The 72,089-nt window shown below is 34.2% G+C and overlaps 2 protein-coding genes and 1 long non-coding RNA gene across 5 annotated transcripts; 1 reads left to right on the top strand and 2 right to left on the bottom strand.

Annotated features, from left to right (window-relative positions):
* The first annotated feature begins 16,939 nt into the window (after window positions 1-16,939).
* Window positions 16,940-19,070, top strand: LOC148620608 (uncharacterized). Its single transcript, XM_088573861.1, has 3 exons — window positions 16,940-17,369; window positions 17,991-18,083; window positions 18,725-19,070. The coding sequence occupies exons 1-3, from the start codon at window positions 16,984-16,986 to the stop codon at window positions 19,068-19,070; spliced, it is 825 nt and encodes a 274-aa protein (XP_088429987.1). The 5' UTR covers window positions 16,940-16,983.
* A 17,211-nt stretch (window positions 19,071-36,281) lies between these two features.
* On the bottom strand, window positions 36,282-62,536 carry LOC148620607 (uncharacterized). Of its 3 annotated transcripts, XR_015920914.1 has the most exons (21): window positions 62,441-62,536; window positions 61,197-61,315; window positions 59,959-60,268; window positions 59,727-59,794; window positions 59,087-59,137; window positions 55,940-56,023; window positions 53,587-53,870; window positions 53,158-53,243; window positions 52,791-52,891; window positions 52,080-52,183; window positions 48,939-49,319; window positions 46,211-46,746; window positions 45,607-45,694; window positions 43,938-44,036; window positions 43,117-43,242; window positions 42,421-42,704; window positions 40,866-40,951; window positions 40,332-40,432; window positions 39,318-39,416; window positions 38,411-38,804; window positions 36,282-37,709 (listed from the first exon to the last, which is right to left on the bottom strand). It is a non-coding gene; the product is annotated as an uncharacterized LOC148620607 (long non-coding RNA). The 3 variants fall into 3 exon arrangements; XR_015920913.1 differs by lacking the exons at window positions 45,607-45,694; window positions 46,211-46,746; window positions 48,939-49,319; ... (8 more) ...; window positions 61,197-61,315; window positions 62,441-62,536 and adding an exon at window positions 45,389-45,588; XR_015920915.1 differs by lacking the exons at window positions 43,117-43,242; window positions 43,938-44,036; window positions 45,607-45,694; ... (10 more) ...; window positions 61,197-61,315; window positions 62,441-62,536 and adding an exon at window positions 42,945-42,963.
* A 780-nt stretch (window positions 62,537-63,316) lies between these two features.
* Window positions 63,317-64,343, bottom strand: LOC148620606 (uncharacterized). The gene is made up of 2 exons (XM_088574277.1): window positions 64,080-64,343; window positions 63,317-63,661 (listed from the first exon to the last, which is right to left on the bottom strand). Exons 1-2 carry the CDS (start codon window positions 64,152-64,154, stop codon window positions 63,332-63,334), a joined length of 405 nt encoding a protein of 134 aa, XP_088430403.1. The 5' UTR covers window positions 64,155-64,343; the 3' UTR covers window positions 63,317-63,331.
* Between the last annotated feature and the right edge of the window lie 7,746 nt (window positions 64,344-72,089).

Here is a 72,089-nt window from a genome sequence, read left to right as displayed (position 1 = left end):
GACAGTCATAATTTCTACATTAAACTACATTGCAAGAAATGGTCGAGTATTTCACCTTGATGATTATTGTATCATATTCTTACTAATTACAATATCCTTGTAAATACAATGCTTGTTATTTAATATTTCAAATATCGTTGGGCCTTTTCTGACATTTATACATACGAGTACATGAATAACAAACAAACATTGCATGCGTGACATTTCATCTTTTCTGAAACATGTCTTCAAGCATTCAAGAAAATTTAACTTGGTTTGTCTATTACTTCAAATGTTAGTCATTGAAGATCATGGTCCAACATTCTTGAACTTAACAAAAATATTTGAATTGACGCGTTTGATTTTTGTAACCTTCAATATAACTCGCATTGTTATATTTTTAACGATAATAGGTATGGTGAATATGACAGAGAGACTACAACACCACTGGGATGAAAATATCAGCAAAAGGCCATCCATCGATCTTCAATGAACAACGAAGAAACCCTCACATCACAGGACAGGCTTATTTAACATATAAGAGAACTGCGTACTGAAAGATTTTAACATTTTTAAACTGTCCTATCGAATAAAATACAACTCTGCCCTTAGTAATACGTTACTGACTTAACTTCACATTTTAATAGCATATGTGGTTCGAGAATGCGGAAGGGGGTCGAGTTCTTGAATTGTAAAACTGGTTCTTTGATCTTAAATATCACAAGAATGCTTACGTTAACTCCGAACAATAGTTTTAATATTAAAGTAAATTTATGAAATTATGTCGATAAGGTAATATTGAACACGCACTATTTGATTACCCATAGCCCCATTGCTCATCTTTATGTCTGAATATATATTAAAATTTTAAATGAACATTTCATGGAAACAGATTATTATATTTATAAAGTTAAAGCGGTAATCAAAACTAAAAATATTCACTGCTAAAAGTGTCACATTTAAAAATCATGTGGTTTGCAACATATGATAAATAATTGATTGGAGCTCAATATAAAAATAGTGTTATTATATGATGATCATATGATTACCATAAAATCTCTATACACGTATATTGCACGTTTGTCTATATAACAGACAGACACTTTTCACATTCATCCATGCATTAACGAAAACCTCAAAACAAAACATTGAAACAAAACAATGTAAATTTAAAACAATGATCATAAAATAACATACTTACAAAAACAAATAATTTTTTTTTATAAAAAAAATTCTATTATCTATTGCGCACCAAATATTTTTATTGCCTACCCATGTTAAATTATCGTAAAGCTTGGAATTATTTTCTTGAATATATATAGAATTATAAATATACAAATAAACGTCATAACAATACAAAAAAGACATACAAGAGAATGATAAATAACCCGTATTATAAACCTGAAAGACTGGAAGTAAATGTTGAGATCAACGGAACCATCGATATATTTACGACAAACTGGGCACTTTTTGGTGCAATATAAGCACTCTTTACAACATGCCGCGTGGGAACATGGCAGTAACACTAAACCAACTCTTCTTCGACAACATATCTTGCAGGTCAGTCTTAGCTTAAGTCTTTGGTTTTCTTCCTGTAATTCGTTCAATTCTAAAAAAGGTTATCAACTGAATATTATAATAACGAATTTCCTTTCTATAAGTCAGTAAATTTGTACCATTGTTTGTATTTTCACTTTTACAAATTCATTGGCTGTAAATGAACTGTGTATTTGCAGGTGTCGATGTAAGCATTGGAGATTTTTCTGAAGGCAAAAATAAACACTACATATTCCGTAACGTTCTTAATAAAATTAGGTATCTCGGTTGTTTTAAATTAACTTTTGATAGAAAGCTTGATTGTTTTGTCTCATGTGGGTAGCTTTTTATATGTTCCTGACAAAACATGAAATTTGTAGCCTATGAAGTAATATTTAGTACCGTACATGTAATAAACAATGATTGGATGTACACAAAATAATAGCAGACGTAAAGTCGAGAATAAACAGGCGTTATTATATCATTATATTATCTGAAAGGTTGTAGTGATAATGTAGTTGTTTCGGTCATACTAGATACTGCCGCTTTTGAGGCACTACAACGTATATGACGTAATATAATGGAGATGACTAAATTACAACAATGACGGGTATTTCCGGAAAATAAGGAGAGAGCAACTCTGAAATAAAGATGTACAGCCCATGGAAAAGAAAATAAAAACGCCAAAAATGTATAAACGGAAAACAATTCCGGAAAATTCCGGAATTGCTACGACTAAGAACCAAAATATAACTTAAAATCATATAAAACAGCAAAGCACTTGAGGAAAGGGGAGAGCAACTCTGAAATAAAGATGTACAGCCCTTGGAAACGAAAATAAAAACGCCAAAAATAATAAAAATAAAAATTAAGCTCCAAAAGTCCTATAATGACGTTGAAGATATATATATAAGGGTCTGAAAAATTCCTTCAATTGACGTTGTTGAGTAGGAATGAAGGAACAATATGGATATGAAGTAGGTATCAAACGAGATGTACGTTGAGAATGGAGATATGCTTTGCAAATAACAGACAGATAGTCCTTATCAATACCATGGCATATACATCCATAGTCCTCTTTAGAAATACATCTAACAGAGTCCTTCAACTTCTTACAACGTTGTATATCAGCTATGCGGCGGGAAAAACGTTCTTTAAACTCTTTAAAAGACATTTTCTTCTTAGTAACAACAACAGCATGAGAATGTTTCTTATTTCCAATTCCAAATTCATTTCCAACACAAACACCAGAAATCCAAGGAGATAATTTCAAATGAAATACTTTCGCAAACCAGTATTTGGTAAAAACTTGAAAAGTTAAGAAAAATAATGTTCCTTTACCTTCACGTTTACGTTTCTTCTTCTTATTCTGATTTTGAGCATTATTCCTACCCCTTACACGGTCTACATAAGCTAAATCACGGGCAGCTCGCTCAGGAACAGCTCGACAAGTCCTATAATGACGTTGAAGATTATCTCTCCTCATTTCTTTATTGCAAGATATGCAATTACCACGTAAATGTTGTTGCGCAGGCATAGTGCCTCAAAAGTGACTCAATTTTAACAGCGGCGGTTTCGGTAATACTAGATACCGCCGCTTTTGAGGCACTACAACGTATAGGACGTAATGTAATGGAGATGAATAAATTACAACAATGACGGGTATTTCCGGACAATAAGGGGAGAGCAACTCCGAAATAAAGATGTACAGCCCATGGAAACGAAAATAAAAACGCCAAAAGTGTCTAAACGGAAAACAATTCCGGAAAATTCCGGAATTGGTTAAACTAATAACCAAAAAATAAGTTAAAATCATATATAATGCAACGGACGAAAAGGGGAGAGCAACTCCGAAATAAAGATGTACAGCCCATGGAAAAGAAAATAAAAGCGCCAAAAATATATAAACGGAAAACAATTCCGGAAAATTCCGGAATTGCTACGACTAAGAACCAAAATATAACTTAAAATCATATAAAACAGCAAAGTACTTGAGGAAAGGGGAGAGCAACTCTGAAATAAAGATGTACAGCCCATGGAAACGAAAAGAAAAACGCCAAAAATAATGAAAATAAAAATTAAGCTCGAAATGTCCTATAATGACGTTGAAGATATATATATATAGGTCTGAAAAATTCCTTAAATTGACGTTGTTGAGTAGGAATGAAGGAACAATATGGATATGAAGTAGGTATCAAATGAGATGTACTTTGAGAATGGAGATATGCTTTGCAAATAATAGACAGATAGTCCTTATCAATACCATGGCATATACATCCATAGTCCTCTTTAGAAATACATCTAACAGAGTCCTTCAACTTCTTAAACGTTGTATATCATCTATGCGGCGGGAAAAACGTTCTTTAAACTCTTAAAAAGACATTTTCTTCTTAGTAACAACAACAGCATGAGAATGTTTCTTATTTCCAATTCCAAATTCATTTCCAACACAAACACCAGAAATCCAAGGAGATAATTTCAAATGAAATACTTTCGCAAACCAGTATTTGGTAAAAACTTGAAAAGTTAAGAAAAATAATGTTCCTTTACCTTCACGTTTACGTTTCTTCTTCTTATTCTGATTTTGAGCATTATTCCTACCCCTTACACGGTCTACATAAGCTAAATCACGGGCAGCTCGCTCAGGAACAGCTCGACAAGTCCTATAATGACGTTGAAGATTATCTCTCCTCATTTCTTTATTGCAAGATATGCAATTACCACGTAAATGTTGTTGCGCAGGCATAGTGCCTCAAAAGTGACATAATTTTAACAGCGGCGGTTTCGGTAATACTAGATACCGCCGCTTTTGAGGCACTACAACGTATAGGACGTAATGTAATGGAGATGAATAAATTACAACAATGACGGGTATTTCCGGACAATAAGGGGAGAGCAACTCCGAAATAAAGATGTACAGCCCATGGAAACGAAAATAAAAACGCCAAAAGTGTCTAAACGGAAAACAATTCCGGAAAATTCCGGAATTGGTTAAACTAATAACCAAAAAATAAGTTAAAATCATATATAATGCAACGGACGAAAAGGGGAGAGCAACTCCGAAATAAAGATGTACAGCCCATGGAAAAGAAAATAAAAACGCCAAAAATATATAAACGGAAAACAATTCCGGAAAATTCCGGAATTGCTACGACTAAGAACCAAAATATAACTTAAAATCATATAAAACAGCAAAGTACTTGAGGAAAGGGGAGAGCAACTCTGAAATAAAGATGTACAGCCCATGGAAACGAAAAGAAAAACGCCAAAAATAATGAAAATAAAAATTAAGCTCGAAATGTCCTATAATGACGTTGAAGATATATATATATAGGTCTGAAAAATTCCTTAAATTGACGTTGTTGAGTAGGAATGAAGGAACAATATGGATATGAAGTAGGTATCAAACGAGATGTACTTTGAGAATGGAGATATGCTTTGCAAATAATAGACAGATAGTCCTTATCAATACCATGGCATATACATCCATAGTCCTCTTTAGAAATACATCTAACAGAGTCCTTCAACTTCTTAAACGTTGTATATCATCTATGCGGCGGGAAAAACGTTCTTTAAACTCTTAAAAAGACATTTTCTTCTTAGTAACAACAACAGCATGAGAATGTTTCTTATTTCCAATTCCAAATTCATTTCCAACACAAACACCAGAAATCCAAGGAGATAATTTCAAATGAAATACTTTCGCAAACCAGTATTTGGTAAAAACTTGAAAAGTTAAGAAAAATAATGTTCCTTTACCTTCACGTTTACGTTTCTTCTTCTTATTCTGATTTTGAGCATTATTCCTACCCCTTACACGGTCTACATAAGCTAAATCACGGGCAGCTCGCTCAGGAACAGCTCGACAAGTCCTATAATGACGTTGAAGATTATCTCTCCTCATTTCTTTATTGCAAGATATGCAATTACCACGTAAATGTTGTTGCGCAGGCATAGTGCCTCAAAAGTGACTCAATTTTAACAGCGGCGGTTTCGGTAATACTAGATACCGCCGCTTTTGAGGCACTACAACGTATAGGACGTAATGTAATGGAGATGAATAAATTACAACAATGACGGGTATTTCCGGACAATAAGGGGAGAGCAACTCCGAAATAAAGATGTACAGCCCATGGAAACGAAAATAAAAACGCCAAAAGTGTCTAAACGGAAAACAATTCCGGAAAATTCCGGAATTGGTTAAACTAATAACCAAAAAATAAGTTAAAATCATATATAATGCAACGGACGAAAAGGGGAGAGCAACTCCGAAATAAAGATGTACAGCCCATGGAAAAGAAAATAAAAGCGCCAAAAATATATAAACGGAAAACAATTCCGGAAAATTCCGGAATTGCTACGACTAAGAACCAAAATATAACTTAAAATCATATAAAACAGCAAAGTACTTGAGGAAAGGGGAGAGCAACTCTGAAATAAAGATGTACAGCCCATGGAAACGAAAAGAAAAACGCCAAAAATAATGAAAATAAAAATTAAGCTCGAAATGTCCTATAATGACGTTGAAGATATATATATATAGGTCTGAAAAATTCCTTAAATTGACGTTGTTGAGTAGGAATGAAGGAACAATATGGATATGAAGTAGGTATCAAATGAGATGTACTTTGAGAATGGAGATATGCTTTGCAAATAATAGACAGATAGTCCTTATCAATACCATGGCATATACATCCATAGTCCTCTTTAGAAATACATCTAACAGAGTCCTTCAACTTCTTAAACGTTGTATATCATCTATGCGGCGGGAAAAACGTTCTTTAAACTCTTAAAAAGACATTTTCTTCTTAGTAACAACAACAGCATGAGAATGTTTCTTATTTCCAATTCCAAATTCATTTCCAACACAAACACCAGAAATCCAAGGAGATAATTTCAAATGAAATACTTTCGCAAACCAGTATTTGGTAAAAACTTGAAAAGTTAAGAAAAATAATGTTCCTTTACCTTCACGTTTACGTTTCTTCTTCTTATTCTGATTTTGAGCATTATTCCTACCCCTTACACGGTCTACATAAGCTAAATCACGGGCAGCTCGCTCAGGAACAGCTCGACAAGTCCTATAATGACGTTGAAGATTATCTCTCCTCATTTCTTTATTGCAAGATATGCAATTACCACGTAAATGTTGTTGCGCAGGCATAGTGCCTCAAAAGTGACTCAATTTTAACAGCGGCGGTTTCGGTAATACTAGATACCGCCGCTTTTGAGGCACTACAACGTATAGGACGTAATGTAATGGAGATGAATAAATTACAACAATGACGGGTATTTCCGGACAATAAGGGGAGAGCAACTCCGAAATAAAGATGTACAGCCCATGGAAACGAAAATAAAAACGCCAAAAGTGTCTAAACGGAAAACAATTCCGGAAAATTCCGGAATTGGTTAAACTAATAACCAAAAAATAAGTTAAAATCATATATAATGCAACGGACGAAAAGGGGAGAGCAACTCCGAAATAAAGATGTACAGCCCATGGAAAAGAAAATAAAAACGCCAAAAATATATAAACGGAAAACAATTCCGGAAAATTCCGGAATTGCTACGACTAAGAACCAAAATATAACTTAAAATCATATAAAACAGCAAAGTACTTGAGGAAAGGGGAGAGCAACTCTGAAATAAAGATGTACAGCCCATGGAAACGAAAAGAAAAACGCCAAAAATAATGAAAATAAAAATTAAGCTCGAAATGTCCTATAATGACGTTGAAGATATATATATATAGGTCTGAAAAATTCCTTAAATTGACGTTGTTGAGTAGGAATGAAGGAACAATATGGATATGAAGTAGGTATCAAACGAGATGTACTTTGAGAATGGAGATATGCTTTGCAAATAATAGACAGATAGTCCTTATCAATACCATGGCATATACATCCATAGTCCTCTTTAGAAATACATCTAACAGAGTCCTTCAACTTCTTAAACGTTGTATATCATCTATGCGGCGGGAAAAACGTTCTTTAAACTCTTAAAAAGACATTTTCTTCTTAGTAACAACAACAGCATGAGAATGTTTCTTATTTCCAATTCCAAATTCATTTCCAACACAAACACCAGAAATCCAAGGAGATAATTTCAAATGAAATACTTTCGCAAACCAGTATTTGGTAAAAACTTGAAAAGTTAAGAAAAATAATGTTCCTTTACCTTCACGTTTACGTTTCTTCTTCTTATTCTGATTTTGAGCATTATTCCTACCCCTTACACGGTCTACATAAGCTAAATCACGGGCAGCTCGCTCAGGAACAGCTCGACAAGTCCTATAATGACGTTGAAGATTATCTCTCCTCATTTCTTTATTGCAAGATATGCAATTACCACGTAAATGTTGTTGCGCAGGCATAGTGCCTCAAAAGTGACTCAATTTTAACAGCGGTGGTTTCCGTAATACTAGATACCGCCGCTTTTGAGGCACTACAACGTATAGGACGTAATGTAATGGAGATGAATAAATTACAACAATGACGGGTATTTCCGGACAATAAGGGGAGAGCAATTCTGAAATAAAGATGTACAGCCCATGGAAACGAAAATAAAAACGCCAAAAGTGTCTAAACGGAAAACAATTCCGGAAAATTCCGGAATTGGTTAAACTAATAACCAAAAAATAAGTTAAAATCATATATAATGCAACGGACGGAAAAGGGGAGAGCAACTCCGAAATAAAGATGTACAGCCCATGGAAAAGACAATAAAAACGCCAAAAATGTATAAACGGAAAACAATTCCGGAAAATTCCGGAATTGGTTAAACTAATAACCAAAAAATAAGTTAAAATCATATATATAATGCAACGGACGGAAAGGGGGAGAGCAACTCTGAAATAAAGATGTACAGCTCATGGAAAAGAAAATAAAAACGCCAAAAATGTATAAACGGAAAACAAATCCGGAAAATTCCGGAATTGCTACGACTAAGAACCAAAATATAACTTAAAATCATATAAAACAGCAAAGTACTTGAGGAAAGGGGAGAGCAACTCTGAAATAAAGATGTACAGCCCATGGAAACGAAAAGAAAAACGCCAAAAATAATGAAAATAAAAATTAAGCTCGAAAAGTCCTATAATGACGTTGAAGATATATATATAAAGGTCTGAAAAATTCCTTAAATTGACGTTGTTGAGTGAAGGAACAATATGGATATGAAGTAGGTATCAAACGAGATGTACGTTGAGAATGGAGATATGCTTTGCAAATAACAGACAGATAGTCCTTATCAATACCATGGCATATACATCCATAGTCCTCTTTAGAAATACATCTAACAGAGTCCTTCAACTTCTTACAACGTTGTATATCAGCTATGCGGCGGGAAAAACGTTCTTTAAACTCTTTAAAAGACATTTTCTTCTTAGTAACAACAACAGCATGAGAATGTTTCTTATTTCCAATTCCAAATTCATTTCCAACACAAACACCAGAAATCCAAGGAGATAATTTCAAATGAAATACTTTCGCAAACCAGTATTTGGTAAAAACTTGAAAAGTTAAGAAAAATAATGTTCCTTTACCTTCACGTTTACGTTTCTTCTTCTTATTCTGATTTTGAGCATTATTCCTACCCCTTACACGGTCTACATAAGCTAAATCACGGGCAGCTCGCTCAGGAACAGCTCGACAAGTCCTATAATGACGTTGAAGATTATCTCTCCTCATTTCTTTATTGCAAGATATGCAATTACCACGTAAATGTTGTTGCGCAGGCATAGTGCCTCAAAAGTGACTCAATTTTAACAGCGGCGGTTTCGGTAATACTAGATACCGCCGCTTTTGAGGCACTACAACGTATAGGACGTAATGTAATGGAGATGAATAAATTACAACAATGACGGGTATTTCCGGACAATAAGGGGAGAGCAACTCCGAAATAAAGATGTACAGTCCATGGAAACGAAAATACAAACGCCAAAAGTGTCTAAACGGAAAATAATTCCGGAAAATTCCGGAATTGGTTAAACTAATAACCAAAATATAAGTTAAAATCATATATAATGCAACGGACGGAAAGGGGGAGAGCAACTCCGAAATAAAGATGTACAGCCCATGGAAAAGAAAATAAAAACGCCAAAAATGTATAAACGGAAAACAATTCCGGAAAATTCCGGAATTGGTTAAACTAATAACCAAAAAATAAGTTAAAATCATATATAATGCAACGGACGGAAAGGGGGAGAGCAACTCTGAAATAAAGATGTACAGCTCATGGAAAAGAAAATAAAAACGCCAAAAATGTATAAACGGAAAACAATTCCGGAAAATTCCGGAATTGCTACGACTAAGAACCAAAATATAACTTAAAATCATATAAAACAGCAAAGTACTTGAGGAAAGGGGAGAGCAACTCTGAAATAAAGATGTACAGCCCATGGAAACGAAAATAAAAACGCCAAAAATAATGAAAATAGAAATTAAGCTCGAAAAGTCCTATAATGACGTTGAAGATATATATATAAGGGTCTGAAAAATTCCTTCAATTGACGTTGTTGAGTAGGAATGAAGGAACAATATGGATATGAAGTAGGTATCAAACGAGATGTACGTTGAGAATGGAGATATGCTTTGCAAATAACAGACAGATAGTCCTTATCAATACCATGGCATATACATCCATAGTCCTCTTTAGAAATACATCTAACAGAGTCCTTCAACTTCTTACAACGTTGTATATCAGCTATGCGGCGGGAAAAACGTTCTTTAAACTCTTAAAAAGACATTTTCTTCTTAGTAACAACAACAGCATGAGAATGTTTCTTATTTCCAATTCCAAATTCATTTCCAACACAAACACCAAAAATCCAAGGAGATAATTTCAAATGAAATACTTTCGCAAACCAGTATTTGGTAAAAACTTGAAAAGTTAAGAAAAATAATGTTCCTTTACCTTCACGTTTACGTTTCTTCTTCTTATTCTGATTTGGAGCATTATTCCTACCCCTTACACGGTCTACATAAGCTAAATCACGGGCAGCTCGCTCAGGAACAGCTCGACAAGTCCTATAATGACGTTGAAGATTATCTCTCCTCATTTCTTTATTGCAAGATATGCAATTACCACGTAAATGTTGTTGCGCAGGCATAGTGCCTCAAAAGTGACTCAATTTTAACAGCGGCGGTTTCGGTAATACTAGATACCGCCGCTTTTGAGGCACTACAACGTATAGGATGTAATTTAATGGAGATGAATAAATTACAACAATGACGGGTATTTCCGGACAATAAGGGGAGAGCAATTCTGAAATAAAGATGTACAGCCCATGGAAACGAAAATAAAAACGCCAAAAGTGTCTAAACGGAAAACAATTCCGGAAAATTCCGGAATTGGTTAAACTAATAACCAAAAAATAAGTTAAAATCATATATAATGCAACGGACGGAAAGGGGGAGAGCAACTCTGAAATAAAGATGTACAGCTCATGGAAAAGAAAATAAAAACGCCAAAAATGTATAAACGGAAAACAATTCCGGAAAATTCCGGAATTGCTACGACTAAGAACCAAAATATAACTTAAAATCATATAAAACAGCAAAGTACTTGAGGAAAGGGGAGAGCAACTCTGAAATAAAGATGTACAGCCCATGGAAACGAAAATAAAAACGCCAAAAATAATGAAAATAGAAATTAAGCTCGAAAAGTCCTATAATGACGTTGAAGATATATATATAAGGGTCTGAAAAATTCCTTCAATTGACGTTGTTGAGTAGGAATGAAGGAACAATATGGATATGAAGTAGGTATCAAACGAGATGTACGTTGAGAATGGAGATATGCTTTGCAAATAACAGACAGATAGTCCTTATCAATACCATGGCATATACATCCATAGTCCTCTTTAGAAATACATCTAACAGAGTCCTTCAACTTCTTACAACGTTGTATATCAGCTATGCGGCGGGAAAAACGTTCTTTAAACTCTTAAAAAGACATTTTCTTCTTAGTAACAACAACAGCATGAGAATGTTTCTTATTTCCAATTCCAAATTCATTTCCAACACAAACACCAGAAATCCAAGGAGATAATTTAAAATGAAATACTTTCGCAAACCAGTATTTGGTAAAAACTTGAAAAGTTAAGAAAAATAATGTTCCTTTACCTTCACGTTTACGTTTCTTCTTCTTATTCTGATTTTGAGCATTATTCCTACCCCTTACACGGTCTACATAAGCTAAATCACGGGCAGCTCGCTCAGGAACAGCTCGACAAGTCCTATAATGACGTTGAAGATTATCTCTCCTCATTTCTTTATTGCAAAATATGCAATTACCATGTAAATGTTGTTGCGCAGGCATAGTGCCTAAAAAGTGACTCAATTTTAACAGCGGCGGTTTCGGTAATACTAGATACCGCCGCTTTTGAGGCACTACAACGTATAGGACGTAATGTAATGGAGATGAATAAATTACAACAATGACGGGTATTTTCGGACAATAAGTGGAGAGCAATTCTGAAATAAAGACGTACAGCCCATGGAAACGAAAATAAAAACGCCAAAAGTGTCTAAACGGAAAACAATTCCGGAAAATTCCGGAATTGGTTAAACTAATAACCAAAAAATAAGTTAAAATCATATATAATGCAACGGACGGAAAGGGGGAGAGCAACTCTGAAATAAAGTTGTACAGCCCATGGAAAAGAAAATAAAAACGCCAAAAATGTATAAACGGAAAACAATTCCGGAAAATTCCGGAATTGCTACGACTAAGAACCAAAATATAACTTAAAATCATATAAAACAGCAAAGTACTTGAGGAAAGGGGAGAGCAACTCTGAAATAAAGATGTACAGCCCATGGAAACGAAAATAAAAACGCCAAAAATAATGAAAATAGAAATTAAGCTCGAAAAGTCCTATAATGACGTTGAAGATATATATATAAGGGTCTGAAAAATTCCTTCAATTGACGTTGTTGAGTAGGAATGAAGGAACAATATGGATATGAAGTAGGTATCAAACGAAATGTACGTTGAGAATGGAGATATGCTTTGCAAATAACAGACAGATAGTCCTTATCAATACCATGGCATATACATCCATAGTACTCTTTAGAAATACATCTAACAGAGTCCTTCAACTTCTTACAACGTTGTATATCATCTATGCGGCGGGAAAAACGTTCTTTAAACTCTTAAAAAGACATTTTCTTCTTAGTAACAACAACAGCATGAGAATGTTTCTTATTTCCAATTCCAAATTCATTTCCAACACAAACACCAGATATCCAAGGAGATAATTTCAAATGAAATACTTTCGCAAACCAGTATTTGGTAAAAACTTGAAAAGTTAAGAAAAATAATGTTCCTTTACCTTCACGTTTACGTTTCTTCTTCTTATTCTGATTTTGAGCATTATTCCTACCCCTTACACGGTCTACATAAGCTAAATCACGGGCAGCTCGCTCAGGAACAGCTCGACAAGTCCTATAATGACGTTGAAGATTATCTCTCCTCATTTCTTTATTGCAAAATATGCAATTACCATGTAAATGTTGTTGCGCAGGCATAGTGCCTAAAAAGTGACTCAATTTTAACAGCGGCGGTTTCGGTAATACTAGATACCGCCGCTTTTGAGGCACTACAACGTATAGGACGTAATGTAATGGAGATGAATAAATTACAACAATGACGGGTATTTTCGGACAATAAGGGGAGAGCAATTCTGAAATAAAGACGTACAGCCCATGGAAACGAAAATAAAAACGCCAAAAGTGTCTAAACGGAAAACAATTCCGGAAAATTCCGGAATTGGTTAAACTAATAACCAAAAAATAAGTTAAAATCATATATAATGCAACGGACGGAAAGGGGGAGAGCAACTCTGAAATAAAGTTGTACAGCCCATGGAAAAGAAAATAAAAACGCCAAAAATGTATAAACGGAAAACAATTCCGGAAAATTCCGGAATTGCTACGACTAAGAACCAAAATATAACTTAAAATCATATAAAACAGCAAAGTACTTGAGGAAAGGGGAGAGCAACTCTGAAATAAAGATGTACAGCCCATGGAAACGAAAATAAAAACGCCAAAAATAATGAAAATAGAAATTAAGCTCGAAAAGTCCTATAATGACGTTGAAGATATATATATAAGGGTCTGAAAAATTCCTTCAATTGACGTTGTTGAGTAGGAATGAAGGAACAATATGGATATGAAGTAGGTATCAAACGAAATGTACGTTGAGAATGGAGATATGCTTTGCAAATAACAGACAGATAGTCCTTATCAATACCATGGCATATACATCCATAGTACTCTTTAGAAATACATCTAACAGAGTCCTTCAACTTCTTACAACGTTGTATATCATCTATGCGGCGGGAAAAACGTTCTTTAAACTCTTAAAAAGACATTTTCTTCTTAGTAACAACAACAGCATGAGAATGTTTCTTATTTCCAATTCCAAATTCATTTCCAACACAAACACCAGATATCCAAGGAGATAATTTCAAATGAAATACTTTCGCAAACCAGTATTTGGTAAAAACTTGAAAAGTTAAGAAAAATAATGTTCCTTTACCTTCACGTTTACGTTTCTTCTTCTTATTCTGATTTTGAGCATTATTCCTACCCCTTACACGGTCTACATAAGCTAAATCACGGGCAGCTCGCTCAGGAACAGCTCGACAAGTCCTATAATGACGTTGAAGATTATCTCTCCTCATTTCTTTATTGCAAAATATGCAATTACCATGTAAATGTTGTTGCGCAGGCATAGTGCCTAAAAAGTGACTCAATTTTAACAGCGGCGGTTTCGGTAATACTAGATACCGCCCCTTTTGAGGCACTACAACGTATAGGATGTAATGTAATGGAGATGAATAAATTACAACAATGACGGGTATTTTCGGACAATAAGGGGAGAGCAACTCTGAAATAAAGATGTACAGTCCATGGAAACGAAAATACAAACGCCAAAAGTGTCTAAACGGAAAATAATTCCGGAAAATTCCGGAATTGGTTAAACTAATAACCAAAATATAAGTTAAAATCATATATAATGCAACGGACGGAAAGGGGGAGAGCAACTCCGAAATAAAGATGTACAGCCCATGGAAAAGAAAATAAAAACGCCAAAAATGTATAAACGGAAAACAATTCCGGAAAATCCGGAATTGGTTAAACTAATAACCAAAAAATAAGTTAAAATCATATATAATGCAACGGACGGAAAGGGGGAGAGCAACTCTGAAATAAAGATGTACAGCTCATGGAAAAGAAAATAAAAACGCCAAAAATGTATAAACGGAAAACAATTCCGGAAAATTCCGGAATTGCTACGACTAAGAACCAAAATATAACTTAAAATCATATAAAACAGCAAAGTACTTGAGGAAAGGGGAGAGCAACTCTGAAATAAAGATGTACAGCCCATGGAAACGAAAAGAAAAACGCCAAAAATAATGAAAATAAAAATTAAGCTCGAAAAGTCCTATAATGACGTTGAAGATATATATAAGGGTCTGAAAAATTCCTTAAATTGACGTTGTTGAGTAGGAATGAAGGAACAATATGGATATTAAGTAGGTATCAAACGAGATGTACGTTGAGAATGGAGATATGCTTTGCAAATAACAGACAGATAGTCCTTATCAATACCATGGCATATACATCCATAGTCCTCTTTAGAAATACATCTAACAGAGTCCTTCAACTTCTTACAACGTTGTATATCAGCTATGCGGCGGGAAAAACGTTCTTTAAACTCTTAAAAAGACATTTTCTTCTTAGTAACAACAACAGCATGAGAATGTTTCTTATTTCCAATTCCAAATTCATTTCCAACACAAACACCAGAAATCCAAGGAGATAATTTCAAATGAAATACTTTCGCAAACCAGTATTTGGTAAAAACTTGAAAAGTTAAGAAAAATAATGTTCCTTTACCTTCACGTTTACGTTTCTTCTTCTTATTCTGATTTTGAGCATTATTCCTACCCCTTACACGGTCTACATAAGCTAAATCACGGGCAGCTCGCTCAGGAACAGCTCGACAAGTCCTATAATGACGTTGAAGATTATCTCTCCTCATTTCTTTATTGCAAGATATGCAATTACCACGTAAATGTTGTAACAGCGGCGGTTTCGGTAATACTAGATACCGCCGCTTTTGAGGCACTACAACGTATAGGACGTAATGTAATGGAGATGAATAAATTACAACAATGACGGGTATTTCCGGACAATAAGGGGAGAGCAACTCTGAAATAAAGATGTACAGCCCATGGAAACGAAAATAAAAACGCCAAAAGTGTCTAAACGGAAAACAATTCCGGAAAATTCCGGAATTGGTTAAACTAATAACCAAAAAATAAGTTAAAATCATATATAATGCAACGGACGGAAAGGGGGAGAGCAACTCTGAAATAAAGATGTACAGCCCATGGAAAAGAAAATAAAAACGCCAAAAATGTATAAACGGAAAACAATTCCGGAAAATTCCGGAATTGCTACGACTAAGAACCAAAATATAACTTAAAATCATATAAAACAGCAAAGTACTTGAGGAAAGGGGAGAGCAACTCTGAAATAAAGATGTACAGCCCATGGAAACGAAAATAAAAACGCCAAAAATAATGAAAATAAAAATTAAGCTCGAAAAGTCCTATAATGACGTTGAAGATATATATAAGGGTCTGAAAAATTCCTTAAATTGACGTTGTTGAGTAGGAATGAAGGAACAATATGGATATTAAGTAGGTATCAAACGAGATGTACGTTGAGAATGGAGATATGCTTTGCAAATAACAGACAGATAGTCCTTATCAATACCATGGCATATACATCCATAGTCCTCTTTAGAAATACATCTAACAGAGTCCTTCAACTTCTTACAACGTTGTATATCAGCTATTCGGCGGGAAAAACGTTCTTTAAACTCTTTAAAAGACATTTTCTTCTTAGTAACAACAACAGCATGAGAATGTTTCTTATTTCCAATTCCAAATTCATTTCCAACACAAACACCAGAAATACAAGGAGGTAATTTCAAATGAAATACTTTCGCAAACCAGTATTTGGTAAAAACTTGAAAAGTTAAGAAAAATAATGTTCCTTTACCTTCACGTTTACGTTTCTTCTTCTTATTCTGATTTTGAGCATTATTCCTACCCCTTACACGGTCTACATAAGCTAAATCACTGGCAGCTCGCTCAGGAACAGCTCGACAAGTCCTATAATGACGTTGAAGATTATCTCTCCACATTTCTTTTTTGCAATATATGCAATAACCACGTAAATGTTGTTGCGCAGACATAGTGCCTCAAAAGTGACTCAATTTTAACAGCGGCGGTTTCGGTAATACTAGATACCGCCGCTTTTGAGGCACTACAACGTATTCCCGATTTTCACGCAACAGAGTTATCCTTCGTAAATAGAGTTGTCTTTCTTGGGAGTAGGTATAATCGACCGGAATAAACGAGCGTTCGTGAGCTGCATCAATATGGGAAAAAACTACTGTGCTATAAAGGATTGCCACAACACCAAAGGTGTCATAGGACGGTTTGGCATCCCTGTCCGATTGCATCACCTCCCGACAGACAAGTATCTTCGAGCGGCGTGGTTAAGGGCAATAAGCAGAAAGGACTTTACACCATCAAGTTACACACAAATTTGTTCAGATCACTTTCCTGGTGGATTAGGCAGATGCTGGAAATACACCATTCCAACACTTTACCTCTCCCAGAGAAAAGAAGGCTGTAATGAAACTACCCCAAGGAAAACTCAAAACAGTGGCAAGGGTCCATGGTACATGGACGACTTCAGCCCATCAGTACCTCTTTCACAGAATTGTTCAGAGCCAATGGAATTTAAAGGTTCCATTCACTCGTAAGCTTACATGTTAATCATATAAATTTAGAGGACACACAATTATTAAGTTTTAAATTATGCAAGATAAAATTGATACAATAAATGCAAGACTTGTACAAAAATTATGTATCAGAATACTGTACCTACATGTACATGTATGTAATTAGTTTGTTTTCATACATGAATATTATTTTTATAAAATAAATTTAGTATAGCTTTTAATTAACGGTTAATTCAATATTCCAAAAAATTATGTAAAAGACGCATTATTTTAATTCATTTTGATGCATGTATGTTTTTGAATTTTGGTTTTAAAATTTATAACCGCAGGCATTCTTTACTGTGTCACAATATTGTACTTTTTTATTTTGAACTGGGGAATACAATGAAAGGGTGAGAATTGGTGACATACATTATTAGTACATGTACATTTGTAAACACTGGTTTAAAATGTTGACTGATATGTTTTCAATTAACATGATTAAGTACAATACATACATCACATGTACATATGTATACTCTCTAATATTGTGGTCATTCTTTAAATGTTAAACTTGTCATTCCCAATGCCAAGCTGTCATATCATTAATCTTGAACAATTAGCTAAATTAATGTATTGATAAATTTTGTCTTCCATAGATATTCAAAAGTGGCTTGTGAACCATGTAGTAGCAGAAATGATGAACCATTGATAACATCATCATCATCATTGTCGTCGTTTAATCATACCTTGTAAGTTAAAATATTTGTAAACTAAAGTACTTTGTTAACTACAATATGTTTGGAATATATGTGGATAATCTGCCTATGTCACATGTCCTGTTGGCATTGTTGTTTATAACAGATCACATACATTGTACATGTAGATTACATGTACAGTATATCATAATTATCATTTAAATATTAAAGACTATCTATATTTATTGGCCAGCAAACAGAATTCAACATGTTATTTTTGAATCAACCTTTGCTTGGCAATTTTTTATGTTTGGTCTTATATTGTCTGATGGTCTTAAAACAGGATTTCCTACTAAGTTAAATGTTGTTACTTTATCTTCACTGCACCTCTTTCAAGACTATATCATACAAAAAAAATTTCACTATAGAAAAACATGTCCTAGATGGCTAGCCTCGATACTGTGTTAATTCCAGTCTCTATCTGCTAAACATCTGATATTCTATATACATTTCCTATAGGCCATTCATATTAAAGTTTGATAGTCAAAGATATTTGTCCTGATTATGGCCGAAATATCACCAACTGGAAATTAAACAATCAACAATCAATCATATATACATGTATGAAGTGAATTATAAATTGTGTATCAAAATTAATTTTATTTATAAACATAATTTATGTTTATAATTTTCAGGTCCTTTGACCCTAACAAAAGAGACCACAGTATACAAACAGACGACGTTGCAATGGTCGATAGGAGTGGAGAAATTCGGATGCCAGAAATTACAATTGAGGATATAATGTCCTCTGATGAGGACATTTTGATTTATACCGGTCTTCCCGATTATAATACTTTTAATGCTTTTTATCAAACATTGATAGAACATGGAGCTGACAAGTTGCTTTTTACTTATGATGATGTTGATGAAAATGTATCTAGAAGAAATATTCCCAGAAAACTTAGACTTGTGGATGAATTTTTACTAGTGATGATACTGGTAAAACACATGTACATTGCAGGTTCTTGCTTTGGTGATTGATAATTGTTAAGATAAGGAAAACCTATATTGATCTTTTGTCTCAGCTGATTATGTGCTGAGATATTGCTGATTGGACAATAAACAAACAACAATCAAGCAAAGCAGTTCAAAAAAATCACAAGAAATATTAAAGTTACATAAAATGGTAATTTCTGTAGCATAACTTTTGTACCTTAAGTATAGCTTCATGAAAAATACACAAGTGATAGCTTTCATGGCAAGAAAGCACTCTGATAATTATGGTATCAATTACTTAAAAAATTTTGCAAGGCAGGGGGTATCCAGTAGTACTAGTGCTGCTCCTGTTATTAAAAAGAGAACAAACTTGAAGATAACATAGACGATAAAGAGATGTGGCTAACCCCTACTACAGCTCGACAATAACAAATTTTGCTGAACAGATATTTTAAATGGGGGTTAGTCTGTGTGTGTTTTCAACCAGTAGGCTAACCCCTACTACAGGCTGACATACTAATTAAAGATTATTTCACATTATTTACAGCTATCTTTCAAATTTCATTGCTACAATGATAAGGTACAAGAAACGGAAAAAGATCATTATAAGCGGCTAATATTATTACCCAGCTGGACATGAGCAGCTAGCTTTAACAATCTTGACCGGTTGTTTCTTTGATAGAAGGACCCACTGCCAGTACACTAAATCCTTCTTCATTGACGGAAAACATTTGGACCGTACGTAGCAGACGTCACTTTCATTGTCTATTTCATTGATCATCATCTTGTGGATGTAACCCTCTTTAAAGAAATTAAACCCCCTTATAAACTGGCGATAACAGTTAATTTTTTCCAGGTCTTGCGTCCTGTGACTGCTACTAATAAGACAGCTTTCAACATCATTGTGTGTTAAAGCGGGTACAGATTTAAGGTCACTACTCCATCCGAAATTCAGTTCATTAATATTAGGGGTTTCATTCGTGATAGTATCATTTCCTTCAATGTCATATTCTATTTCCGAAACACTTCTTGTGGCCGCGAAATTTAATGCAATGTAATCACAAGCTCTTTGAGCAATTACGGCCTTATTGCCACTTATCGGCTGTCTGTGCTCTCTTAAAAAGTTAACGATGTCAATCTTTTTAAACGTTAAAATGTCTTCATATGTTGTTTTTGCCGTGAAACAACTCATTTTAGTTAACCATAGTTTGTTTTGAATTTTACCGCAGTGGAACTTTAACCGGAAATATTTTATACCTAACTATAAAGGGCGACAACTCTGTTTATGAACGATAACTCTGTTGCACGAAAAGACCGAATATGACGTAATGTAATGGAGATGACTAAATTACAACAATGACGGGTATTTCCAGAAAATAAGGAGAGAGCAACTCTGAAATAAAGATGTATAGCCCATGGAAACGAAAAAAAAACGCCAAAAATGTCTAAACGGAAAACAATTCCGGAAAATTCCGGAATTGGTACAACTAATAACCAAAAAATAAGTTAAAATCATATAAAAGTGCAATAGACGGACGGAAAATCCTTTAGACTCGTCATCTTTCACCAGCAAATATATATATATATATATATATATATATATATATATATATATATATATATATATATATGTAACAAAAGATGCTGTTATTTGTTGATGAACAGGAAGTGAAATGTTCATGTTTTGATAATAGAACAAAATATGAGGAGGAATGAAGCTTAAAGATGCAATTTTAAAGAAGACACTTGCACTTGGTTATAGACAACAACACATTTATGACTAATTCACAGCATGTACCCATTTATCATAAACATATTCATACATTATAGTACTTAACTTTGCACATGAGCAAAAAAACAGAAGTTCTTTATTACAGTACTTTGTACTTCTTGTACCTAGATACAAATATATAGTTCTTGGTAGGGATTCCTCATACTTTGTAAGAAATAATTCCAAATCATCTTCCAAATATACAGAGAAAGATGTTTACAAAATGCTGGAATTTTTAATCGACAACATATTTGTCCAGTGTGGTGGACGTGTTTTTCAACAAACGGTCGGCATTCCAATGGGAACAAATTGTGCTTCTTTACTTGCTGACTTTTCCTTCACTCTTATGAGGCTGACTTTATAGCTGATCTGATCAGAAAGAAAGAATATCGTTTGGCTAGATCCTTTAATTTCAGTTTCCGCTATATAGATGACATATTATCTTTAAACAATCCTAATTTCGGGGATTTGATACATCGCATCTACCCAAAAGAACTTGAGATAAAGGATACTACATACACTGTGAAGTCAGCCTCATATCTTGACTAACACTTAGAAATCGATGGTAAAGGAAAACTTTACGACAAACGTGATGACTTTTCATTCAGAATTGTTAACTTTCCTTTCATCTGTGGCAACATCCCTTCGGCTCCTGCGTATGGAGTGTTCATATCACAACTCATACGTTATGCAAGAACTTGCCGAAACTACGCAGACTTTTTGTATCGCGCTAGAACTCTAACAAATAGGCTTCTGGAACAGGGTTATGTTGCTACAAGATTGAAATCATCACTACAGAAGTTTTATGGTCGTCATCATGAACTCGTGGATCGTTATGGTGTATCCATCAGCTCCATGAAAACTGATTTATTCAACGGGTCATAGTTTTCCTTTCCTCGTTTGTCTACCCCGGACTTGACTTTTTATGAGCAACTCGGCGGGTGTTTCTAGAAAAGCAGAGGACGCTTACCCCACCGGTGCACCTGGTCCATGCTCCCAGTTTTTAGTGGAGTCCGAGTTGCTCATTTACTTTTGTTACTTCGTATGTATGATTTTAGTTACTTTATGTTCTTTGTTGTGTATGTCTGTTTTCCATGTCTGGTCTTTGTCCCTGGATTACATTCTTTTGATTACCGCTATAACCTTGGTTCCCTTGATGACTCTTGAATAAGTTCAGATGTATATGTATGATGCCTTTATATAAGTAGTGTGAAAAGGCCGATTCTACCGCACATGCAGAAATCCTGCATAAAACCCCCAACCCCGACAGCCAAATGCAAACGGACGACATCCCTATTGAGCATAGGGTAAATACAAGAATTATGGCTTTCGTATCGATCGAAGAAGACTTCATCAGTGAAGATTTCTTCCAGGAAAAGGTTGAAGAGCAGAGTCAGGAAGCTCTGAAATGGGAGGACTTACCCATCGGGGTAATCTACAAGATCACGGAGGTGATAGAGATGGATGGAAAGTTCGGTATGTCTAAGATCCACACCTTGAAGGATAGACAAGGAGAGAGCACCAAAGTATGGACTTGCCCTACGCTCAACAAAGAAAAAGATCCCTTGCAAGGAGCAGACGTCCGGAGCACGGGATTCAAAGTGAGCAAAAAGTCCAAACAGGAATACCTCTCCTATGATCTGGTGAGGAAGTAAAAAAATAACCGAGGGCTAGGGGTTCGAAATTTCCCGATCCAAATTACTGGATTGGGAAATTTGTTTTTGGCCACTTGAGACTTTGATCTGGAGGATTCTGGAATAAGTGCAGGGATCGAGGCGTAGCCGAGCGAGGCGCGCGTTGGAAGAACCTCCTTATGGCGCATGCGTAGTAAGGTCTTCACTAAAAGTGGTGGTGGTGGTGGAAGGTTTTCGCAGCTGCTGCTTTTCGTCGTAGTAGAAGCCAAGGCATTTCACAACCCCTGCAAATTCAGATTCATCGATATCATCATCCTCCAGCGCTTTGCTCACTGCATCTTCGATCTTGGATTGGTAGGATCTGGCGATACGCACGGTATCTTCATGCTTTTTACGCTTTTTAATCTTTAATCTTACTGTACTACATATGCCAATAACCATAGTTAGAGTACATGCACATGTATTTTGTTAGTTTTCAGTGTAAATTTCTTGTTCACAGACATACAAATGTAAACTGCAAATTTTGCTAAGAAATATGACTACACTGTTCTACACTAGCAATAAAAACAGTATACCTATCACCAATTTTGAAAATTTTAAATATCTGTGTACATACAAAGTATATGAATAAATAATGTATACCTTCAACACTTACCTAGTACATTGTACATGTAAAAATGTCCATTAAAATCTGCTCTTAGAAAAGGTCTACTTTTGGTAACCTTGACATTCAACACATTTTCAATGCACTTTCATGGACACAGAATTTCAAACATAAATGAGTCTTTCTTGCGTCATAAAAATCCTGTTTCTTACTTTATGATCTGCGTTCTAAATAAATGTATCTGGTATATCTTGACAATGTACTAAAAAAGAACCATATTGATCATTAGTTATGACTTACATGGATATAAGACACATGTACATTGTATTACTATCTCTCTAAATTCCACACTGAATAGTACATGCAGTATCAACAGGAGACACCTATATAAACTGAAGGGCCACTGGCCCGCGGGGTGATATAGGTCGAGGGTTGATACTACATATCAAACAGATTTTTGCATGTCATGTTCATTCTTTCTTATATTTTATCTATACAAAATGTACTTCAAATATGTTCTGTGCAAGGTGTGATACATGATATGCAATATATGTCTAGGGGTGTGATATAGGGTATGCCATATAGGTATATGGGTGGTATTTAGAGAATGCGATATAGGTTCATGGGTATGATATATAGTATGTGATATAGGTCTAGGCGTGTGATATAAGGTATGCAATATATGTCTGTGGGTGTGATATATAGGGTACTTGAAATGGGTTTAGGGTGTTATATACGGTATGCAATATAAGTCTAGGGGTGTGCGATATAAGTCTAGGGGTGTGATATACAGAAGGCAATAAAGGTCTAGGGTAGAATGCAATATATGTCTAGGGGTGTGATATACGGTATGCAATATAGGTCTAGGGTGTAATATACATTATGAGATATGTTTACGGGTGTGGTATACAGTATGTGCTACAGGTCTAGGGGTGTGATATAGTGTATGATAATTATAATGGGGTATGGGATAAAGGTCTATGGTCGGTAGGGAAGTCTGGATTTTAGGAACATGTACAAGTGTATGTGTTAGCTCATGTGTCTACTCGCATCCCAAGAACTTTATTTCACTGGAAACTCCTCCTTTTTGATAGTTCAAGATTACCTTCTAAATGTGATGAATATGCCACATGACCTCCTTTCATCCTTAACGTTGAAACAGACACATTGTTTATGTCTCTGCTTTGAAATCATAATAATTTAACAATTCTGTTTATTTTCTATTTTAAATACTTCATTTGCTACATGTATGTACATATGTGTTTACCATTTTACTTTATTTATGCACATGTACATGTAGTAATTAACATATATGTACACAATGCTTGTATTTTATGTACGGAAGATAAATTAGTGGGATCAAATTAATCACAAATGAATTTTTTCAATAAAAAGGAGGGATGTCAACCCCATGCACCCTCTCCTGGATCCGCCACTGTAATCTATACTTACTACACAAAAAGTGTACATTGCAGCTCCGAAAATCCGTCATTAGAAGCCCCCGACATCTTCATTAAAAGGATCAGATCGAGAGAAATAAACTGGAAAATTTCGATTGAGCTTTCCTCACTGCGAGTGCGAATGTTCGGGTCAATTAGACAAAATTAAAAAGCTTAACGAAGCGCAACATGATACGACCGCAGTGGTCGAACCCTGAACAGTTGAGGCAAATGTGGACACAATATTAGTTTTTGACACACTTAAGCGTAGGGACTTACAATTCATTATGGACACAACTGGTTTGGACACCACAAAACTTGAAATTCAATCAAAATTTTTAAAATCAGACCAAAAATTGAAAAGCAGATGTGTTTGGCGTGTCCCTTTTGACCCCTTATAACACGAAAACAGTAAGTAATATCGGAAATCTGATTGAAAAATACATAAGGTACCAAATTAAAACAAATTTGATATCGGACCAAAAAGAAAGTCAATTTTGGAGGGTGTGGCGCCTTTGACCCCTTATAACTCGAAGAAAAAACGTGAAAGATATCTGAAATCATTTTGAAAAATGCTGGCAGGGATTTTCATAAGGAATCTAATTTTTAGAAAAAATCAAAATCAGACAAAATATTAAACAAGAAGCTCCCAGGAGCCCGAATCGACGAATAAAAAATCTCTACATCTATGCAGAACACCCTAAGGAACATTCATACCAAGTTTTGTTCAAAATGGTAAAGTAGTTTCAGAGGAAAAGAGTTTTGAAAAATTGTTAAAGACGACCAGGTGAGCTAAAGAGATGATTTTGTTTGGCTGGGGTGTGGCCCATTGACCCCCCTGTAACTAAAAAAACACAAGAGATATCTGAAACACTGGGACAGATTTTCATAAGGTATCCAATAAAAGAAAATAAAAATAATGAGGTCCCTAATTCCTAATAATCAATTATCGTCTCCCTCTTACTGTACAGCACCTTGCGGTATAATTTCAAGGGTATCTAAAAATATTGTTGGGACATCAGGAAAAAACTTGTTTCGGGCGCTTTTCTGGACCCTTTTGGCCCCTGATTCTAGTATGGCACCCTTGTCGTATAATATCAAAAAATTCCTAAATAGTTAAGACCTAAAGTCTCACCCCCTAAAAATCAATCCCGGCATTCCTTTTTTTTGTATGACACCTTGTGGTAAAATTTCAAAGAGTTCTATATATTCACATCATCCAGTTATTGTCTGTGTGTCATGAAAAGGCCAGGTTTGACCCCATTCAGTCCCTTAATTCCTAAACGGTTCAAGTCACAACCACAAAAATCAATGTCAGACTTCCTGTTGTAGTATGACACCTTGTGGTATAATTTCATAAATACCAAAACACTTATACCCAAGTTATTGAGTGGACGTGGAAGTGTCTACGGACGACAACGCCGACGCAGTGTCTGTAGTATCCTTTATCTCAAGTTCTTTTGGGTAGATGCGATGTATTAAATCCCCAAAATTAGGATTGTTTAAAGATAATACGTCATCTATATAGCGGAAACTGAGATAAAAGGATCTAGCCAAACGATATTCTTTCTTTCGGATTAGATCAGCTAAAAAGTCAGCCTCATAAGAGTGAAGGAATAGATCAGCAAGTAGAGGAGCACAATTAGTTCCCATTGGAATGCCGACCGTTTGTTGGAAAACGCGTTCACCACACTGGACAAATATGTTGTCGATAAAAAATTCCAACATTTTGTAAACATCTTCTGCATATTTGGAGGATGATTTGGAATTATTTCTTACAAAGTATGAGGAATCCCTACCAAGAACTATATATTTGTATCTAGGTGTACCATCTTGTTTTGGAAAAAAACAACGATGTATAATGTTTTTAAGTCGGTATTTTAACTGAGTATGTGGAATAGAAGTGTACAGTGTTGAAAAAATATAGGTTTTAGTGCTATTACATTCTGATAATAGTCTTGAACTGATTGTCTCCAAAAGATCTTTCGAATTTTTCAGGATCCACCTTGAATTAATACCACTACGGGAGTAACACATTTTGTGATAGGACTGCAAACTAACTTTGACAGCTGTGAGTATAGAAGTTAAAAGTTTTGAAAAAGTTTGGTGGTACAACGTGCAGATCCAGCTATGTAACGTTGTTTGTATGGATTCTTGTGGAGTTTAGGAATCCAGTACATAGACGGTAAATCACAGTCATCGTCTTTGATAGACAGACCAAAAGAGGATAGCACAGATTTATGGTTTTCCACAATTTCTTCTTTGGAGAGTGTGGTAGCAGTATAGGTCTTAGCACTGCTGTTATTTTCTACGCCTACCTCTGATAATAAATGTTGGATGTAAGACGTTTTGCAGACAAAAACAATGTTCTTTTGGGCTTTGTCTGCTGGTACGACAACATACTTGTCATGTACAGTAGACAATGTTTTTGCTACATCGGGGTCTTTGAAAACTGATGTAGCATTGGCACTAATTGACCTACTTAAAACTTTTATTTGTTTCAAAATTAAAGACCTCACAGCCTTTAACCACTCTGACAGAGAATCAATGTCTTCTTGTTCTCGTTTTATCCATTTTCTTGCATAGTCCTCCACGGCATTCATAAGAACTTTAAAGTTATAATTCCAATTTATGGAGTGTGGTTCACGGTCCTTGGGACCTTTACAAAGAATATTCGTTTTCGATGATGAACAAATCTCCCGTAACGACGTGACCGAAAGGACCATTTTTGAATGTAGCGTTTTTGCAAGAACAGTCAGGTGGTTTAGTCTTGAAGTCCTCAATCTCGAGATTCTGCAATAGCTTTTTATAACTGAAAATTTTGGATGCAATGGGTGAAGTATAGGAATATGAAATAAAGTTTGTCTTTTTAAGAAATTGATAGATCAAATTCAGTTGAAATGCACTATGGAAAGATGGCAGGAAAATTGTCCGGCCCTTTCCCCTGTATAGCCAGTAAAAAATATCTATGTAACAGATGCTTCAGAAGAAATCTAAATAACTAGATGTATTGAATATATTTGAGGAAAATAAGACCAAACTGAGAAAAAAATTATGTGCCATCCATTCGTACACAGAATGGTACTTCAACTATATACATAATAACGTAATTTATCAACAGGGTTAACCAGGAGGCTCAACATATTTCTTTATAATTCTGACAAATTTACATACAAATGTAGTCTCAAAAGTTCAAGTTTATCATTTAGGTTCGTGGCATATTAGAAATTAATAATATTGGGACGTTGATAAACATTCCTACTAATAAACATCTTTCCTAGATTGATTTAAAAAAGGACATATCATTATATAGTGAAACTCGTCACCAATCTCATTCATATTGCAGAGAGTACAGTATCTATATTCTCCTTGAACGTTAGTCCATCTATCATGCCCAATAGGTAAACGATGGTTTGTTGTTCAAAATCTATAACAACAAAACCAAAAAATCTTTATCATTAAATGTCGAAGTTGAAATGCTTTCCAATTTTCATTAATCACATTGTCCCACTCTCGTTGGAACTGATCACGTAGATTGATTGTCAGTTTCAGCCGTATATCACTTACAAATGTTTGGGAAATCAATATATATGACAACCTAGTATCTTCTTTTATTAGAAGAATTAACTAAGGAAATGTGACGATTTTGTGAATGCATAACGTGCATTAACGTATACACAACAGAACATAGCTTTGATGGTTTTCCTGCTAAAAGTTTAGTCCAATGAGAAATCATTCTCTGCTTCACATCTAAAATAAGCGGATATCGTCCAAGTTCACAGTATACCATACAATTTTATGTTGTAATTCTCAAATTCAGTAATGATTTACAAAATTTAAGATGCACTCTTTCAGTACAATCAATACATGTATTACTAAAGCTCCGTACCTCTGAGTCATATAGAAGAATGGGCTTTATAGTCTTATCAAATATATCTACATTTTGTAATTGACAGAAGATTCAATTTGATAAATTGTGATATTTACCCCTTTTTAGAATTTCATACATGACCCTTCGCCCTCTATCTGCTTGCAATTGTATTGCTTTTGCAAACTTGCCGGTTTTTGATAGAAGTATCCCTGAACTCATTCACAATGTCAATATTTCTGTTATTAAACAATAATCTTGGATTATTTGTTATTCTGACATAATGATTACAAAAACACAACACTTGTTTTCTATACATCAACTTTAAGTCTCCACGTTACACAATACTGATGAAAACAATCTGTTAATCTTTTGGTGTTATAAGTATAGTATCATCTGCGTGAATATGGCAATTTAAATATTTTCATAAATAAACTTAATTCATTTTCTATTTCATCTGACAACGAAGTTATAATCTAAGATATCATTCTTGTTCATAAAGTCTTCTAAATCATTTAATAACAATGCAAACAAGAAAGGTGAAAGGTTTTCACTTGGTCTAACTCCAATTTCACGAGGGGAAATATTCTGATATTCTGGTGTACATTTATCATAAACAATCCGTTTACATATTTTGTATAACACTGAACATTTTACCATTGATACAATGTACTAATTATAATACATTCATGCCATAGCCTATCTCTTCAAACTATCAAACGCCTTCTCAAGATCTACAAAGACACAGTATAACTTAATTTCTCTTTTTCTGTTTCAGAGTTTCAAAAAATGAATATAGGGTAAATAAATTATGTACAGCTGAATATCCCTGGGGAAAGCCATTCTGATTTTTTTCAGTAATGAAAAATTTTCCTAATAACTGTTAAGGCGTTCGCTCAAAATAGCAGTAAAAAGTTTGCCAATGCAGCTCACAATTGTGGTCGGCCAAACGTTTTTAGTGTCATCACTCTCATCCTTATTCTTATACAATGTATTTTGGAATGATATTGCCAACAAGCCAAGTTTGGCATTATACCTGTATCAAGAATTACATAGAATAAAAGTTCATACACTTCCATAAGATATTGGGAGGTACTTTTAATGTACTCGTTCACAATTTGATTTTCACCCAAAGCTTTGTTATTTTTCAGTTTGCAATTAGGGTATGTAAGTCTCGTCACGTGACTCCGTGATTTCATGAGAATGGGCCCTCATCTCCCATTCAAATGCATTGAGATTCGTCATTAACATAGCATTGAGTTCAATGTTAAAAGCAAAATATCTTTTTGTGAAATAAAATACTGATAAAAAATGACAAATATCTAGTTCTACTGGATAAAAATATTAAGAGAAGCATAAAATAGAAGCTTTTGCATAACGATAGTGTTTTAATTTCCCGGATGTGAACAATAAAATGCAGACCGGTCTTCAGAAATCAGACCAGGGAAGAACTTGTGCAACCACTGTCGCCAGTGCCGAGCACTGGCATATTGTACCAGTTGATTCTGGTAAGTAAAAATTACAAATACATTTATACTATGAGGCAGATGTAACCTGTAAGAGCATGAAGTAGAGTAAATTGACATTTAAAAAAAATGTATGCCTTTTACAGCTTTACATCATCTTCAATTAATTTTTCTTCACAAATTACACAATTTGGTAAAACTTTGTAAGTTGAAATTGTATCAGTCCCCAGCTGTAAACATGTAGCCATTGAGGTTGCTCGTTTATTATATTTTTTATACTTACTAGTTGTGACCATTCAGATTACTAAATATTTAAAAAAAAAATGGCAGTAGTTATGATTTTGCAGCTATTCAGAGCACCACACTCAATGGAGCCAGGTACAAAAGTCATTGACATAATGTCCACTGGACATTGTATTCGGTATCTGATTCTATCGCTGTTGAGTACCATTATGGGGACTTCATCCTCTATTACTTACAGTTTAAATAGGTATGACTTTCAAAGTCTTAGGTACAATGTAGCAAATTATATTCTACATGGTCATGCAATGGTGGGCTGCAAAGCATAATATTAAAGCACAGATCCCATTACCACCCAAGAGTGGTAGTACGTAGAGAGCAAGGCTCTGTCTGAAATGGGGGCCTGTGTTTTCAAGGCATATTGAAATTGATAGCTAGCTTTTTATATTAACCTGTCACTTGAATAATGTCCATTTCTATCTAGTTTTTGTCGATTGTTATTTATTATCCTCCTTTTTTTCATGCATTTCAGGAAGAAAATGTTTGACCATTCAAGCTGACCTTGCCTGGTGCTTGACCTGACAGTAGTCACAGCCTGCAGGTAGGCAGTCAAACTCATTATTCTGTTTCCCTGCCAACCATTTAGAATGCTATCTCTCATATGGCACAGGCTAGGCAGAGAAGCAGTGCACAACTACCAATTTTATATTCTGGTGTATCTCGACCAGGGATCAAAGACATGCAAATTTTGAGGGGGGTAGGTGGGCGGATGCCCGCCATGCCCAAGCCTAAATCCGTCCCTGACAATTCCACAACAGTTCAAGATAAGTCGATATCCCCATGACGTATTTTATTTTCAGGACATAAACCATACATTTATATCTTTTTCGGTTCTAATTATACATGCACAATATAATTATAATTAGCTGTTATGATAAGCTACACTGCATTATACTCTATAGCATATCAACCATAAATGATAAAAAACAAATGAGAGAAAAATGTCAATATGGGTCTACATTGAGTGGTGCAAGAATTCCCACAACAACAGCATGCCTTTGACATGCCCCAAAAAGGCAAATGCAAGTATACAGCAAACTGGGCATTATGCTACACCCTTCTCATGCATGCATATAAAAAATGAATCTCAGTGTTAACAATGGCTAGCAGTTATCCACATTAAAATCCCTTGAATTATTTTAAGAAGACATTTCAATAAGAATTAGCCTCCTTATTTAAGTTATCATACAATGTAGTAGAAATTGTATTTTACTGAATCTTAACTTAATACACTTAACTACATCACATTGATGCACGTGTTTACTATTAATACTGTAGACATATTAATAGTAAACATGTGTATCACTGTGATGCAGTTAAGTGTACAAAATACAGAACAAATGGTCCATATTGTACTGAAAACACTGGGCATTTGTGTCCAAGACCGCTTATCAATACCAGATGTATTTTCTTTGTAATATTATAAACTAAATAGCAGTATTCATTAAAAGAGCGATATGTTGTTGTTTTTTTTCAGTATGATTGCTTAGAAGTGAAATTATTTGCATAAATTATTATTTGGTCTCTACGTTTGAGGTTTTAAAAGAACCCTGTGAAATGCAGCTACATGTATAAAATGCACATCTCAAGAGAAATGTATTACTGAAATTGGAGGTTTAGTTGCTCAGAACCTAGCTGTGAAAAGTCATTCAGAAAGTAGTTTCCTCTTGAAAAAAAACAGTGATGGTCGAAACTCTTTTTCACCCTGGAGCAACTAGCACTTCTAATGTAGCAATGTACATATGTAGTTGTTGGCAAATACTGAGTGCCGACTCAGTAACCTGTAACCAGTCAAATGTAATGCACAATCAATCTAATGAGAGTAATTACAATTCACAGAAAACAAAAACATAACTGGATGGGCCCTTATCAGACAAAGATGTCAAGCTGTATGCGATATACATGAACATGTATTTGAGGAAAGAGAAACCTCTGGTAGTAAGCAAATTCTGTGAAATTATTTATTACAAATTATCAATGGCTGTGATTAGTGTGGAAGACTATATTTTACCAAAATGATTGGATTTTGTGCAGAAAGTGAAGAGTCTCTTAGCTCATTGCCCTTTTAAAGATGATGGAGACTTCCAGTAAAGTCCAAAACAAACGGAGTGGAACTGTCATGAAAACCAAGAGAAATGAAGAACCAAGTGAGATTTGTGAACTAGCATACTACACTGTATATTAATATTTATTATGCTAAAAATATGCTCACTGAATTTGTATGAGTGACTTGAAAGAAAATTTAAATCAAAATGTAAAAATTGAAATTTGTGTATTTATCCAAACTTGCAAAATCAGCTTTAAAAAATGGAAGTTTATAATGTAAATAATACATTAACAACAGGCAGTGTTACGGACAGTATAGGTCTGTTTTATTATCCCCCTTTGAAAAGCATAGTATACATGTACATATATATTGATCATTCTGTGTGTCGGTTCATTTGCTACTTCCCAGAAAACTAATAAATGGAATTAATGAAGTTTCCACAAATTCTTCGTCATATTTGAATGTTTCATTGTGCATTTCCACCAATAAGTGAGCTTTTCTCAAGGTATTACTAGTCTGTAGTATGGCCTGTAATACATGTAATAGGAGTATGATTTTTATCAACTCAAATTTTCATAATGAGGGTTTCTCTACTATAAATGGGAAAACTTTTTTATTGATGCAGACCATATATAATGCATGTACAACATGAACATGTATGAGATTATTGAAGAAAAAAAACAAAATACATACAAAAAAATTCAGTCACATTCATGTAAGTTATTATATTTTACTATTTGTTGTGTTTTAGGCAGAAAGATTTGCTAATTTCTTGAAAAGTGAGTTTTAAATTAAGATATATGTGAAAAGTTATGGTTACAATACATTTTTATTCAAATTGTCTACCCTTTGAAAGAGAGAAGACCTAATTTCACTGAAGTTTAGAGGAGTTATCAACAAGACAGAAATAAAATCTTGAGCTATTTTCAATCCAAATGTTCTTGTTTGCATTAAGTAGAAATTGAAATTCATCCATGTGTATGTGTACATGAAACAACCCATTCCCCCTTTTTCATTTAATTAAGCTAACTTATTTGTATTGTGGTCAGGGGCGTAGATAGGCCTGTTTTATTTGTACGCAAAATTGGGTCTTGGGGGGGGGGTCGCTCAAGGCCCCCAGTGAGTCATTGCATAAAACCTTTATTTCATCTTTAAAATGTGTTTTTATTTTTGTTACTTTTTCCAAAAGTACGCAACTGTATTTGCGTATAGGCAGGTACGCCCCTGGTGGTATTGAATAAAAATAAAATGAAAAAACTGTAAATGAGCACTAATATAAATAAAACTGCATTTTATATAAGATATGCTTTTCAAGGGAGCTAACTCTTTGTTCAGTGATTTTTTTTATCCTTTTTTTAAATATGCAATTTTAAAATTTACGAAAAAGTACTTAATCCTCAGAACCCAAATAAAACATTGATATAATGTAAAAAGTAAGTCTAAATCTTCTAATTAGAAACTATTGAAAATGAAAACGAGGCGTCAATTCTATTTATTTGTGTTTGAAGATTGGCACTATTTGGTAGTTATTTCCCTTTAAGTGTAACTTAAAATTAGTTATATTTTTGTTCAGACATAGATATTCGATACATTTATAAAGTTATAACCTTTGATTACCTTGTTTTTCATCAGGAACATTTCAATATGAATGGTGTCGAAATTTTGTGATTTTTAGAAATTTTGATGAATTTCAGGGGCCAAAGAGGGGGACCTAGAGATGGTCCTCATTTTAGCCTCTTATTATTGAGAATAAAAAATGAAATGTTACCCAAGCTTTGCTTAATTTAGGTACTATTTGGTACAAATTTGGTGAAATTCAGTATACCTTGATGTATCGACTTCTGCCTGGGCCTATTATAGAATGTCGATCGGCGACCAGGTGATTCAATCTGTAAAATACACGCTATATACAGCGTTGTATAGACTACAGTAGCATTTGCTGAATCTTTGACCCATCAAAAATACTTTTTTGGGATAAAATCACCACTTTCCGGTGCATGTAAGACTGATATTGGTGCATGCCAGTCAATTGACGAGAAATTTCCAAGGCAGAAAAAATAATGTCATGTTTTCGAGAACTATTCTAAAATTTAGTAGGGTCGGTAGGTAGGAATTTTTATTTTCATTTGATATTTTTGAAATGACATAAGTCATACAGATACAATGAAAACTAAATATGCAAAGACTAAACATATGATAGACTCAGTCCACAGTCTAATCGCTTTAGGGATTTGGCCCATGAGTAATTTTTTTCTGTTTTGACGGAGGTGGTAAAAACAAAAAATATCTATAGTGCCGAATTACAAACAGGGATTATCCACGACCAAGAGTACACTTATGGCACGTGTGTTTTCAATTTTCTTCTTTTTTCTGGAAGACAATCGGCAGAATTTTTACGTAATTTTTTTCTTCAAAATTTCAAATCAAAATTTATGAGTTGGGGGCCTGAAAGAGGGCCAGTAGGCCTAGGGCGATCGGAAACATTTTTAGGTCTAAACGGATGGTCTGTTTATTACTCCAGTAGTGCTAGAGATTGCCTGGCAAGCTTTTTTTCTGACTTGATAAATGATATTGGCAGTGCCTCTTGAAATATTTTATACAGCTGCATAACAAGTATAGTTTTCCTCCAAGGAAACATTTTTCAGACTACTAATGTATGTGACTATTTAGAATGAGATAAAATTGTTTAATACAAGATTTAGTTGAAAGTTTGATTTTGAAGTGTTAAATTTGAGTCAGTACCGATGGATTTAGCCTTGAAGTCCTTTAAATACCAGTATTTTATTTTTATTTCATAAGAATTTCTAATATATATATGTGTGTGTGTGTGTGTTTAATATAATAGAGTTACCGAAATAGTGCTGACTGCGTCGTCATCGTCGGCGGCGTCCGTGTCGTCGTCGTCCATATTCACTTGATTTTCGTACGATGACTTTATGGTTATGGTTGTCTAATTGTTATGAAATTTTGATATGATTTTACTAAATATTAATTAATTGCGTCTATTATTTATTATTTATTATTATTTATAATTTTTTAGTTTATGGCCCCTACAATAGTGCCATCCATGTAACTGACACACCACACTGTCGGTTTCTGTTAATAAAAAAAAACAAAACAAAACAAAAAAACTGAGAGCCCAGAATTTTACCAAGCTAACCTATAGCTACATAAAGTAAATGTCCAATCATTATTAACATGACATAGCAAGTTAATTCTACACATCCATGCAAGTACACCTTCAAGGAAGAATATGTATATGACATGTCCTATGGTTGTGGCATGTCATATTGTGTAATGCTATTTTTCTTTTAAAATTTAAATTAGACCGGTAAAATCAATCTAGCAATGAAATTTTAAAAAAGAAACATGCAAAAAAGTTTGAATAGAAGCAATGTGAAGTCTAAACTATAGTCGGCGTCACATAAATAACATACTGTTAAAATTTGAATAAAAATATTTTCTACGACTTTATTGACACCTACCGTCGTTTAAATTGTCTTAAATGACTTGCTCATTCGTTTAGCCAAACGGCTTCTCCCTAAACATTGAATCGTTAAATTCCGGTCAGATTTTAATTCTAGGTGGCAATATTTACATTGTAAAAAGTCGGCCATGTTTACAGTGATCGGGTTGCTAGGAGATGTTGTGTACGTTTAAATGGTTTGTCCAAAAACCGAAGAACCCAGAATGCAATTCGGCGTTATTTCGGATATCTCGGATTTATTTTACGCGAACAACGTATAATACCGAGAAGTTGATCAAGCAGACGATTGTCACCGGAGTTCGACGGGAACTTACGCACTTCGTTTGTAAACAAATCGTCCCGTAGAAACCAACATGGCGGATATTAGTATGGGATTTTCCCGTAAGGATTTGTTACGCATGATTTAAGCTAATAAGCGACTTGTTTTTGAGAAGCTGTTTGGCTAAACGAATGAGCAAGTCATTTAAGACAATTTAAACGACGGTTGGTGTCAATAAAGTCGTAGAAAATATTTTTATTCAAATTTTAACAGTATGTTATTTATGTGACGCCGAGTATAGTGGATACCCGACATAAATTCAACATAGTAGATTTGTTCCCTTTCAGTTCATCTTGATTGGCTATAAACAAACTAAAAAGGTAACAGTTTCAGTCAATATTTTATTTGTTGTCATTAAACAAAATAACATTCCATATACATTTTTAATTGCTATTCGATAAATTCATCACAAAATGCAGGGAAAAAAGAAACAATGCTTTTGTTTTGAAAAGAATGAAAGTTTTAAGTTAAAGGAGCAAAAAAATAATTATATCTTCTCTTCGTTATTTTTTGCCCTTTTTTTGTGATTCTTTCTTTTTTCTTTGTTAAAGTTTTCACATGAATGAAAATACACTCTTTCATTGGCGATGAATGCCACCCAGGAAAAACCACGCTAAAAAATAAGTAGATTTTTAAAAAAAGCGATGGAAACCTGTGACTTGAGGTAATGCCGACACCGCCTCCAGAGTAGGCGTTCAAGTCCTACGCCTTGGAAAAAAAATAACAGAAATATAACAATAACTTCAACAACAATAACAATAACAATAATTATAACTTCACACATATTAACAAATCTTGTTCCGTTTCACCTTTTGCTCAATTTTTTAAAAAAAAACCTGTCCAAAATTTAATTTGCAGTCACATCCATAACTATTTCAACGTAGTATTATCCCACACTGTAATTATATACTTACATGGAACCAATTTCAGCCCAAGAAAATAATTCCCATGATCAATATAACATTTTCATAACTAGACACTATCAATTTGAATGTTCCCACAAATTTTACTTGCTTGAACTCCCTGTTTATTAATCATAAAACATTAATGATATGATGGAGATTTAAACATCTTTCAAGGCTGAAAGGAGTCCTTCAAATCTTCAGCTCATTTGAAGACTATTGAAGCTCATTATTGAGCTTGAGCTAAACAATTGCCAGAAATTATTTAGACAAGATCATATTGAGCTGAATAATTGCCAGAAACATATTTAGACTAGGTCTTGCTGAGTTATTGATCTTATTGAGCTGAATAAGTGCCAGAAACATAGACTAGGTCTTGCTGAGCTTAATGATTGCTAGAAACATATTTACAGGTTAAAAAGATGTATTCAATGATATAAAAGAATTATATTTTTGTGTAGTGTTCAGAAACAGTAGGAAAGTTCCTGGCATGAACCAGAAACATAAGGTATTTTGATACTAAAGGATCAATAACCAAAAAATAATGTAAAAAATATCTTTTTTCCTTCTTTTCTCTTCTATTTCTATTGCTTTACTTTTCTGAACTTTTGAATTCATTTGTCTTTTATCTTATTTTTGTTGTTGCTTTTTTGTACATTGATCATCATCATTTAACAATGTCAATTCCAGTGTCTTAATTCTGATCACAAATTAACTCGTTCTTTTACCGCCAAGTTCATGCTCCAGTCGCCACTTGTTGACCTGCAGCTTCTGTCTATTGCTTTTGACCTGCAGTTTATTTCATTTCACCGCTTTTTGACCCACAGTGTGTTTTTCCTGTAATTGACTGAAAAAAAAATAAAAAGAAATAAAACAGACAAGGAAGAATATGAATATTTACTGTTATAATCAACAAATAATAAACTAGTGAAAGCATCAAAAAAGGGCAATAGCTTAATAGATTTACATGAAAAATTAACCACAAAATTTTGATTAAGGTTTATTAAGTTTTATTAAGTTTTGGAGATATATGTTGGCCAATCAAAAACTAATACAGCCTCTGGCAGCCTTCTTGTTAAATCAAGTTTAACAAAAATCATCTAAGTTGTCCCTTTTACTATTTCTGCCAAGTATGGTCTCCATTGGCTAAAAGAACGCAAAGATATATCGTTTTTCAGTGACTTTCAGTGGCCACAGCCACCCGATGAGCCACTCAAGCCACACAAAAAGTGGACCTTTGTACAAAGCATTCAGGTCATTAACCCTATCAAGTTTGGCACATGTGATTTCCGAGGAGTTGATCTTTGAAAATTGGCCGATCAGAAGCTTAAATAGTCTCTGGGGACCATCTTGTTTAATCAAGAGGAACCAAAAGTGGATCCTGCATATATCTTATTTGCCAAGTTAGGTTAAAGTTGGTCAAGGGGTTTTCATGTAATTTAGCAAAATGTGAAAAGTTGACAACAGATGCAATAATGAAATAATCCTTTGAGCTACATGAGCTTAAAAGCATGTATGACCTCTTTCATTGTACATTAGTATACATACCTTCTGAAGATGTGACTATGTATACTGGAGCTATCTTTTGTGATCTTTCCCCAAGGACAGACATCCACTGATTACCCCCGCCAAATATAGATATGCCAAAGTCCTCACAAGAAATCTCCCCAGATTTCTTGCAAGAAGTCTCCCTCTCATTCAGGGTTAAGTGCATGTGAATTAGTAAGGGGTTAAATGTGAGTTACATTAGTTTTATGAGTATTTTTTAGTACCTGTTAGGGTTGTTAGGGTTGAATGATATTATGGAAGACAAATTTGAATGGATTTTGAATATTTACTTCCCTCCCAAAAAATCCCCAAAAAGAACAAAATTAGATCAAGAACCAGTTTCCGAATGTCCTGGGCTTCAGCTGGAAGTTTTGCTGTTCTGAGTAAAGCTGTTCTGAAATCACAAAGAGTTTATCATAGAGAAAAGCATATTAGAAAAGGTACATCTGCTATAAGTATTCAGTTGCTTTGAAATTTATGTATATAATAACTAGAGATGTCAAGGAATACTCGAGTATTCAAGTATTGCTCGATAGGTCCGAGAATCAAGCAGCAATTTAGCTACCAGGGTACTCTTATAAAAAACCACTCGTTCGTGTTTTTCCCCATCCTTGCTACAGCTATAAGTATTCAAGAGCTTTGAAATTTAATTCCTATCTAAAGTCAAGTTTGTTCCATTGATTAAAATTTCTCAAATATGTGATCTGCCATTTTACCTCAATCAATCAATGTGATTTCAGAGGAAATGTATTCAAAAGGTTGTAAAATGTAGAGAAACTCAGATGGAAAGATTCAAACAATGGAGCAATAAAGGTGGTGCATTTGTTTTTGGCAGATGCACTAGATTCTTGGACAGGGTTAATGGTGATATATGATTACCTTCAAACTTATTAAATTTATTACTTACCTTACCAATTTGGAAGGACTACATCACCTCTGTAATTCCTGCTGGGTACCTATAGCAGTGAGGCTACTGCCTGTTTGTGTATACAAGCCCTTCACAAAACTGAAAGAGTACAAAACAAAGAGCTAATTTTTCATTGCCCTTGAATAATTTGCATTTGACAAAGAGTATTTTTAACTAGAAATATGTGAGCAAGCTCACAAAAAGAATAATGTTAGACATTTGTTGGATTATCTCCTTTGGCTTCATCCAACAATAATTATATTCCTTCATGCCTTTCTGCATATGAGACCCAGCCTTCATATAAAAATATCCCTTGAGAAGTTCAGGTGGAGTTAGGCCTGAGGTTTTAACCTTGATTTGGATTATCTCCCTTTAGAGAAATCTGAGAGTTATGACTTTCCTGCACCATGAAGTTTAATAGTCATCATGAACTTCTGAATCAATACAGTGTATCCATCTGCACCATGAAAATCGATTTGTTCAACTTGTCTTAGAAAAGCTGGTCCATGCTCTCAGTTTTTAGTGGAGTCTGTGTTGCTCATTTACTTCCGTTCCTTTATATAAATTTTGGTTATTTTATGTTTGTTGTGGGTGTTTTCTTTTGCCATGCCTGAGTTTTGCCCCTGCCCTTTCAATTTCCGCTTGAATCTAGGTCCTTGGATTACCTTTCATGCTCATCTACATGTGATACCCAACCTTCCTCCCTTGATTGGTTTAGTTGTGCTTACAAGAAATGTGGACAGACGGACGGATGGACAGACGGAGCGATTTGTATACACCCCCTTTAAAATTTGTTTGTGGGTGTATAAAAATATACAAACTCAGCCTGAATAGTATTGTGTATTATTTTCAGTGTCTTTCAATTTAAAATAGCAGAAAAATATACCTAGGTGATACATCTTTGAGCCAATCCATATTCTGCAAATAAATGCCCCATAAAAATCAAATGCAGTGGAACATTGTTCAATTTTATTTTTATCAAGGCAGAATTCATTTTTAAAACAACAACTGTACCTTCCATAAACTGGGAAATACTTCCAAATACATGTTCCAAAATGATACATGTATGTACTGTTCAGTGTTGACCTTTACATAAACAGCCTTTAGTTCTTTACCTGTAAAAATTACACAATCAAATAATTCAAGCTGACAAAATTACACCTCATAAAATAATACATTGCTGGAAAATTCATGATCTCTATCAAATCTTAATGTTTAAAACTGTCATCTGGTAAATGGGCAGATCTTTGGGTGTTTTCAGGCTGTTATTTGACCATTCTTTGTACAAAATAAACAAAATTCTAAGAGCAATGGCACTGTACATCGTAAAAACTGTGACCGAAAAAAAGGGTTCAAAACACACAGTAACACAGACAAGGGTAAAACAGTATACCTCACTCTCCTTTTGAGCAGGGGTATAAGGGGTAGTAACACCTCTGGAACCCCCACTATGGTATTGTTAATATAAAAATATCTACACGTCCTGGATATTAAAAAAAACTATCATTATAAATACTATCAATAAAAGAACAGAGTAAAAGTAGAAACCTTCTACTAGGTTGAACTCTTCTTCATACAATACATTCTGTTTACTGTTTCTTGACCTTCAGTAAACATCCATTGGTTCTGGTGACCTGTAAAACATACACAATATCTAAATAAAGTACACAATTTTGGTTATATACAGTGGATTCCGCTTAATTGCATAGCCTATTTGCCAGTCAAAATTATGCAAATAACCGGGCTATTCTTATAACCGAAATTACGATTTTACCGGAAGTGTGAGTTCAGGTAAGACGACGATACTGTGGATCAACCAGGGATATCACTGTTCAACATTTCTGATCTGGTATTTAATTGTTATAGACCTTCTCATTGTATTTTTTTTTTATCAATAAATAATAATATATATTGTGTTTGTCTTGTTTATTGACCTTCTTTACGTTGTGTGTATTTATAAGTAAAACCATGTGTTTCTCATCTATAAATAGTCAAGTAATTTCCTGACCTTTCTACGAAAGAAAATCCCATATTTCATATTTCAGCCAGGATTCAGTGTAATATTCATCAATGTTTCCAGTTTGTGGGCTTTTGAAATGGTCTGTGTGTTTTTATTTCTCTGTTCATTGTACACTGATAGTTGTGTATTATACGCATCATTGACCTCGATATATTCCTATGAAGTGTGGATAGTATGGGGCACCTTAGGGTAGTTGAATTTCATTAGACATTGTACTGAATGAATGACTTTTAATTTTCGTATGATATTTATGCCTAGTAACCCAAGCTCACTCAAAACTGCTCAGCTCATTAAATAAAATTAAATTTACATTGATAATCATTTGTAGTCAGAAGAATTTAAATAGGGACAAAAAATACCCCAAGCCGAACCTCAAGCCGCATCATAAGGTGATGTTCGGCATGTCGTCAGAAGTCATTGTTCACCTAGGTTTATTTTAATGTAATTAGAAATCATTTATATTGTCTTTTATGTCAATTATATTTTTAATCCATTATTAACACCTCCTGATTGATGATAATCTAGTTTTTACAACAATAAATATGTTTGACATATTTATGACCCGAAGGCTTAAAACAGAATTTGGGAAAACCTGTCTTTACCTGGACGAGGCAAAATTCTCTATGCAATAAACCGAAATACACCTCCAAGGCCTATGCAAATAAGCGATTTTTTCCCTAATAGAATAATAGGAAATGGTTTTGTGCAGGAGAAAAGTATGCTAATAACCGAAATATGCAATAAAGCGATATGCGATTAAGTGGAGTCGACTGTATAATAAGCCTAGGATGACAAATATAACAGATTGTTACATTACAATTGCATTTGGTAGCAATGTACTGGATTTAATTCTGCAACCAGAATTTAATTCTTTGTATCCGTTTCTGTCTAAACTTCTTCTATGGCTTTCTAAACAAAGATCATAGATTTTTTTAAACCATTAGTTCTTGTCCAACCTCCTAATGTTAAATCTGACTTGGAAGGATTCATGAAAATAAAATGCTTTCTACTGGATACTTATTGTAAACAGACTGGTAGACACCAATTTCCTTGTTAGGCTTGTATAAATGAAAGATTACTTACGTCTTGACCAATGTAAAGTATCTGTAATCGTGTTGCTCCTGCTTTGTGATATATTGACCAGTATCCTCTGGAGGCCTTGTTGAGAGGTTATATCACATTGAGCAGGGTACCTTGGTATGTAGTTAAGCTTTACTACATACAGAAGGGCAGTATCACTGAAATCTGTGGACCATAATTTCAGTGAAGATAGCCAATCATTTGAGGTATTGTGTCGGCAGAAATCCTTCCTTGCTTTACTCGGGCAACACGATTTTCCCCCTCAAGCACAACATGGAAGATATAGCCTGCAGCAAATTAAAGTGAAGTGTCAGTGCATTTTTTTGGTTTTTGTTTGCATCATTGAATGACAACTCAAAAGTGATAAAGAACATTTATTTGAATACATACCTGTTATTTTATATTTATTTTTTCAATATGAACTTTAATCTTAATGATTGTTTTCTCATTATCAATTATTAAAACAAAAACTTGTTTTGTGAAAAAAAATAAATATAAGCACAATATCACATACAATATGTACTCACATTTTACAAAACACTTCCAAGACTAATGTTAACTGACCCAACGTGGTGACATACTGTGTATCTTCTTCATTTGTCTTTTTATCTTTATTTTGTATTTTTTTTGGTACAATGATCAGTTAACAATGTTTATTCAGTTGTCTTAGTTTGATCACAAAATAAGTTGGTTTTTTACCTCCATGTTCATGCTACAGTAGCCACTTGTTGACCGGAGGCTTCTCTCCACTGCTTTTGACCTGCAGTTCATTCCATTTTACCACTTTAAACCTACAGTTTTCTTCCTTTTCTTTCTGCTTTTGACCTGCAAATTTTCATTTTTATACTATATATATATACCTTCCGATGATTTAACTTATACTGGAGCTATCTTATTTTATCTTTTCCCAAGGACAGACATCCACTGATTACCCCCGCAAAAGATGGTTTTGGAGATATATGCAAAAAAACTACTGTACGACCCCTATGTTCTATCATGCTGAATACTATTACCCGATGTCAAAATTTGGCTAAAACTAACGGTTTTGGAGATATATGCAAAAATCTGCTCTCTGACCCCTATGTTCTATTTTCAGTAATGGCATCCATGTTTTTTAACCGATCAAAAATCTAAAGTCATTTTGTTAAGGATACCCTAAAAAACAAAAATACCAACTTCAATTGAATTTTGTGCAGTAGTTTTTGAGAAAAAAACTCAGGAAACTTTACCTAGGTTTCACATTCCATCCAAACAAATGCAAACCTAGCTGTAAACAGTTAAGTAGATAAACAATTAAGTTAAGTGTAATAATAATAACTCCTGATGTTTAATCTATACATAAGTGGAACAACTCAGGCTGAATTACATACATACTGACTTTGAAATTATTTACATGAATTTCTAACTTTAAGCTGACAAAATGTGAAAGGTGGGTATTGGCCTTAATTGACATATTACAATTGAATTATGATTAAATACGAAATCACTGAGCACATATATTATTAAAACAAGTACTGTACCTTTCATAAACTGGGAAATACTTAAAATACATGTACCAAAATGATACATGTATGTACTGTTTAGTGTTGACCTTCTCATAAACAGCCTTTGTTCTTAACCTGTAAAAAAGTACATACAACTGTCCTTAAACACTTTTTTTTTCAAAACAAGAGGCTCCCAGGAGCTTGAATGGCTCACCTGTTTTTTCTTGTCTTTCAAGGGCAATAAATTTAACAAAGAGTTGTCCAACAATTTTGATTCAAGAAGACTTGGGTAGGACTATCATAAGATCATTTCAGTGATAGAAAGTTTCTATCTATTATAGTTTTCAAGATATTGGCTGAAAACTGTAAAAAAAACCTGTCATCTTTCATCTTTCAAGGGCAATAACTCTTACAAGGAGTCATCTGACAACTTTGATTCCTGAGGACTTTTGAAGGCCTTATAATAAGGGTCATTTCAACTATAGAAATAATTTTGCTAAACCTAACTGTTTTGGAGATACATGCAAAAAACTACTGTCTGACCCCTTTGTTCTATTTTTAGTAACAGCAGCCATGTTTTTCGAAATATCAAAAATCCCCACATCAGTTCTATGCAGGAAACCAAAAGGAACATTCATACCAACTTCAATAGTGACAAAGGAGAAGATTTTTGAAAGAGATTACATTAAAAACAACAAAAAAAAAAACATCAAAAAAGGGCAATAGCATGGCTTCACAGATTACATTGAAGAAGTGACCACAGATAGATCTCATCATGCTGAACACAGTCAGAATTTGGCTAGACCTAACGGTTTTGGAGATACATGTGAAAAACTATTTTCTGACCCCTATGTTCTATTTTTTAGTAACGGCAGCCATGTTTTTTAGACAAATAAAAAATCCCAACACTCAGTTCTATGCAGGATACCCGAAGGAACTGTCATACCAACTTTGGTTCCAATTGGTCTAATAGTGTCAGAGAAGAAGATTTTTTAAATAAATAACAAAAATCAGCAAAAAATGTTTATAAAGGGCAATAACTCCAACATGGGTTAATGGATTAGAATGAAAATTTGACTACAGATAGATCTCATCATGCTGAACAGTTTTACCCTGTCAGAATTTAGCTAAACCTAACAGTTTTGGAGATATATGTGAAAAACTACTGTCTGACTGTTCTATTTTTAGTAATGGCGACCATGTTTTACAACACATCAAAAATCCCCACTACAGTTCTATGCAAGATATCCCAAGGAACATTCATATCAAGGTCGGTTCCAATTGGTCAAGTAGTGTAAGAGGAGAAGACTTTTTTTGAAAAATTGTTAACGACGATGACAACGGACGCCAAGTGATGGCAATAGCTCACATGGCCTTCAGCCAGTTGAGCTAAAAAAACAAATAAATCAAGCCAACAAATTACACCTTATGAAATAATACATTCATTGCTAGAACATTCTATGGGTTTATTTATGTTTAGGACTTACCTCAAATAAATATGACGTACATGGGCAGGTCTTGGAGGGGTCCCATTTTCCCATTTATGCTCAAATTTTGCACAATTGCACAAAATGAACAAAATATTTGAAAGAAGGGGGTCCACCATTGCAGTATTATTGATATAAATATCTATACTTCCTTGATTTCAAAAAAACTTTTATCATTATAAACACTATCAAAAAAGGAAAGTAGGTAAGGTAGAAACCTTGTGCTAGGTTGAACTGCTCTCCATACAATAAATTCTGTTTACTGTTTCTTGACCTTCAGTAAACATCCATTGGTTCTGGTGACCTCTGAAATATACACAATACCTAAATAAAGTATACTTTTTTGGTTGTATAAATTACAACTAGGATTATAAGCAAAACAGATTGTTACATTACAGTTGCATTTTGCAGCCAAACTGCTGTCTATGGCTTTCTAAACCATGATCATGGTTTTTTTTAACCATTAGTTCTTGTCCAACCTCCTTATTTTAAGATAGCCAATCATTTGAGACATTATTTCTGCAGAAATCCTTCCTTGCTTTACTCAGGCAACACAATTTCCCCCCTCAAGCACAACATAGAAGATATAGCCTGCAGCAAATAAAAGTGAAGTGGAAGTGCACTTTTGTTTGTTTGCTTCACTGAATGACAACACGGAAGTGCTATAGAAAATTTATTTTTTAATATAAACTTTAATCTAAATTACCGTCTTCCTTTGACAATTATTAAAACAAAAACTTGCTTTATGAGGAGAAAAAATCAAAATAAGATTTGACAACATAACCAAATGTAAGTACAATATAACATACAATATGTACTCACATTTTACAGAACACTTCTAAGACTAATGTTAACTGATCCAACGTGGTGACATGCTATGAATCTTCCTCATTTGTCTTTTTAGCTGTATTTTCTATTTTTCTTTTTGTACATTTATCATCATCATCAGTTAACAATGTTTATTCTATTGTCTCAGTTCTGATCACAAATTAACTTGGTTTTTGACCTCCAAGTTCATGCTCCAGTAGCCACTATTTGACCGGAGGCTTCTTGCCACTACTTTTTGGTTTATTTCATTTCAACCATTTTTGACCTACAGATTTCTTCCTTTTTTCCTCTTTTTTGGGGTTCTTTTGTCCCTTTCTCATCATCAGATTAACTTGTCAATTCTAATGTCACAATTCTGATCATAAAACAACTTGGTTTCTGGCTCCCAAGTCCTGCTCAAGTGACCACTTTTTGACATACAGTTTATTTCATTCCACCATTTTTCACCAAGGCTTATCTCTACTGCTTTTGACCAGCAGTTTATTTAATTTCACCTCCTCTTGACCAATGGTGGCTTTTCTTTTAATTGACTGAAAACAATAAAATAGGCAAGAATAAATGGGAATACATCCTGTTGCATGCAGTAAATAATTAACCAGAATTAACTGCGTTTCATATTAAGTGAAACAAGCATTCTGACAATATTGCTGATGCAACACAGTGTCCCCTTTCGGCCTTTGAACTCATTGCCTTTGTGAGATTTTTTTTATATACATGTATGTGAACTAAAATGGATGGCGTTATTTTTTAACAATCAAGAGAAAATGACTCTTGAACAGCAAAAGCAAATTCCATCAAAATCAAACCTGAGCTTCATTTTACAGTAATAACATTTTTGCATTACAGAAAGCTGCATAAAGACATTCTCTTTCTATCACCTGGAAAGTTGAAAAAAACTTCGTTATTATGAATTAACGGGCAAATAACTATAGAATGACAGCAGCAATTTGCATCAAAATGATGAAACATAAAATTTTATGTAATTTTCTATGTCAAAGGGCCACAAGTTCCATATAACCATTTTACGCAATGATATTTAAATTTAATTTGTAAATTGTCAAGATAAGACTAGCTAACAAATATGAAATCAATTGGATGAGGCATTACAAAGGAAAGTCTGGAAAACAAACTAATGAAATTTTCTATGTCCAAGGGACACAACTTCTGTAAAAATCATTCAACCGTAACATCATTCGAACTTAACTTATCATGATAAGACTATATACCAAATATGAAATCAATTGGATAAGGCATTACAAAAAAAACCAAGTGTGAGTGATGGACTGACAGACTGATGGACAGCAAATCTAAGTTCCCTTCGGCATTTGCCGAAAGGGGACAAAAAAACATTTCTCTTTCATCAGTTAGCGAAAGAGTAATCAAGGGAACCAAGGTTATAGCGGTAATCAAAAGAATGTAATCCAGGGACAAAGACCAGACATGGAAAACAGACATACACAACAAAGAACACAAAGTAACTAAATTCATACATACAAAGTAACAAAAGCAAATGAGCAAATCGTAATCCACTTAAAACTGGGAGCATGGACCAGGTGCACCGGTAGTGTAAGCGTCCTCTGCTTTTCTAGAAACATCCGCAGTGATGAAAATAAAGTGATGAAATAAGTGTAGTTCAGAAATATAAAAGGTGGCATCCCAATAGGATCCACCTAATTTTCTGATTACTATAGGTCCGGGTGTTAAAAGAATAGGCCTGCAGCAGCGCTAAGTTTGTCGTAAAAGGCGACTAAATAGTGCTCAGAACCCTAGCCGGGGGCTAGGGCGCTCTGCCCACAGAGCAACTGGGATGTGTGCCCCAGGTGGTGGAATGAGGTACCCCTGGCGTGTTACATGCTGGGGTTGTCAGGCTATAATACGGAAAACCTGACCGCAAACCATAGTGGTGCACCATGTTGGGAAAGTGCCACGTTCCTTGCACGTTACAGAACCCTACTGTGGTATTCTTCCAGAGTAGGTACCATAGGACTCCGCCACAGGAGGCTAAATTGCCCGACCCTACCCACCTCTCCCTATTTCCAGTGGCAATCAAAATTTGTCGACCCCATAGTCCTTGTGTCCCATCCCTTTTTCATTTCATCATCATTTCACGTTCATTTTATAATCCATTCCATGTTCATCGTCTGAATATAGCTGAAATATTGCTGCTCGAACGTTAAACCCCAACAAACAAACAAACAGATTACTACAACAAAAAGTGGGAGGTAAAAGCAATAATGTAAAGCCAATTAAGATTTATTTTTAGAATAAAAACATAGATAGATCTGGTCATGTTGAAACTTTCACCAAGGCCGGATTTTCAAAAAACCTTACAGTTTTAAACATATGTGCGAAAAATGTCTGCCATTTTAAGAAATGATGGCCATATTTTTTGTGGGATCATACATCTCCATATAGTTCTATGCAGAATTCCTTCAGGAACATCCATACTAAGTTTGGTTCTAATTGGTAAGTTGTGTCAGGAGATTATTTCAATTTAATAACATCAAAATAGGGAAAAAAAAACGTTAAAAAAGGCTCCAACATGGCTTAACAGATTTACATGAAAATTTTACAAGATAGATCTCATCATAGTAAAAGTGTTAAGCCTGATGAGATCTATGTCAAAATTTTGATAAACCTAATGATTTTGGAGATATAATCCTTTGGGCTAAGTGAGCTAAAAGCGTATCTGATCTGTTTCTTTATAAAATAATATACATACCTTCTGATGATTTGACTTTACACAAACTGGAGCTATCTTTTGTGATCTTTCCCCAAGGACAGACATCCACTGATTACCCCCGCCAAAGATAGATATGCCAAAGGCCTCACAAGAAATCCCCCCAGATTTCTTGCAAGAAGTCTCCCTCTCATTCAGGAGTTAGTAAGGGGTTAAATGTGAGTACATTAGTTTTATGAGTATTTTTTAGTACTTGTTAGGGTTGTTAGGGTTGAATGATATTATGGAAGACAAATTTGAATGGATTTTGAATATTTACTTCCCTCCCAAAAAATCCCCAAAAAGAACAAAATTAGATCAAGAACCAGTTTCCGAATGTCCTGGGCTTCAGCTGGAAGTTTTGCTGTTCTGAGTAAAGCTGTTCTGAAATTACAGAAAGTTTATCATTGAGATAAGCCAATAAGAACAGATATATGATAAATGAAGTTTCTTATGTATACAATGTATGTAATTTCAGGAGTCAATCTTAGAAATTTTCAAAAGATCACTTGTATTTGCTTAGTATTGCAAGACATAGCAACATGTCCCTAGTGTTGATGTCAACCAAATTCCATAACTCTTGCAAAATTTGTTAAAATTCTATTGAGTCCAAATATGTCTCAGTGGATTAAATAATGTTACACTGAATTTTCATCAACATCATTCAACTGAGGAGACCATACTTACTATATAAACCAAATATTATTGAAATCAAAGATATAATAAAAATTAGCCGGGAAGTGGCAGACTTACAAGACTATTATCTGAATATAATAGCATTAAAACCTATGATTTTTCAACACTGTATACTTCTATTCCCCATACTCAGTTAAAATCCTGACTTAAAAACATTATACATTGTTGTTTTTCCAAAAACGATGGTACACCTAGATACAAATATATAGTTCTTGGTAGAGATTTCTCGTACTTTGTAAGAAATAATTCTGAATCATCTTCCAAATATACAGAGGAAGATGTTTACAAAATGCTGGAATTTTTAATCAACAACATATTTGTCCAGTGAGGACGTGTTTTTCAACAAACGGTCAGCATTCCAATGGGAACAAAATGTGCTCCTTTACTGGCTCGGATCCGAAATATGTTTAGCAAGATTGAAGTCATCACTACAGAAGTTTTATAGTCATCATCATGAACTCGTGGATTGTTATGGTGTATCCATCTGCACCATGAAAACTGATTTATTCAACGGGTCAAAGTTTTCCTTTCCTCGTTTGTCAACCCCGGACTTGACTTTTTATGAGCAACTTGGCGGGAGTTTCTATAAAAACAGAGGACATTTACCCTACCAGTGCACCTGGTCCATGCTCCCAGTTTTTAGTGGTCTGAGTTGCTCATTTGCTTTTGTTACTTTGTAAGTATGATTTTAGTAACTGGTGAATTTGGTCACAAAATGGCAGCAATTTAAAAAATAGCCACCTAAAAAACATTTCAATGTTGCTAGTCTACTCAGAATATCAAGATTATTTTATTAATGGCGCTCATCTTCAATATTCTTCTATGGTGGAGGAAATAATAACAAAATAGCAAAAACAGTATTTTGACCCCAATGTTCTATTTTTAGTAATGATGGATATGTTTTTTGACTGAAGAAAATGTTTTGTGTAGGATACCCTAAAAAACAATTAGGCAAAATTTCATTAAATTTTGTCATATTGTTTCAGGAGAAGATTTTTAAAGTTGTACTCATGAAATACGACAAAAAATTTGTTTCACGGGCCATTACTCCTACATCATGCAACAAATCATTTTGAAAATTTTGGCATAGGTCCGTCTGATGGGGAATAATATGTAGCTCATAAAAATTTTGTACAATTCATTATTTTTTTTAATTATTTGCAGAAAAATTGTTTGATCCCTGTTCTATTTTTAGTAACGGGGGCATGCTTTTCCCTGTGTCGAAACAGAATACCCTAAGAAACATTCAAATAAAGTTTCATCTGATTCTGAATAGTAGTTTCAAATAACAGGAGGATCCCAGGAGCCTTAATTGCTCACCTGGTTGAATTTTGTCTTTCAAGGGCAGTAAATTTAAGAATTTCTATCATAGTTTTCAAGATGATAGCTGAAAACTGTAAAAAAAAAACCTGCCATTTTTCTCTTTTCAAGGGCAATAACTCTAACAAGGAATCATCAGACAAATTTTATCCTTCAAGACTTTTTTAGTCCTAATAATATGAATCATTTCAGATATTAGAAGAATTTGGCTAAACCTAACTGTTTTGGAGATATATCCAAAAAACTATTGTCTGACCCCTGTTCTATTTTTTGTAACGGCAGCCATGTTTTTCAACAGATCAAAAATTCCCACATCAGTTCTATACCCTAAGGAACATTCAACCAAGTTTGGTTCCAATTGGTCAAGTAGTGTCAGAGGAGAAGATTTTTGAAAGAAATAACATAAAAAATAGCAAAAAATGTTTATAAAGGGCAATAACTAGAACATGGCTTACCGGATTAAAGTGAAAATTTAGATAGATCTAATAATGCTGAACACTTTAACCCAGTCAAAATTTAGCCAAACCTAACAATTTTGGAGATATATGCGAAAAAACTACTGTCTGACTGTTCTATTTTTAGTAATGGCAGCCATGTTTTTCAACAAATCAAAAATCCCCACATCAGTTCTATGCAGGATACCTCAAGGAACATTCATACCAAGTTTGGTTCAAATTGGTCAAGTAGTGTCAGAGGATAAAAGTTTTGAAAAATTGTTAATAACGACGGAGACGGACGCCAAGTGAGCTAAAAATGTCGAAAAAAGGGCAATAACTCACACATCAGTAGACATATTTTCATGAGAATAACAACTCAGACAGCTCTCATCATGCTGAATACTTTTATCCTGTCAGAATTTGGCTTAACATACGGTTTCGAAGATATATGCGAAAAACTGCTGTCTGACCCCTATCTTCTATTTTATTTATGGCAGCCATGTTTTTCACCAGTCTAAATCAAAGCAAAAACTTTGTGCAGGATACCCTATGGAACAATCGTTTTAAGTGTCATCCTAATCCATTCAGTTGTTTCAGATGATAAGACGTTCGAGAAATTGTTAACGATGACAATGACGGTGGACGCCAAGTGAAGGCAAGAGATCACATGGCCTACTAATTTATTACTTACCTGACCAATAAGGAAGGACTGCATCACCTCTGTAATCACTGCTGGGTACCTATAGCAGTGAGGCTACTGCCTGTATAAATACTGTATACAAGCCCTTCACAAAACTGTAAGATGCAAAAAAACAAAAAGCTTTAATATTTCAGTGTCCTTGAATGAAAAAAAAACTCAGGAAACTTTAAGCTGACAAAATGTGAAAGGTGGGTAGTGGCCTTAATTGACATATTACAATTGAATTAAGATTAAATGTGAAATTACTGAGCACATACTGTATTTTCCGGACTATAAGTCGATATTTTTTTTTCAGCAAAGTGTCAGCCATGACTTATCGTCCACTTATAAGGATTTTTCAAGAAAAAATGTTCATTTACAATGCATTTCATTAGAACAAACACTAGATGATACGTTTTTTAACTGGAAAGACATTATTGAGTGTTCCGGAGTTATCCGTCCTTTGATATGCAAATTTATACCCATTTACGGTATGTCGTAACACATAAGTAACATCGCTAGAATATATACTGTTAAAAACAAACTACTCAACTCGGATCACAGCTAACACCTACAATATACATGTACATGTCTGACCCTTGATTTATCTGCCGAATTCGACTTTTTTTCGTTGATTTCGGTCAAAATGAGGCAATTCGACTTGTATTCCACATAGACTTATAGTCCGGAAAATATGGTATATTATTAAAACAAGTACTGTACCTTCCATAAACTGGGAAATACTTCCAAATACATTTTCCAAAATGATACATGTATGTACTGTTTAGTGGTGACCTTCACATTAACAGCCTTTAGTTCTAAATCTGTAAAAAAAATACATACAATTGTCCTTACACAAACATCATTTTTCATAAAAACAAATAAATCTAGCCAACAATAACATTTTATCAAATAATACATTCATTGCTAGAAAATTCTTATGGGCAGGTCTTGGAGGGGGGCCCATTTGCCCATTTATACCAAAATTTTGCAGTATTATAAATATAAAAAAAAATTCCACTTCCTTGATTTTAATCAACTTTTATCATTATAAACACCATAAAAAAAGGAAAATATGAAAAGTAGAAACCTTTTACTAGGTTGAACTGTTCTTCAAACAGTAACTTCTGTTTACTGTTTCTTGACCTTCAGTAAACATCCATTGGTTCTGGTGACCTGTAAAATATACACAAAACCTAAATAAAGTACACACTTTTATATCAATTAAGCTTAGGATTATAAGTAAAACTGATTCTTACATTACAATTACAATTACAATTGTTAGCAATGTACTGGATTTAATTCTTTGTATCAATTTCTGTCAAAACTGCTGTCTATGGCTTTCTAAAAAGGGACCATAGTTTTTGTTTTAACTATTAGTTCTTGTCCAACTTCCTTATTTTGAATCTGACTAGGAAGGATTCATGAAAATAAAATACTCTCTACTTGATACTTGTTGTGAACAGACTGGGAGACACCAATTTCCTCGTTAGGTTTGTATAAATTTAAGATTACTTACGTATTGACCAATGTAAAGAATCTGTAATCGTGTTGCTCCTGCTTTGTGATATATTGACCAGTATCCTCGGGGGGCCATGTTGAGAGGTTATTTCACATTGAGCAGGGTACCTTGGTATGTAGTCAAGACTTACTACATACAAAAGGGCAGTATCACTGAAATCTGTGGACCATAATTTCAGTGAAGATAGCCAATCATTTGAGGCATTGTTTCCGCAGAAATCCTTCCTTGCTTTACTCTGGCAACACGATTTTCCCCCTCAAGCACAACATGAAAGATATAGCCTGCAGCAAAGGTAAGTGAAGTGTAAGTGCATATTTTTGTATTAATTACTTTCATTGAATGATCATTCAGAAGTGATATAGAATGCTGATTGATTTTTAATTTGAATACATGTCTGTCAAGCTAAATTATACTTTAATCTTGAAAAAAAATTAAAAAGCAGAGGACGCTTACCCTACCGGTGCACCTGGTCCATGCTCCCAGTTTTTAGTGGAGTCCAAGTTGCTCATTTGCTTTTGTTGCTTTGTATGTATGGTTTTGGTTACTTTATGTTCTTTGTTGTGTATGTCTGTTTTCCATGTCTGGTCTTTGTCCCTGGATTACATTCTTTCGATTACCACTATAATATTGGTTCCCGTGATTACTCTTATATCTAATAATTATTTTATCATTGGCGGCATAACTGTAAGATTAAGAACAATATCACATACAATAAATACTCACATTAAACCGTATTTTGGTGTGTATTGTGCGCACTTTTTTTTACCAGGAAACTAACTTCAGAACACGGGGTGTGTATAATACACCCATACATCGTTTCAACACATTTTTACAGACCTTAGATCAGTCCAAAATTAACGACCTCGAGGGAGTCAATATTGAATCAGAGACCACTTATGAGCTGCAAAAGCATATTTATGGATTTTTCATGAGTTTTTCGTTGACTTGTTACCTTTGTAAGCATTGATTGTCAATAAAATCTTCTTGAACAAAATCTGGTTTTGATTTATTTCCTCCCAAAAGAACATGGCAGACTATGTTTACAACCGCCATACTTTTATTTTTGTGTATCGAATAACAATATAATATGTATATAATTATGTCTTTACAATGTATACGACTATTCCCGACTTGTGGACCAACATTTTGTCAACATTTATCTCCCTTTGGAGCGGGTGACTATTTGGAACATGCAAGGTTTTCCATCCGATATCAACGATACTTTAGGAAATCTCGAAAGTCAAAAGGGAATTTCTCATTCTACTGACCCTGCCATAAATTTTCTTTACCCGGGATACAAATGAAAATCATCCTTATGTAACCTACCAACAAAATGAAACACCCTGTTAATTTTAGAAACACTGTTGTGTTTGTCTGCTGGGGATTCCATTTTCATTTGAGTTACCTCTTTTTTCTGCACCCGAATCCAAACATCGATTAGAGAGACTTCGAAATTATACCTGCTCTTACGGGAGGTAATTCTGCAAAAACAGGATAAAATATGCCTGCATCCCCAGCTCCATAATAGGGAATACAACTTGTTAACGATTTGAAATAAGTAATTAAAATACACACAAGTTTTAACAATTTAATTACTAAATAACAAAATCTTTGGCAGATTGCTCATAGAGCCCTAAAATATTTCCATTGGACAAAGTAGTCGGTTATAAAAATATATTGTTATTTACGCATAGTATTGAACTCTACTTCATAGTTATTGGATATTCTACTTTTTGAAAATATTGACTTTCTTTTTTCATTGAACTAATATCAAAATCCTTATCCAGTGTAAATACTATAATTTTTTAACACAAACCCTTTATGTATCCCGACACACATCAGAGAAAATTCTGCATCTCATTATCACGCTTGGCCGAGCTATCAACACACATGCCCTATTTGATGAACGTCTGCATTGTTCACTCAGACCCCTTAATTGATTGTAGTAAAAACAGTCCTTTTTGTAGAATTAGCAATTTTCAGAAATTGATTACTCTCAATAGAAACCTTTCAAAGGTAATCAAAACGTATGTCCAAGACAATTTCAGCTATTGTCTACGTTACGTATTTCTTACTCGAACAGTAAATGAATACACATAAACACTGACAAAACAGATAAATACAAAAGTAACAAAAACAATATTCTTTAATGAAATAAATACACAAAACAGACGAAATGGTCCCTTCTATTTAAAAATAAAATAAAGCCAGTAATGTTTGTGGTTCTATACATACATCGGTAAAAAAGATTTTTACATCAACTTTTAAAGGAAAACAACCCTGCGCATTATACACAAATGCGCACTATACACACCAAAATACCGTAAAACACATCTAAGACTAATGTTACCTGATCCAATGTTGTGACATGCTGTATATCTTCATCTGTGTGTTCATCTGTTTCTTCATCTGTGACTTCATCTGTTTCTTCTGGCTGTATCATAAAACTTTGGTGTTATGCTCAGGAAAACAAAATCATTTTTACAAAGTACAAGTTCGAAGTGTATAATTCTACCTACAAATAATGCAGGGAACCAAGCAAGTAGTCCTGCTGGAGCTTTCAGTCCCTTTATAAGACCAAATAAAGGCGGCTATGAAAGAAACACTACAAAGTACCAGAAACTTGTAGATAGTTGCATGCAGCAGGATGGAGTCCATGGTGACTTGAAATAGAAGTTGTATAAAGAGGCTTTGCAGGGCAGTCATTGTGAACCTTGGTATTGGTAGGGACTGATTATAGAAATGTGCAGAGAGACATCCCAATGGACTTGGAGGAAGAAAGAAAATGTGTGGGAAAGTGCAGAGTACTGATGAACAGTTATAGTAAAATGAAAGTGCAGTGTACAAGTGAACAGTTATAGTAAAGAGAAAATATGTGAGAAAGTGCAGTGTAATTGTGAACAGTTATGGTAAAATGAAAATGGGAAAAACACTCAGTAACTTAAGAACATAATAGCAATTACACCAGGAGAATCAGAATCATGTAGGCCATCCAGTTCCAGGTTCAGACTGGTCACCTGAGCAGGCGCACCTCTGGATGTTGTGGAATATCACTGAACAGCCAAGGAAGAAGGACGCCATCTGGTGATGGAATAGGATTAGCATCCATAAGTAGTTATAAAGGTAGAGGAAGACAATAAATGATTCACGTTTACCAGTGTAACACAATATTTTGACAGAACTCTATAGATCCCAGGTTTTTTTTCCTGGATTTTAAATGCTTTAGTCACTTTAGCGTGAGAAAATGAGGCCCATTTTAATGGTATATTTTTAAAGTAGTATTTGACATAAGATATTTCAGTATCATCTGTTATTTACAGCACTGTGTAAAGACATTAAATAAAACTTAAATATACATTACATATGAGTAAAGTATATTATTTTTTTTACTATCATGTAAGCATGTTTTCCAGACAATCCAAATAGCAAATATACCTGAGACTAAAAAAAACAAAAAACTCCCCACCCTTTAAGAATCATCAAAAATAGAAATCATTTTAGGACACTCTTACACTTAATCGGGGACTATATATGTGACGAGACTATTCACTACACTGCTCCATTGGATCAAATTGATACAGATCAAATTAATATAGCCTAGCTGGCTGAGTGGTCTAGGGCGCTGTGCTTTGTGCAGGCGGTGTTGCCATAGATGTCACAGCGGTATATATATAGCAAGATTTCAACTGTGCTTTTGGGATCCAGAGCGAGTTATATGACAATTTCACAGTTATATTCAGTATTGGTCTCTGAGAAGTTTATTGATATTGCCAAAATGTAACTACAAAATGGAGTAACACCTGAGTACTCGTCATTATTGTCATTCTGAAATCTTTCGTCAATGACAGTAATGACGAGTGCTAGAAAAATCACTGAATCTTTTAAACCACGTTTTCAGCAGTTTAAGTAGTACATGTATTAAATTTAGCAGAAATATACAAAAATTAAGACCAGTCACAAATTACCTGCATATCTATACATGGATATTTATATGTATTAAAAAGAATTATTTTTAAGTGTTGTTTAGTCAAACTTATCTTCAATACTTAAAGCTAAATATCTAATAGGCGACAAATCACAAATTTGGGACTTTTCCCCTATAATTTCAACCCAAAATAAATAGAAAAAATTGAGGCACAACATGCAAGCAAATGTCAGACATCATTGACGAACAACGGGATTTGCAGCCAGATGACTAGTATTGTAAGGAAAATCTTATGGCTACTTCCGAAGAATGTTCATGTTGCTGGTAAAAAAAAATTATAGAACATTTCGTGCAATTGCAAGCTTGACAAGTCATCACGTTTTGGTGATAAGATAAATATGATCGTAGAAATATTCACGGAATATTCTTTGTTTATATATTATTTGCAGTACTTGTATAAGTACCAAACCAAATTAGAGACGTCACGAGCCAATCGGAATCTATTGGTAAAAATAAATAAACTCTGGCTATGTTCTTCCTTCAGATAGGAGAGTTCTACAAGATGGTTATCCACTTATATTTCAAGGATTTCGAACTTTGCATAGCCTTGAGCATTTTATAAAAGTGCATTTTGTATTTAAGGTTATTTATTTTTGTTTACGTGGGTATGATTTATCATAAGAGTCTAATTTAATGCAAAGGTGGTCTTTCCCTTCAAGTTTTGAGAACTTTAGGTTTGTGTGAAATGATCCGTAAAAATCAGCTTTAAGGTTTCTGAGAATTCCAACCAAATCGGAGCATTTTAAATTTTTGGCAGAAAAAATCAGTTGCCATGGCAACTGGCAACATATCTTTCCATTTTTTTGCATAAATTGTTCAGCATGCAAAACACTACCTTTGTACCAAATTTCTGGTTCCTAACCAAATATTTTTCCAAAATAATGCAATGTCCTGTATTTCATACATGTGAACCTACCATTGGTAGGAAAATCTACCGCACCATAAACTAAGTGCCCAAATTGTCAAAGTTTTTCCTAATTATTGCACTTGATCCTAATAATTGTTTTGTAATGTTTATATATTATTTGCAGTACTTGTATAAGTACCAAACCAACATAGAGACGTCACGAGCCAATCGGAATCTATTGGTAAAAATAAATAAACTCTGGCTATGGTCTTCCTGCAGATAGGAGAGTTCTGTCTATTGTCTATTGAAAAATAACAAATTTTCCATGTGCATATTTTGTTTATTGCACTTCCTGCACTTCGTTATTTTTCAATAGACGAATTTTTTATCATAGGCAATTCTCAAATAGCTCTGAGTTATCCAGCAACATTGTCCATTTCTTATAACCTAACTAAAAATTTCTGACATCAGTCTAGATACTTCATGGAGCGAAATGAAAATAAATAGTATTACCCTGATATGGTTGAAAATAAATTTTCTGACCCTCCTCAGAATCAGATCGTCATCCCAAAGTATGCACAGATCCATTCTGTCAGGTATGACAAGAAGCATCATTATTGTTTGTTGTGTGATATAAAAATTATTTGTAATTAAGTTTCACTTACTGGCACAAATCCACCTAAGTGCAGTTCCCCCGTCTTCTCAATGTGGTTCAGCTATAAATTAAAAGAAAAAAATCGATACATATGTCATAAAAAGCCAGGAAATCTGATGCTACAATATACCAGATAAAAACATTATTTGTACACATACAATGTATGTAATTGGCTTAACATGTACTTAATTACAAATCTAATGTCATATGTCACTTGCACCGAACACCCTGGCTACTCTTCGTGAAAGGATAGAATTATCTTCCTTGTATCTTATTACTTTCAATATCTTCAAACATGACCTCTTTTAAGCAAAATTAAGATTTACGAGGGCCTAAACATCCTTTAAAAACCTGCTAATCCCATGTCTTTCTTAGGAAAACATTGTCACAGTTATTACAATCTTGATTCTATCATCCCCATCTGCATACATGTATTTATATTGCCTAGCAGTTTGATATTGATGTAATGATAAAAAAAATATTTCTGAGGTTTATTACCAAAATGAATAGATGGACAAATCTATATGGTAATTTCTTCTACCCCTAACTTAGAAGGGTATTAAAAAATAATATATGTAGTTAATAAACTGTTACTGAACATATTCATATATAATAACTGACAAAACAAGCTTAGCAGCATTGTTACTAACCTTGACCTGCTGGTATCCACACCAGTGTTTCCACAGTGTCAGAACCACTGTGTAAGAATTGCATCAACCTATCATAAAAAATAGAACTTCATTACCTTTTAATTGAAAACAGCAGACATGTGATCCTTTAGAAAACAAAAATAAAACAAGTGTGCATGTATACATGTATATTAAACAGCTGATATAGAATTCAAATTGATTTATATTTATGTATCAATAAATATCAACAAACCTTTTTATGAAAGGGTCTACTCTTTCAGCAATTATGATGATTTGCTGTCTTTGGAACCGTGGGATGCAATTCTGTAGCTGTCTTTCCCCAGGAATCAGACTGAATCTTCTCCCGCCAAAGACCTCACAAGAAATCCCCCCAGATTATCTTGCAAGTAGGCTCACCACCCCATTCAAGGTTAGTGGTTTTAGTAGTATTAGTTGAATGAGAATGGACGAGTGTTTTGAAATGAAGAATTCAGTCAGAGGGTCCTGTAACCTATGGGAACTTGGCTTCTGAAGCTTGCTGTTCTGAGTACAGCTGCCATTTTCTGAAATAAATAAATCATCTTGTAATTTTGGAAAACCATTCAATAACATGATTGTTGGGGTTCAAAGCCCGAGCAGCAATATTTCAGCCATATTCAGGTGATCATTCAACAACATGTATTAATTATAAATGAAATGATGCAAATTCAAATGTTACCTTAAATATATATATATTTTTGAAAAATAAAAATTGAGCACATTTTAAAATAGACTTAGCATTTTATCATTTGTATTGAAGCCTCATTTACTCACAAGTTCAGTTTAACTTTGGTACAATCAGGCGTTGAAGTACAACTTCAGTATAATTAGGAGTTGAAGTACAACTTTAACACAATCTATCATACACTACCTTGTATAATAGTACCTTCGTCATTAAGATCATTGCATTAGGCGAGTTATTCTTTTAATTTTCAAAAATTCTCTGGTACATTTATATTTTAAGGTCAAAAATTCTAATAGGGAGACAAACAACCTCAACTCAATGAATATCTTACTTAGTATAATCATATGGATATTTTTTTCAATTAAAAGCTTTTTTCTAAAACTACAAGATTTTAAATTATACACATTAGAAGCAGCTTAAAAGTGCTAATTGCTACATTTAGCCTTTTCACAGCCAATAACTCAAATTTGGAGTTGCCACACAAGTTGGACTCAATAATGAATACAAATGTATTTCAAGGGCTTAAGCTGAAAAAGCATGTCACATTTCATTTTCCAGAATTGATAATTTTTATTGATAAAAGTTGCTTCATCAGCATACTAATGACACAGTTTAAGTACATACCCTGATACATTTGGTAACAATCCACTGAGTAGTTAGAAATGAAAATAATTTAAAGTAAGGTTAACTACAACAGATGATGACAATACATGTACATTTAGCTCAGGTGGACTGTAAGCTGAAAAATGCAACAGTGAATACTTTACCTGACGTATAAGCTTCTTTGACCATAAGATAATGGCTGACCTACAGGAGGGTAGGCTGACCCTTTCTATTGTACATGGTGGACTGCAGGGGCTTCCACCTCACACCACTCAGAATGTACCTTTAAAACAAAAAAAACTTTTTCAATTTACAAGGTGTAAAAATCAGTATTATGAATGCACTGCTGTGTGAAGTGAGCTCCACAGACTGAAAACATATGTTTGTGAACATGTACATCTGACAGCACAATTTGTGGAACCAACAAAAATAGAATAAAATACACACATGTAGCCATCCACACATACATGTACCGGTACATGTAGTAGTATTTGTTCATGTTTACTCCTAATGTACATGTAAGTTTTTGTAATGTACTATGCCATGACAATTTAATGAAAATGTGTGTCAGCAAATAAAATATTCAATATTAAATACAATAACTTCATGCTTATTTTCTATGACAAGTTCACAATTATGTGTGCATGTGTGTATGTGGTGGGAGCTATGCTCGAAAAGTCTTGATAATAAACAATTTGTATCATATTATAAATTGGAAAGAAAACTGGAGTGCCCCCTTTTGGGCATTTTCAGATTATATATCATACAAGGATTTTTATAGTCTACTGTAAAAATCCTTGGTACATACATGTACATGTATAAATGTATACATTTACATAAAGTAGGGTCTACTAAAATTTCTTCAAGTACATATGTAGTTAGGGAATTGATATTAATACACACTCCCTGATGAAGTCAAGATTAGAAATTTCATATCACCAAATACCCAGTAAAAATTTGTTTTATTAAGCTATTGAGCCATGAAATAAATATGATCTTACTTTATGCTAGTGACAAAAAAAAAAAAAAATAAATTAACCACTTGGAAGGAGTGATTTAAATTTCTGTGAGCGATAGCTCACCAATTAAAATTTTCAAAGTTATCTATACATACATGTATTTCATGGGAGAAACCGGCTCTCCTGAAGCAAATTTCTTTTTGTTTTTAATGATTAAAAAATAAATGTTAGTTTCCAAACTTTCAACTTTACATTATACATTAATCTGTATTTTGAGTGCCATAGCCAGGCCAAAGCAATGTGGAAGCCTTTCATAGCACAGAAAAGGGGGAATGACTTCTCGAAATTGAAATTTTAACTTACTAAATAACAAATACTCACAGTGACATCGCCTTAAAAACAAATCATTTATAAATATAAACAAACAAGTGACAGATAAAATCACTTACCTTTGAAGCCAAGTGACAGCGCTGTAAATTTCTTTTTTATACATGTTTCCTACTCCTTAAATTACTACTGCCTTGTACGATAGCAGATGGCCAACTGACATAATAGCGGGAAATCTGTAGATAGAAATTACAGGAGCCAATAGAATTGCAACAGTGCTAGTGCGGTCCAATAAGAATTAAGATTATTTGAAATAAGGCCCGACATAAACCGAAAATGACCGAATTAAGACGATAGGTTCAGTTGTTTTCCTACGGAAACTGATACGAATTCGTGGCCTGGAGATAAATTAAATATTGCCCGAAATCAGGTCATAAAAAATCCAACTCAACATAACCCCCAACAGGCAAAAATGACCTGCAGATAGTAGCCTGACGGACGTATTGCTTTTCCGAAAATTTTGGGAGAGTCAGTTTTTTTGGCTTTTCCGAAAATTCTGGTTTTTTTTTGTTTTTTTTGTTTTTTGTTTTTTTTTTGTTTTTGTTTTTGTGAAAATTATTTGCAGGTGAGATACATGTATTGGCGATACGAATTTTTATAGAAATTCCATTTATCTTTTCATCAAGATGTTACGAAATGGTTGAATATTACATATACTATAACACATATTACCAATGGCAGCATTTATTATTGTAACATGAATCTTCTTTTTTCCTTTGATCTTTTTATGGAATAACATAGAGACGACAAGCATGTACCAAAATGTATGCTCTAAATTGAAGCAACCAAATAATATTGCATGAAAGGTCACATGGGCCTATATAATGCAATGAGGAAACAGCCATGAAATAACCAAAACACTAAAACCAATATTGCAAGGGTAAGCTCCGCCTCTTTGGGAAAAGATTACGCCTACAAAAAAGCACACATACAAATGTCAATTTTATTAGGTTTCATATAATAAAATACAAATCTTTAAATCTCTGCAGGTTTTCTTTGCCAGACAGAGTGTTTGCGTTCGTTTGAGACGATATCAGCTTTTCTATGTCCTCATCTGAAACGGGTGCGATGAAACGCTCCGGTTCGACATTCTCATCTTTGAAGTCGGTTAGTAAGAAATCTCCAAGCCCAAACGTGCCCAAGTGGTAATAATCCACAGCTTGCGAAACACTCATGTCATAAAATGGTTCAATATTTTGATGAATTTGCGACAATCTAATATTCTCCTCTATTGTTGCCGACGCATCTGCTAATGATATATCTTCCTCGACATCTTGAAGAACCTGCAAAACAGTAAACAATCGTTTTAAAAAAATGAAATATCTATATTTCCAAAAATTAAGGGCCAATATAGGGCATATAAATGACATCACATCGGAGAAAAATTTTACCGATTTCCGATCAAAAGCACAGGTATTTTGGGCATGGACCCCCCCTTTTTGGGTCCCAAGGTAAAACAATAAAATCTTTTCACTTGCGGATCGTGTGGATAGTAGAAAAGGTATTGTAATCGACTGGTTATGGAGTTTTGAGACTTGTTATATGCCTACATATTGTAGAAAATTGTAAATATGGAAAAATAAATAGATTTTTTTTACATTTGGGCCAAAAAAGGGGGTCCATGTCCCGAATAGTTGTGTTTGAAAGCCTTCAAAAAGACAATTAGCGTAAATCAGTCTAATTCAATTAAAAAATACACACCTGAGAGAGAACCAAATCATCGCTTTCTACATTTTCAATGTCAAGCCAATCTGGTAGAGAGAATGCGTCTGCCATACTGCCTACTGTGCGGGTTATTAGATTTTCCCGCCAAACGTTATTTTTTTTTCTGCACGGACTGTCATGGGCGTGTCATTCATGTTACAAATCATTTATAGCAACGCCTTCCTCGTTAGCCAAATAAACTTCTCACGCTGCGCGTACGAAAGTTTATTTGTCTAACTCGGAATACTATGCTATAAATATAACGTACATACAAAGTAAACTACTATATCATTAACCACAAAAAAAGACGGGATATTTTGACATTCGAATCTATTTACTGATTAATTACGTTTCCTCACCGTCACCGTAACATTATTAGTTTATTTATCTGGTCGCCAATTTGAACAGTCTACGAGTAGAAATACGTCCTCCAAAAATCATGTTTAAATTTGAAAAAAAATAGACACGTTAATTTAATAAAATAACTTTGAATCATAACAAGTTATATACCATGCATCATTGTTTTTGTTTATTTAAATGCAAATAAATAGCTATTTAACTCTTTCACATCACCAGACTTTGCGAACTGATCGCGCGACAATGTCTAGATGCAGATCTATGAATAAATATCCAGAATAGTAGTTGATATATTATTTTCAATGGTCACATAGAAAAATAAACACTATATAGATACTAAGAAACATTTATTTACTCAAATAATTCAAAATTACGTGCTCTCTACCACTCTTTGTGTAGTAGGACCGTTTTGAAATGTTAAGTCAATGGACTTGTGTGCCTAAGTCTTAAGTACACTCTAAAAATGACCAAAATCCCGAGTCAAAATGGGTATGATACCCTCATAAAATAACCGTGTTAAAATGATACGTGTTACTTTTGCGATTTCAGGAAGTAAACTTAGTGAGTATTGTACGCATGCGTACATGCCTTTCAATTTTTTTTAACGGGAGGCTTTAAAACTACTTTATTTAAATGAAAAACCCCGTGCAGGTCCGGGTGTTCAAAGAATAGGCCTGCAGCAGCTCTAAGCTTGTCGTAAAAGGCGACTAAATATTATTCAGAACCCTAGCCGGGGGCTAGGGCGCTCTGCCCACAGAGCAACTGGGATGTGTGCCCCAGGCCGTGGAATGGGGTACCCCTGGCGTGTTACATGCTGGGGTTGTCAGGCTATAACACGGAAAGCCTGACCGCAAACCATAGTGGTGCACCGTGTTGGGAAAGATGCCACGTTCCTCGCACGTTAAAGAACCCTACCGTGGTGTTCTCCCGGAGTAGGAACCATAGGGCTCCGCCACAGGAGGCTCAATTGCCCGACCCTACCCACTTTTCCCTATTTCCAGTGGTAATCAAAATTTGTCGACCCCATTGTCCTTGTGTCCCATCCCTTTTTCATTTCATCATCATTTCATGTTCATTTTATCATCAATTTCATATTCATCGTCAGAATATAGCTGAAATATTGCTGCTCGGACGTTAAACCCCAACAAACAAACAAACATTTAAATGAAAAACTGATAAATTTGTCAGATATTTGTTCAACTGGTAACAGTCATGGATGAAATAGGAAAGCTGAAAGTCGGTGTCAATGTCGACATTCAAAGAACGGACGGTAATCTGCACTTATCCATATGACCTAAAGCGGTTGCTAATAACTCCCCAGCATGACTGGGCTTTTCGTCATTTACCATTTAAGCTAAGCATGTTGATTTATGTGCACTGTACAGTAGACTTGTTATAGAAACGAATGTGACGAACGTGTCTATTTGTTTCGTTGGTTTAAATTAAACAGGTTGATGTAACTTTTAATTTATGATGCATCATCCTGATGGGCCTTCAGGGATTTGATGTTACAGCTAATACTAGATACTGGGACTGGTCACTCCTAACAAAGTCTATATAATGTACAAAAGTAAATATGGCTCCCGGTCTAAAGGCTAAAAACCACTAATTCCACTTTCCATAGGCTTCTATGCTAATTTCACAATATTCAATGGCTTCTATGGACTTTACCTTAACTTTAACCTGCAGAGGACTATATATCAGCATGATTCTACATATGTCAGCTCACAATCCTCAGAGTGGCATGTGGGGTTAGCAGACTTGCAGTGCAGTACTGGTCACCGGAAGTGAAGGGTCTATAAATAGCATGGGAAATCCCAGTGTTTTCACAAGACAGGGGTATATTTAAAAATCATTATGGAGATTAGGCTTCACATCACAAGAAGCAAAATGCACCTATAAAATGTACAGAAATGTTTTTCCTTTCAGAAACTGTTTAAATTTTTTAAATAAGATGAGAACTTTTTTCACAGCACTATGAGGAACAGGGGTAATTTCTGCGTAGGACTATTTTTGCCTACGTTCCAAATGCTCATTGGTTGAATTGGTGGTCTGTAACCTAAAGAGTCACTTTTTGTCTTAGAAAAAATAAATAACTATACAGGTATCTTCCTACACACATACTGAATGCATTTGCAAAGTTTCAGTGAAATGTGACAAGCACTTTTTTAAATATTTGATTTTTAAATATAGGGTAACCAAGTTGTACGAGCAAAAAAGTGACAATATTCTACCATACTTAAATGCATTAAATATTTGCAAAGAACTTTTTCTGACTTTTCAAATAAAAAATATCGATCACAACTTGTTTTTTAACAATATTAATGAAGAAATAGTTTTAAAAGTAATCATTTTCTGAGAAATTGGTCTATTTTTAAAAATTTAATTCTGACATGCCTCCCCCTTTTTCTTGATCACATGTCAAAAATCCTAAATCTTTAAATTTTCACAAAAGGTGATATATTTGGCTTTAAATTTGTAAATACAGTGTTTTCACATTAAAACATGACCAGTAAAGGGCACCTAAAGCAAAAAAAGTACTTAATAATGGATTTTCCATGTTGCCATAGGGGAATGCTGATATGGCCTTAACCGCAGTAATGAAAGTGAGTTTTTCCTCATTTCTAACCTAATTTTTGCTCAAATCTACACAAAACTTGATTTCAAGTGCTTATTACCACCATATTTAGGTAAATATAGCCCTCAAAGTTTAATATTTGATATTTTTACTAAATTTTCTACACTTTTTACAAGATAGGACATAAAAATCAGCCAAAAAGACCAATTTTCCATAATTTGGACCTATAACTTAAAAAAATGCATATTTTGAAGGATTTTTGTAGTGTATTCCTCTCATGGCAAAGTTAACAAGATCTTCAAGTAGTTTAAAGCTATTTCAAGAAACTTTTCATTTTGCCATGGCTTCAACTTAAGGCTAAAAACCACTAATTCCACTTTCCATAGGCTTCTATGCTAATTTCACAATATTCAATGGCTTCTATGGACTTTACCTTAACTTTAACCTGCAGAGGACTATATATCAGCATGATTCTACATATGTCAGCTCACAATCCTCAGAGTGGCATGTGGGGTTAGCAGACTTGCAGTGCAGTACTGGTCACCGGAAGTGAAGGGTCTATAAATAGCATGGGAAATCCCAGTGTTTTCACAAGACAGGGGTATATTTAAAAATCATTATGGAGATTAGGCTTCACATCACAAGAAGCAAAATGCACCTATAAAATGTACAGAAATGTTTTTCCTTTCAGAAACTGTTTAAATTTTTTAAATAAGATGAGAACTTTTTTCACAGCACTATGAGGAACAGGGGTAATTTCTGCGTAGGACTATTTTTGCCTACGTTCCAAATGCTCATTGGTTGAATTGGTGGTCTGTAACCTAAATACTGGGTCAACTTAAAACATGAGATTTATATTTGACTTAAGCATACTGGGGAGATAGAAATTATTCAGGATTTTAGTTACAGAAGTTAATTATATTAGGAAGGCAATGACCTTGGCTTAAGTGCAAGCGAAGTCTGAAGCAAAAGTATCTGGTTCCCTTTTTAACAAATTTGAAATTTGTGTCTTTTATAATTTTGCCACCTTTTGTTAGGAATTTTTCATCAGTAATAAGTGGGAGACGGCAAAGGAAATTCCAAATATTTGTAAAATAATTGGAAGAACCAGGAATGTCAATAGAAGCCATCAACCAGCAAAAATGGAAGGTTACTTGTTCATCTTTTGACTGCTACTCTATTTTTAAAAATGGGTGAACTCTTACAAAAGTTTCATCAGTTTACTTCCTACTTATTATATTATTCATGCTACTTAAAATACTACTGATATCCCACAGAACTGTTCCCGGTTCAGTGTAAATTGCAGGGTTTTATCAAGATCCAACTTGAAGTAGCTTTTCTAGATGTCTTTTAAACTATTATCTAGCCTACATTTTTACTATTTCTGACGCTTTAATAATACAGTATGTATCCCGATAAAGTGTTTTGCTTAGACAAAAGTTTCTCAGGTGTCAGTATAATGAATTTTAGACAAATTTCTATACATTTATGAGCTGGCTTATAGAATTAACAAACTTATTATGACAAAGTTATGATGGAAATACTGAGGTAGGGTGTGTTCACAAAACACTAAAATATAATAAAAATTTCAAAATTTTCCTGTAAAAATCAATAATTACTTATTAGTTTTCAGTAATTGCCCCTGAGAAAATTAATGAAATTAGTCGCCTTCTAACTTAATAATCCTCTTACTGACAAGCAGACATATGTGTCCATCACCAGCTCGTTGCCAAGCAGATATATATATCCTTTTTAAATGAAAAGGAACTTGTATCTTTAAATCTCTTTCTTTTCTTGCTATCAATGCATTAAGGTGTAGTGAAATGCACGTATGACTGTTTAAATGTATAATAGAGTAATCAAGGGAACCAAGGTTATAGCGGTAATCAAAAGAATGTAATCCAGGGACAAAGACCAGACATGGAAAACAGACATGCACAACAAAGAACATAAAGTAACTAAAATCATACATACAAAGTAACAAAAGCAAATGAGCAACTCGACTCCAATATAAACTGGAATCATGGACCAGGTGCACCTGTAGGGTAAGCGTCCTCTGCTTTTTCTAGAAACACCAGCCGAGTTGCTCATAAAAAGTCAAGTACATAAACATGATTACATAATTTCATTAATTACGTCATGAACGCTGACTTCCAAAGATCTACAAAGTATTGACACTTTCAGAATTTAAACTTGACAATGTCTGACTTTGATGACTGATGGTTTTTGACTTAGGACAACAGAAAAGGTGGTGAAGTTGATGTTGATGAGCCAGGCAATAAGACCTGAGTCACTCACCTTTGGAAATCAGACAAACTTATATGATGATTAATCCATTCAAAGTGCAGATGTCAGTCCACATCTGAAAAAAATCCTTGTGCAGAGATAAAGCCTTCTTCACATGGGTATTATGAAAAAAACCGACGTTGAATCAAATCATAGTTTCATACATGTGTACTGGCAGAAAGGATATAAATTTCAATTATCCAACATGCCAGCACGTGGCTTGGTATTGAGAGAAAATCAACAAAAATTGGACCCCCTTTCAGTCTCAAATTTCTGGAACTTAGTCTTGTCCCGCTTATAAGTCAGGCTGATATTTGGCAGTTGCATTGCTAATATTCCTGAGTTATAATGAGTATACCTGTTTGTTTTGCTAACTTCAATAAATGTTGAAATAAATTAAATGGTCAATTGTTACAGAACAATTGAAAGGTCTTTCCCACCAATTCTCTCTTGACAACTATCATGTTCATGAGAAATGACCTTTGTTTCACGGCTAATGGCTTATTGTGTTCTAGCCTGTCGAGACGGCTCGATCGACAATATCTATTTCTTGTATATGTTCTAAAAGGCGAGGTTTTTGACAATTATTAAATTTGCAAAACAGCTCTGATTCTTATAAGAACGATGAATTCTGCAGTAACTGTGTTGTAATAAACTATTTTTTCCTGTCAATTCCATCAATACAATCAGTTGAGAACAAAATGAACTTGTGATTTTCATGAAAATAGATAAATTCAAAGGGAGATAATTATAAAGTATTGCAAAGCAAAAGGTCTCAATCGTCACTTCCAGGTCAAATGGCCACCCCTCTATGAAGTACTAAAACACACTTAACCTAGAATTATGCATTGTAAAGGTATTATTTGAGTGTGTATTGAACAAATGTGGTCAAAATTAAACTCAGATTGTAAACTCTTATTTCGTACTATTAAGTCTCTACAAAAGTATGAATATTTTGTATAAGTGTGAATAATGTGCCTCCATTGTGTAAGTTGGAACAACAATATCGGAAGAAAGTGATTTTACAAAATTACTGTACAATAACTGTTTAAATATTTTGATAACCAAGAAGTCGGTCTCTGTTCTTGCTATTTTAAGGCAACTTACAGAGTAAATGTAAATTGATTCAGTACATGAGTACTTTGATTTTCCTATTTAAATGACAATTGAAAATTATTAATACATGTTTATTTGTCGTGATATTCTCGCTATGCTGTTGTTTAAATGTTAGGCCATACATGGGATTGTTTTGCATTTAATGATCGTAAATAGTGGTTTTTACTGATAAAAAGCTGGACACTCCCGATTTAGGTAGGTGCCCATGATATGTCTAAGGCCACTTTTAAAAAAAAATGTATTGGAAGTATACTTTTAAAGACAGTTTTAAGAAACGAACATTACGCATGTCTTAACATTATGTACTTATTGTCTTTATCCATATGCATTTTGTTTTAGATTAGTTTAAAAAAAAAATGCATTAATTACGGTAAGAACTGTTGTTTTCAAAGTGTGCACCAATTTTCAAAGAGAGAGGTGATTTTCAATAACGAAAACCGGCAAAGACACCACTAATGGAATTCGTTGTATTCGAATATAGTTCTAAATGTCGGTGGAGAGTTTTCCTATATAGATACATATTTAGACAGTAAATACCGCGTTACCAGTAGTTATAACTCATACTATAAAGACTTAAACAAAAAAACTACAGCAAAAAAGTGCCTAATAGAGATTCAGAAATGAACATACAAATGAGGTAAAATATCTTGTCAAAGTTTGACTAAGAACCAAGAAATACAAAAACATACTGCAAATCATTTAAGATCAACAGTGAAGGTCCCAAGTCTATACGACTTACGGTTTAAAAGTTTAGTGACCAACCGAACAATTTCATTTTAGGTCGCGAAATCGCGTAACCAGGGAAACCTCAAATCTTTTCGAAACTTTGTCAAATAGTACTGCCCCGGGTTTCTAAAAAATATGGAGCTTTCGGTTTGTGTGTATCTAAAACGGTTTAAGAAATTTTAGCAAAATTAGTTTTTCCGCCACGGGGCAGATAACTCTGGACCGACAAATCATCACGTCTCACAGGGTGAATTCCAAAGATTGTCAAAATCGTGTCGTGATACGTTCAGCCAAAACGGAAAAAAAAGAATGATAATAATAATCAGAAGAAATACAAAAAGGTCTTCCCATTGAAATGGGAAAGACCTTAACAAAATTTGTCGAAAAGGGCTTATATTGGTTATTCCAAGGAAAATATGGTATCCTGGAGTAAATACAACAAAAAAAATGCAATTTTTGAAAATGTCGCGAATTGGTGTATTTTCACCGACTTCTGAAAACCGTCAAATTTGACCGGAAGTATGCATTGTGGCATATCATTGGATGTGGAACCATGCTTCTAAATTGATTGGAAGTAGTTTGAGTTGTCTATCTTGAACCATATTGGCAAAAATGGCATTTTTGACCCAGTTTTTGACCATTAAAACAAATGACCTTGACTTTTGAAATGGGAAAGACCTTAATAATTACAAGCCAGAGTTGTTTTTACAGTAGTAAGTAATTAAATTCTTGACAAGCCATGTAAATTGTTTTACTACAGCCATTTTTTCATTCATTCTAATTTTGGTACAACTAATAACCCAAATTAAAATCATTTATATAGGGAACAACAATGAATAAAACAGGAAGTTCATGATATTCTAACAAATCATTATTGAAGATATTTCAGTAAGTTAAGAGGTTTTATCTGAAGGAAAAAGAAATTAAAAACATATAATTGTCAT

Source organism: Perna viridis, chromosome 3 (assembly GCF_037379345.1).
Source record: "Perna viridis isolate PV_CMFRI_1.1 ecotype Kerala chromosome 3, ASM3737934v1, whole genome shotgun sequence".
Classification (NCBI taxonomy): Eukaryota; Metazoa; Mollusca; class Bivalvia; order Mytilida; family Mytilidae; genus Perna; species Perna viridis.
The sequence above is the reverse complement of the archived record's forward strand: the minus strand, read 5'-3'. Positions and strand labels throughout refer to the sequence as shown.

Coding starts and splice junctions, on each gene's coding strand:
- LOC148620608 (XM_088573861.1), top strand. CDS start 16,984: ATGGGAAAAAACTACTGTGCTATAAAGGATTGCCACAACACCAAAGGT. Junction 17,370..17,990: donor TTTAAAGGTTCCATTCACTC/GTAAGCTTACAT, acceptor TGTCTTCCATAG/ATATTCAAAAGTGGCTTGTG. Junction 18,084..18,724: donor TCGTCGTTTAATCATACCTT/GTAAGTTAAAAT, acceptor TATAATTTTCAG/GTCCTTTGACCCTAACAAAA.
- LOC148620606 (XM_088574277.1), bottom strand. CDS start 64,154: ATGGCAGACGCATTCTCTCTACCAGATTGGCTTGACATTGAAAATGTA. Junction 63,662..64,079: donor ATGATTTGGTTCTCTCTCAG/GTGTGTATTTTT, acceptor ACTGTTTTGCAG/GTTCTTCAAGATGTCGAGGA.